This window comes from Lycium ferocissimum, chromosome 9 (assembly GCF_029784015.1).
Source record: "Lycium ferocissimum isolate CSIRO_LF1 chromosome 9, AGI_CSIRO_Lferr_CH_V1, whole genome shotgun sequence".
Classification (NCBI taxonomy): Eukaryota; Viridiplantae; Streptophyta; class Magnoliopsida; order Solanales; family Solanaceae; genus Lycium; species Lycium ferocissimum.
This window is the reverse complement of record NC_081350.1, coordinates 16,693,662-16,765,181: the sequence shown is the minus strand read 5'-3', so window position 1 is coordinate 16,765,181 and position 71,520 is coordinate 16,693,662. Positions and strand designations below refer to the sequence as shown.

The window sequence follows — 71,520 nt, the reverse complement described above, 5'->3', positions numbered from 1 at the left end:
GGGGGTTAATCGTGTAAATATTTTGGGCCGTCTAAGTAGAAGCGAAATTAGTTTATGGAAGGACATGGCCGGGTAAATATTTTGCCTTTCATGGGTATTTTGTGTTGTTTTTCCTTCAAACTACTCATGCTAAATTAGCACAAATGCTTTGATAACTAATTTGAGGAACACTATTTATAGTCATAACCTACGGGGTCGTTTGGTAGTTGGTTAGAATTATATAGGTATTAGTTATACACAGATTAATGATGAAGGAATGTATGTAATATTTTATGCAGAGATTAGCTATGCAGGGTTAAGTTATTCATTTATTAGTTATTCCATCTTCTATCCTACATAAAATAATACATATATTTACTCATAACTTATACATGTACGCCTATTAGTTATGTGGTTTTCTAAATTGCAAATAAAAACCGTATTAATTTTATACATGAATAACTTACCTCATAATCAGCTACCAAACGCGGTATTACTTATGTAGGATATTTAATACTTGCATAACTCACCTCCAAACCAGCTACCAAACGGCCCTTAAGTTCATATATGTTTGTAAGTTCAGTCATTTCAAAATCACCTCAAACGTCCTATGGGACTAAAGTTAAAAAGGTCCATGTCTAAAGTTCAGACATACATGTTTCAAATTAGGTTTGTGTAAGCAAACTTCAGAAATATTGTTCTAAAGTTTAGCTTAGTAGTCCCATACTTTGAACATTATTTTTGAAGTTTGGCTTGGCAATGCAAACTCCTATATCTAAACTTTGATAATTTATTCATTTTATTTCACTCATGTTACCTCCATTTTCATTTAACTTGTGGTGCCTCCATTTCGTTTCGCTCATGGTATTTCATTCATGGTACTTCAATGTAAATTATTCTTTTTCAATCCAAAATTAATTTAGTCATCCGTTGCATTTCGCTTATGGTACCTCATTCATTTTATCCATGGTGCCTCAATTTAATCTATTACTTTTCAATCAGAAATTAGCCCAAATAAAATGAAAATTTACAATACATTAACTTCAACACTTAGAGCTCAAAGAGCATTATATATGCTGGTACCCCACATTGCAATTAGTACCATAGAATCTTTGTTAATTAACATCGAGCAAAGCTTTTGAAGAAGAAGAAAAAGGAGGAGTAGGAGTAGAAGAAGCAGACTTTTGTCCCCAAATTGGATACAATTGTATAATTTGAAAAAAATTGAACATAACTGGAATAGTACTGTAAAAACTGAGTGCTAATGCAATTCCTACGGCTAAATTTACATCAAAATTTTGGCTGCTCATTTCATTTCTTATCGGAAAACTTACATAAATGTACCATCGGCCAAACTGAATTACCGGCAGTAGTCCAAATATACAAATCTATACACTGATATGTATATTATACGTAAAATAGTGTATATCTTAAGCATATTATATGCATAGTATATGTATATTTAAGTATAAATATACAAAACCTAAACAGGCTATTTCTTAAATTAGATCGCAAAGATATTGGGCTAGTCATTTCATTTCTTATGACAATAACTAGTTTCAGTAAGGCCAAGGCCATTAATCCCCATCCATAGGTAAGTAGTCAATTTCTCTAACAACAACAAAAAAACAATAGTTTTTTCTTTCTTCCCTCTCTCCATTTCCTTCTTCTTTTATAAGGGAGGATATAGATCCATTTGTGTTTGATTGATGTGAGAAAAATGGAAGCATTTTACTTTGTGGTGTTTGGGGGATTATCAGCAGTAGTAGCTGCATTGGAGCTTAGCAAGACAAACAAAGATCGCATAACAACATCACCTGCTTTCAATTCTTTCAAGAACAATTACATCCTTGTCTATTCTCTCATGATGGGTCAGTATCTCCTCATTTTCCCTTTCTCTGTTTTCATTTTATAATCAATACAATGCATTACCTGCTTGTGAAAATTCTGGGCTTTCTTTTGATTGAAGTTTGCATCTTTTGTTTTGATCCAACAATCCAATGTCATAATGTATTTTGAAATTCCAATCATGGTGATGAAGCTTGTTTTAGATATCTGTTTACCTTTATTCTTTTTTGAGATTTTTTTACAAATTTGCCATGTATAGCATGGGATATATGGTCATAGGTGGTGAACTAAGTCTAGTATTTAAGTGGAGAAGCAATGAGGGGTGGACCCACGTAACAGATTTTTCTGTTATCAAAAGCATATACACACATATCATGTATGAATGGTTAACACTAGTGGCGGAATTCTAACAAGATGATTCAAAAGAAATGCAGAAATGTTATACCAATAAGGTTTCCTTATGTTAAGGGGATTCAACAGTGTGTGTGTATATAGATAGAAAAAATAAAATTTTACTGAATATTTTTGCTTCTCACTTAGGTCAGTAAGCAATAATTTTCCTGTAGACTTCGTGATATCTGGTTCTTTAGCTTGGCAGCTAAAGATTAGTTCCCGAATGACCAATTGAAAATATTTTGAGCATCCTTGGGATTAGTTATTGTTCCTCGAATGATCGTAATGAATGGAAGTGAAACAAATCAATTTTCAGGCCTTTTTCCTTTTCTGACCGACCAATCATTCCCTTAAAATATCCTACTCCTACTTGTAATTTCCGGACGAATGGAAAGGAATATAAGCAAATTGGATGCATAACTCTGGGGTTATGATACTTCAGCCTTGGCCATTAGATCTTGCACTTATTATCATGCTTCCTAAACAGCTAGAGTTGTTATCAAAACAGAACTGAGACAAAAGAGTGTAGAACAAACATAACCCCAGGAGTTAATATCATACACTCTTTGTCTCATTTCTTTTTGATAACATATGATATGAAGCTTTTATCTATACTAGTTAGTTGTTTTTGGTCGTATATTTAATCTATGTCTAAGATTATACATGAAAGTGCGAAAATTCCACCAAATAAATGATGTACCCTATAACAGTGGCCATGCACATGCTATATAGGGCGTCAGATTGTATGTATGATTAAATATTTTTAATTGCTTCAAAATTAAGAAAAACCTCTTTTCTTTTGTCTTTTCTCCTTCTGAAAGTTAGAACAGGGGAATGGTACTGACAGTGTGCAAAAAAAAATCTTTTCCTGATTGAAGAGGGATGTGCAATCATGTAGAACTGTGTATAAATTTGCTTTTAAAAGGGCAGAAACTCAAGTTACCTAAAATAATGGCTTATCAAAATAAATTGAAGGATCTAGAACTTTTGCAGCCATGGAATTGAAACATTACTACATAGACATGAACTTGAAAATTCTGGAGAGGTTGTAGATCCAAAAATGGATAATAAAAATATTCAATTAACAAGTTGATTCAATTTTTGGATTTTCTATAAGGAATAAAGCTTCAAAATATTGGACTTCGACAAAATATGCTATTTCCCTAAGTCATGACATTAATCATAGATTTATATATTTGCTTGTGTATAAGGTTTCTACACACTTGCAGGATATGGTTTTATTTTTCATGATTGTTAGTTGTTTGGGTATGTATGTGGTCGCTTAACTGCTTATCTGTAATTGTGCCTCTATATGCACATAATAAAGCCTGTACATAAGTTACTGATATCCTTTTCTGGCAATAGCTGGTGATTGGTTGCAGGGTCCTTATGTCTACTACCTTTACACAACATATGGATATGGGAAGGGTGAGATTGGCCATCTCTTTATTGCTGGCTTTGGATCTTCCATGCTGTTCGGGACAATTGTAGGATCCTTAGCAGACAAACAGTATGCCCCCTATGTCTTGATGTTGAATTCCATGTCTTGATGTTGAATGCTCTTCTTTTTATTTTTGATATGTTACATTCACCACTAAAAAATTCTCTAGGGGTCGAAAGCGGGCTTGTGTCACATACTGCATCACTTACATTTTGAGCTGTATCACCAAACATTCTCCTCAGTACAAAATTTTGATGGTTGGCCGTATATTAGGAGGAATTGCCACTTCTCTCCTATTCTCAGCCTTTGAGTCTTGGCTTGTTGCAGAGCATAATAAGGTGCTTAAATTATTCTATTGTTAGTTCAAAGATGCAAACTGTATGTCCCTACCGATGATATGGACACATTCTTATATTAGTTATGACAATATTATTTTGTGGTTAAGGAGTTTTTTTATCAAACTATTCTTCCTTAACTCTACATGTACATCAAAAGGCAACTTATAGCTAAGATTGTGTAATCCTTAATTGACCCATATCTGATGGTAGCATTATGTTTTCTGACCCTTTTCTCTTTCAATGACTTTGATTTTTGTATCCTATCCTGCAGAGGGGCTTTGATCAACAGTGGCTATCATTAACATTCTCAAAAGCAATATTTCTTGGCAATGGTCTTGTGGCTATTTTGGCCGGGCTATTTGGAAATGTTCTTGTGGACACGCTAAATCTGGGTCCTGTTTCTCCTTTTGATGCTGCTTCATGTTTCCTTGCTATTGGCGTGGTCATTATACTGTCAACTTGGACTGAGAATTATGGTGATCCTTCAGAAAGCAAAGACTTAATTACCCAATTCAAAGGTGCTGCTGTGGCAATTGCTTCTGGTAATTTTCAAAAATTTAGCTTTGATCCCTTCTTCTAACCTATTCATCTATGTGGAGAAGTAGATCATATTGATGTTTTAGTAAAATAAAAAAACTGATTACAATACAACACAGAGACCATCAACTTTACCAATTTATCTGACCTATCTGAGACGGTAACATATATGAGCCGAGGGTCTATTGGAAACAGCCTTCCTACCTCCCAAGGTAGGGGTAAGGTCTGCGTACACTCTACCCTCCCCAGACCCCACCTTGTGGGAATATACTGGGTATGTTGTTGTTGTTGAGACGGTAACATAGTATATGTTAATAAATCAGTACATGTTTGTACTGGAAGTCTGGAACCATATTTAAAAGTGTGCCGAAGGAACCAGAGAAGAAACTGATCTGCTACCTTAACAAGATTCTACTATGTCTAGTTTTGAGACAGTATCTTTTGAATAAATCTGTTTACACCAAAAACAAAAGAGTAGGATACAGTTAAGTTTGATCTTCTGCTCTGTATCGCTACTATCCTCAAAACATCTGGAGTTTCTTTCTCTCCAGATTGTCCACCAAATACATGCTGGACAGTCCTCCATCTATCTCTATCTTTTGCTCCAGCTCCAGCTACATCCCAACGAAAGAAAACTTCAATAAAGGCATTGTCCAAGCTATGCCTCTGAGATTAATAAAGATCTTGTAGTTGGTCAGTTATCCTGCAATGTAAAATTAGATGGCTAATTGTCTCAACATCTTCACCACAGAAGTAACATCTTGAGCGAAGTGACATCACTCTCTTAATAAGATTGGCTTGGGTCAAAACAGCCTCCTTGGCTAGTAGCCATGAGAAGCATGCTACCTTGTAGGGAATCTTTATTTTCCAGATATGCTTCCAAGGACATTTGGTAATCTGTAGATAAGTTTGGTTTATAATCTTGTATGCTGCTGGCTGCATTCACCTTGTACTTGCCACTGCTATGACCCTGCCTTCTTAATGTGTCCTCTCCATTCTGAGGTCCTATGAAACCTTCCAGTTCTTTGTAGAAATTACTCAGTCTGGCCGCCTCCCAGGCAAGCAAACATCTCCTAAATACGAGTTCCCATTCTTGGGGAGACCACATCTCAGCTACAGTCTTCTGTTGATGCTGGGTCAGGACATATATATCAGGGAAAAGTTCCTTCAAACATCCAGTTCCAAGCTAGTTATCTTTCCAGTAAGAAGTTTTGATGCCATTGCACTTTGATTGATGATTGTTCTTCTAAAACAGGCCAAAGTGTCCTGATGGACTTCCATAGACTAATACCATCTGTTGTGTTAACTTCCGTTGTCATCCAATTGTCTTCCTCCCCATATTTAGCTTTGATCACATTACTCCATAAGGTTTGAGGTTCTTGAGAGTGCCTCTATAACCATTTCATCTTTGAGTGCCTTGCTGTTATTCTTTAAGTTTCTGATGCCTAATCCACCTTTGCTAATTATAAGAGACTTCGACCCTTTTTTCTTTATTTCCTTGCCACAAGAAAGATCTCCTTAGACTGTCCAATCTTTGAGTAACTCCTGCAGGAATGGGGATGAGTGACATCATATATGTTGGAAGTGAATCTAACACTGAGTTGATTAAAGTGAGTCTTTTCCCCATTGACAAATATTGGGATTTACACCTGGATAGCTCACATTTTTCCATAACAGGGTTCCATATCTCCTTGGATTTGGATTTGGCACCCAGTGGCATGCCAATGTAGATGGTAGGAAAGATTCCTACTACTCCCAAAATCAATGCCAAAGGTTCCATATCAGGTACTTCACTAATTGGGAAAAGGTGACTCTTTTTCCAGTTAATAAGGATTCCTGAGATTCCTTCAAAAAAATACCAAAATAATTCTTAGGAACCTCAACTGTTCCTCTTCTGCATCACAGAAGATCAGAGTGTCATCTGCGTACTGAAGGTGTGTGATCTCCTCACTATTGTTACCATTCCTGGATACCTCAAAGCCTTTAATCCACCCATTATCTTATGTTGTTTTAACCATGTTGTTCAGTCCTTCGATGGCTATTAGGAACAGAAATGGAGATAATGGGTCGCCCTGTCTTAGACCTCTGTGGACAAAGAAGAAGCCCTCAGGAGATCCATTTATGAGGATAGAAAATCTGATAGTAGAGATGCAATATTTTACCCAGTTGATCCATTTCACCCCAAAGCCCATTTGGTATAACATATTCAGCAAGATATTCCAATTTACATTGTCATATGCCTTCTCAATGTCTAGTTTGCAAATACTTCTGGGCTTTTTCTGTTTGGTGCTTGTATCCACAGCTTCATTAGCTATTAGGACAACATCCATTAACTTTTCTTCCTTTGATGAAAGTCATCTGTTGTGAGACCATCACCATTTTAAGCCTTTCTGTCAAAACTTTTGCAAATATCTTATATATACAGCCTATCAAGCTTATAGCCAAAAATCTCTTAATTCCTTTGCACCTGTCTTCTTAGGGACAGAGCAATGTATGTGTTATTCAAAGGTTTTCTAATAAAGATAGTACAGATGGAGTTACTTCTTTTGCTTTGCAACATATATGTGAGGCTTCTCTAATAGTTCTTCTCATATGTAATCCAGATGAGAAGATCGCATTGTTGGGTGCTATACAGTCCTTATTTGAAGGTTCAATGTATACTTTTGTGTTCCTATGGACTCCAGCTCTGAGCCCTAATTCGGAGGAGATTCCTCATGGCTTCATCTTTGCAACTTTCATGTTGTCTTCAATGTTGGGCAGCTCCCTTGCATCTCGATTACTAGCTCGCTCATCTCTCAAAGTTGAAAGCTATATGCAGATTGTTTTTGCAGTATCTGCTGTCTGTCTCTTTATCCCTGTCTTCACAAGTGTAAGGAAGAATCCCAGGGTTGATTATATTAAATGCATAACTACAGGTGCTGTAATTCTATTGTTTCTCACTAACTCCACTTATTTTTCACCTTTAAACAGTTCTTGGTGACACCTTCTAATGAAAAAGGTGGAGGCATTTCTTTTTCTGGCTGCATTCAGGTTCTTGGTTTTTGTGCATTTGAGGCTTGTGTCGGAATATTTTGGCCTTCTATTATGAAAATGAGGTCCCAGTACATTCCTGAGGAGGCTAGGAGTACAATCATGAACTTTTTCCGCATTCCTCTCAATATCTTCGTATGCGTTGTGTTGTACAATGTGAGATTTCTTTCCTAACTGTTACACCAACCTAAGTAATATTGGAGTATCATTTACTTATTGTTATACTTCTGCATATATGATTTAAATTTCAAGCAGGATAGCTTTAAGAATTAAGATACTAAATTATACCGTAGCATTGTGGCAGGCAGTGCTAAGTAACAATGGTACACACTACATGTGATGTATATCCTCATATAACCACCCTCAGAATATTTATTTTGATTGCTAGAAGAAATGTAGAGTGTCGATTTTCCTAAAATTTCACAATGAACTGTGGGATCCAAGAAATTGCTGTTTCAATGTTTGTTGATCAAATTTTCTCTTATTCAGGTTGACGCATTTCCAATTACTGTTATGTTTGGCATGTGCTCGATTTTCCTCTTTGTGGCATCAATCTTGCAAAAACGCCTCTCTGCTATTGCTGAAAAGCCAAGTAAGGATTGCTTCCCGCTAATATTTTGAGTCCTTACTCCGAGTTTGAGAGAAATGTTAGCCCAATGAATGATTCATCAGTGGAGATATGAGATCATGTGACAAATAGTTACCTCTATTATCCTAATATCGATTTTGGGGGCCAATATTTTCTTCTGCCTTCTTCAAAAACAATGGTAACTTGTTCTAGTTGGTTATATCCGTGCCCCGAGATTTGTTATGAGGCTTAAAACTGTCTCTTAGGTGCATTAAGCTTGAAAAAGTGATAGCTGACACAGATATAAGATTTTTCGTTCGTTGATGCATTTGCAGAGCCTCAAGATTGGACACACAAGGAGAGAGAAATGGAAAGTGCGCCTCTAAATGCCTGAGTTTGATGAAGTCACTGGACATGTTAATTCAGCGAGACCATGCAGAACAAATATCAGTTTTCCATTTAAAAATCAATGGGTAAATAGAGTGCTTTTTATGAACTCTAACGCTTGTGGTTATTTCTCGTCAGAAGGATATGAAGAAGTTACCTTCTTGAGCTCATCAATGGTGTTCACTTCATTGTTGAATCTTCCATGCAGCAAGTAGATTTTGCAATATGAAAATAGGGGTATCCTTCTATCAATATATGAAAGCTGATGCAGAGTTGCTACACTGCATGGCATGTTTTCTTTATAATGTAAAAGCATATTGCATTTTGGGTTTTACTTTAATTCATTTGTTAGTATGTCTCTAATATGTTTAAGACAATGTTTTCCCAGTCATATTATAATTACTCTGAATAATACTCATTTTGTATATGTTGGTATAGTAATATGCCTGGCCAAAACTTTAAGCAAGACACTTGAAGGAATTAAAACGAGTAATGAAGCAACGAAGAAACAAAAACTTAACAAAGAACAATGTTGCAGCAAAAAGTTTCTCAAATTTACGCTGCGTATTTGCAGGTAATGTGTTATTCAGATCAAACCTATGTTGACTTTCATCAATGTTTAATTAGTTATAACTAATCTTTTCGTTAAACAATTAGAATTGACCTTTTCGGATCCCCAAAAATAAAGGTTTTATAAGTTCAATGCAAAAATGGAATGCAGCAGCCTGTTCTTTTTCTTTTGGTTCTTGTGTTGATTGAGATAAGTGTATTTACATAGTTGACTCTAACTTGCGATCGCACTTATTGTTATTAATTATTATTATTGTTGTTAACAGAAAAATTACAAAAGGAAGAAATGACCTGAAATAAATAATGGCAAGGGCACAAAGCACATGGTGACATGTTGTATAAACTAAAATAATATACACACTGAGTAACCATTTGCTGCTCTAGTCCTCTCCATTCCCATGTTGAGCTGCATCCAGTGTTTCATTGTCCAACTGTCCATGTGCCATTGTTGTTTATATAATAATTGACCCTACACAACCTCACACTTTGTTCTTTTGCTTGAGATCCTCTTTTGCCCTTTGACGGTGAGCACCTTCATTTGCTGCTAATTCCTTCGTAACAATTTATGTGACACCATTTAATCAATATAGATTGTAAGAAATATTTTTTAGAACTTCTGATTTAAAACGAATTTTAGACATTTTTATGATTATAACTTACCACATTAAAAATAAATGAGAATTTTAAAATTATTTTATTTCTAAATATAAAAGTTTGATATTCTTTTTTGTCACAAACTAAAAAGAAATTTGTGTCACATAAATCGAGACGGAAGGAATACAAGTATTTTGCAAAGAATAAAGGGTATTTTAGTAAGCATACTCTCTCTCTGGTCTACTGTGCCAAACCAATCAGTGTTATAAGGTAATTTCCCCCTTTTAATTTGTGACTCTTCCACTCAATTTTGGCAAAAGGGAAACAAGAGAGCACAAAATCATGGCTACTCTTAGACTTCCAAGAAAGTACCAATCTTTGTACATTCTATTTCAGTTGTTTCTGTTAATACAAACCAAATTAGTCTTGTGTTATCAGTACAAAGTTGGAGATTTAAATGCTTGGAATGTACCCTCTTCTGCAAATAAAGATGTTTATGTCAAATGGTCCAAGAATCATGTCCTCAAGCTTGGAGATTCAATTTGTAAGCTCAGATCTTGAAGATTTTAGCATTTTCTTATACCCTTTGAACAAATATTCAACCCCATCAATCTTTCTTGAATTTTTTTTTTTTTTTTTGCAGTGTTTTTGTACCCTCCAAGTGAAGATTCAGTAATACAGGTGACAAAACAAAACTACAACAGTTGCAACCTTAAAAATCCAATCTTGTACATGAACAATGGAAATTCTTTGTTCAATATTACAAGACCTGGTGAATTTTACTTCACAAGTGGAACAGAAGGTCACTGTGAAAAGTTACAAAAACTTCACATTTCAATACCAGGTGGAAATGGAACAATTTATGATGATGCAGATTCACCTGCTTTTTCTCCATCAGCAGATTCACCTTCTTACACTAATGTTTTTGGTTCAATTCCTGTTCAATCTTCAAACCAATCATCTTCTTGGAAATTGCAAATGTCTGTTTTTGTTGCTGTTGGATTGATGTTTCTGTCTTTGTTTCTAGGAAGCAACATTCTTTAGGGAAATATTACAAAGAACAGACAGGACCTTTTGGATTTTGGAGATTCCACTTATATTTTATTTTTATTTTTCCTTTGTATTAAGGCATTATTTTTTTACTTTGCATGTTGTTAAATTTGTGAAGATTTTAGTCATGATGATTGAGTTTCATGGTGGAGCTTGCCATTTTTCATTTGAGCAAAATTATTGAATTTCTTGGATAATACTTTAGTCAATATCTCGTGTCATCCATCTCATTCTTTGAGGCATTTAAGTACAATTCTCTCACTCACTTCCTTTTTTGTCTTTTTCATTTGTACCATTTGTCATAGTTTTTCAAATTTTTTGCCCTGGTAAATGGAAAAGGAAAACAAAGAATTTTATTTTGTGACTCACATACATTAGCTGTCTAAGGCTACTTTTTCTCTCATAAGAAAGTGAATTCGAAGTTGTTTATGAGACAAATTAATAAAAAAAAACAAAAAAAAAACTCACAACTAGTTTGTATTATATGAGGCACATGATACAATATTTCCAGGAAAGCGGAAGGGAGAAAAAGATATAAAAGCTTTAAATAAGGGTTAGATGTTATGGCCATCCAAAAAATTACTTTTCGTCTCAAATTATCTGTCGTGATTTCTAAAAATAATTGTTTCAAATTTATTTGTCATTTTAGAAGTTTAAGATAAAATTAACTATTTTTTTTTTCATTTTACCCTTAGCAGTAATTGTTCTCGAAGACTTCAGGCACCTTGATTATGGGGTGATGTTATGGAATAAAATAGTTAAACATTTCTCCTAATTAATATTTTTAAAGGACGTGTAAAAAGGAATCACTATGAGACGGAGGGAGTAAAAGTTAATTCCGGACAAGAAGGTCCAAGGGGGAAAATAGAACAATGGGAAGTGATGAAGTATATGAGATCAAACATTGAGTGAAGGCCAAACAGAGAGAAAAAAAGAAAGGAGTTATTGTTCGACTAACATTCCACCAAAACGAAGTACAAATTTAAAGATTGAGCAAAAACTCATCATTAAGGTAAGATTTAATTCTCACTTTATCTTCTCTTTCGTTTTTTATTCTGAGTCACCCCAAAGAAAAACTAAAATAGAATAAAGTAAGGCTATAGTACCAAAAAGGACAAAGCCTCACGAGACAAGTGCCATAATTAAGGTAAGATTGATGTTTCTGTCTTTGTTTCTAGGAAGCAACATTCTTTAGGGAAATATTACAAACAACAGACAGGACATTTGGATTTTGGAGATTCCACTCATATTTGCATGTTGCTGAATTTGCATGTTGTTGAATTTGTGAAGAGTTCATTCATGATGATTGAGTTTCTTGGTGGAGCTTACTATTTTTCCTTTTGAGCAAAATTGTTGAGTTTCTTGTATAATATTCGTCAATATCTCGTCATCCATCTCATTCTTTGAGGCATTTAAGTTAAGTACAATTCTTACTCTCTATCTATCTCTCTCACTTCCATTTTTGTCTAATTCTTTTGTACAATACTATTTGTCATAGCTTTCAAATTTTTCCCTGGTAAATGCAAAATGAAAATAGAGAAATTTTTTTTGCGACTCACACACAACATTAACTGCGTGAGACTTGTTTCTCATTAAAAAATGGAATCCAAAGTTGTTTATGAGACAAAAAGCATCACACAACTACTTTATGTTGTGTTAGGCACATAATACAATTTTTTCAGGAAAAAGAAGGGAGAAAAAATATATAAAAGCTTTGAACAACGGTTAGATGTTAAGGCCATCAGAAAAGTACTCCCTCCGTCTCAAATTATGTCGTGATTTCTGAAAAATATTATCTCAAATTATTTGTCACTTTAGAAATTTAAGACAAAATTAATTATCTTTTCCCATTTTATCCCCAACAATAATTATTCTTAAAGACTAAAAACACCTCAATTATGGGGTAAAATAGTTAGAAATTTATCATAATTAGTATAATATTTCTTAAGAAATGTGTAAAAGAGAATCACGACAGATAATTTGAGACAGAGAGAGTAAAAGGTAGTTCCGGACAGGAAGGCCCAAGGGGGAAAGTAGAACAATAGGAAGTAATGAAGTATATGAGATTAAACATTGAGTGAAGGCCAAAAAGGAGTTATTGTTGGACTAACATTCCAGTCCAACATTCCACCAAAACGTAGTACAAATTTGAATTGTGAGCAAAAACTCATAATTAAGGTAAGATTTAATTCTGACTTTATCTTCTCTTTCATTTTTCTTTATTCTGAATCACCCCAAAGAAAAACTAAAATAATAAAGTAAGGATATAGCATCAAAAAGGGAAAAGCCCCAAAAGACAATCCAATAACAATTGTACCACTGGAATTTGAGGATTTCAAGACTTGCCTCTTTTGAATATTTTGGGAGAAAAGAAAAGCATAGCACTAGTTTATTTAATAGGAACTCAAAAAGAATGCTTGTGATCTGCCATGAAAAAGAAAAAAAATAGTAGTAACTCAAAAAGACAAGTAAACATTTGTGACAAGTTTTATAATTATTTAAAAAGTATATGTAACATATGCATGCTAGCTGGAGCCAGCAATTCGCCGACAACTATGCTATTCCTCGTGAAAAGGCGCGACCTAAATTAAAAATCTTCATTAAATTGGGCAAAACTTACTACTCCCTCCGTTTCAATTTATATGAATCTATTTGACTGGACACGACATTTAAAAAAAAAAAAGGAAGACTTTTAAAACTTGCGGTTCAAAATAAGTCTTGAAAATTTGTGTGGCTGTAAATCATTCATAAAGTGAATTTATTTCCAAATTAGGAAAGAGATCATTTATTTTAGCATCGCGAAAAAAAAATGAATTAAAAAAAGGCAAAAATAGTGCTCAAACAAATTAAAAAAAAAAAAAGGCTTTTAAAACATGGTTCAAAATAAGCCTTAAAAATTTGTGTGGAGTATAATATATGAGCGAATTGGCATCTACAGTTTGTGTTATGATAAGAACAAAAATACTACGATAAATACATGCTCTTTCTAAAATCTTACGACTTAAAAATGTTACATAGGAGTAAAAAATTTAAGAAAACACCAAATAAGGCAAAGCGTTTCAATAGCTAGATTCAAGAAAGGCTTATCTTGGGCCGAGGATCTATCGGAAATAACATCTCTATCCCTACAAAAGAATCTGCGTACACCCCACCCTCCCAAAAACCCACTTGTGGGATTACATTGAGTATGTTGTTGCACTTCGATAGCAAGATTCAAGAGCCAGGAAAAACACACGGGAAAAATCAGATTTTTTTTTTTTTTTGTAGTTATTGCACATTACTCATAAAGTTAACTCTTTACATTATTTAATACTAACTCGATTAATTAAGTGATCTTTGGGCAAGGACAGAAAACCATAGCAAAAAGTGGTAAGTACAGTAGCCAGAAAAAGAGTATCTGTTTGATCATTCTTGAGCTTTGATGTAGATTACACTTGCAACCAAAAACTCAGGGCATCCATTCACCAAGTGGACTAAGTTTGCTAAAAGGATATACCTGCTTACAAGTTACATGTAAAACACTACCTATTCTCGATGAAACAACAAACAGGGTAGTAGTACATTTTATCAACTATCATACTTCAGACAGCTGCAAGGCTTCTTTCTTATGGTTAACAGCAGGCACATTGTGACTCATTGTGCCACCATCCACCAGCAAAATCTTGAATAGGGCAAAACTACCTGGACTACATGCGTTAATAGCACTACAGGGAGAACTAGTTTTGCAACAAAGTTATTAGCTAGTCATCTCCACATCACGGTTTACTGCTTTTCCTTCAGTTGCATAGGCTGCATCTGATGCAGTGGCCTCAGCGACCTGGGTCCCTGCAGCCTTTGATTCCCCTCCAGCAAACGCATTCCTCGTTTGATTAGAACTTGAATCTATTTCCATCACAGATGGCCTTGGAGGTGATGAAGGTTGCACCTCCACATCTGGATATGCAGCCTTGAACCGTGCCCTAAGCCCTTCATCAACTAATCGTACGCCTTGTAGTTGGTTCCCAAGCGACATCCACCTGATACATGTATGGATCGTTACATTTACAGCTTATCTTAACTAAGTGCAATGGAAGAATATGAAGACTAAATTATTTCTCCAGGAATACAACAACATACCCAGTGCAATGGTGTCTAATAAAGTTTACTACAACTAACTCTTCACTAATAAGAAAATTTTGAGGAATCCTTTTTTTTTTTTTTTTTTTTTTTTTTGCGCTTAGTGCACCGGGCTGCCCCTTTTTTTTTCCTTTTTGGGAGAACATACTAGAGAAGAGAACTAATTAGTTCCACTAGATATGGAGATATTTTCAAGCTTTAATTGTTAAAATTGAAGAAAAAAAGAGTTTATTCTATTGTACTAGCACTGACCATAAACCAATATTTCAAGCAGAAAGGACTAAGTTTTTACATCACATATAGTAGATCACATTCTTATGTTCTAAGACATGATAACGAACAAGCTCTTAAAATCAAGAACATAAATTATTAGAAGTTAGAACCCAATAACAGTTCCCTCCATATGTGATCGCGGGGGTGCAACATTCTTAAAAAAGCATGTCTAATAGACTCAGACTTTCAGTTGAAGATCTAAAAGTAGATCAAGAATGCATACCCGCCATGAACATTGTGCATCCGAGCAAATAACTCCAGCTTTCTTGTCCTTGGACTAATTCTTTCGAGCAAGGGGTACATCTAACATGTCAAAACAAAAGCAAAGTTTATGTATAACCCAACAACATAGGTCAAAGTATCAACGGAAACTAAGAAAAGATGATAAAATACTAACATAGAATCACAGCCATTAAACTTAAAGTAACACTAAAAGTACCGACATTTAAAAATAATTAGGTTATTGCATGAACACCAATAAATGTTTATGCTTTGAAGCTTTCAGTTTCTACCTCTTATTTTCTTTTCCCAAAAGAACAAAAGAATCTAAATTTATCTCACCTCATCTGGCTTACGACTCGTTTCCCGAACCTCTGCTACAATGACATCAGTGTCAATATTCCTGTTCACCTCTGGATTTCCCTTTATTCCAACAAGGCAATGTTCCTTGCTGTGATTGAGCCAATGGCCTGTCCTGCCCGTTCTGATGATTCGCTGAAGTTGATTGGTCTTAACCCAAATGATCTCCTCAACACGCTTGTAACCCCAAAGCTCTAGACTGCACGAACCATATCAATGTGATGGAAATTAGCAGTCATAACTCTTTTATTCACAGAACAGGAATTATATAATTCTGAAAACATAACACCAAAGGATGACCTGAGTCTTTAGAGTTCTGCTAACTTCACCACCAACTAGAACAAGTCAAATGTGCCCCAAGGTTAACAACACAAGCTTCCAATGCTTTTTTTCTTCCTATAAGCTTCTAATGCTTGGTTCAAAAATAAAGGGAATTTTCAGACTGGCCTATTCTGTATATATATTGATGAGGTAAAGATATTGTTATAGATATATAGCAAGCTCTAAGGTCTAAGCCCATGCCTGACTGAAACAACTCTAGAACAGATGGTAAACAACACAAGATTTCCATATGCAAATAAGAAGTAGCCAAACCAAGCAGTTGTTCGACAGAACCAAAGAGCAAGACGTATTCAAATTCTAGAAGCTTAATGTTCCAAAAGTAAAATGTTATACTATCAACTTTACATATCAATATGCTAAGTGCTAACTGATAGGTATACCTGGATCATCCATGACAAGTGAAGGAACAAGATTGAGCAACACCAAAGTGAACTATACATTTAGGGGTTGCTTCGTTTAGAGCCATGTTATGCAGAGATTAGTAATGTAGGGATTTTTTTTTTGAAAAGGTAAAAAGATAGAGAATTTATATAATGTAGGGATTATTTTTTGTTGAGTGTTTAACTTGACATATTACCAATTACTACTCTCTCTGATTCATTTTGTGTGTCTTAGTTTGACTCAACACCGAGTATAAGAAAGTAGGGGAGACTTTTGAATCTTGTGGTCCTACATAAAATATGTGTGTAATGAATCAAAATGCCCTTCAAGCTTGTGACCTCAAAAATTTCATATGGGATGATGATATTAAAGAGTTACTAAATATAGAAAGTGGCATTCTTTTTTTAATATAATAAAACGGAAAGACACATAAATTCAAATAGAGAAAGTAATATACCCTGTATAATTTAAAATGTGTTTAATTTTGTAATAAAAAAAAAGTTTGTTTACTATTATGAGATACCTTTTTCATTTTAGTGTTTTTAATCTGTTTATCACTAATCTCCCTCCGCATTCTTATTCCACGTTGTATCCCGCATACAATAATACTATTTCTAAATAACTTGTGCCAGTTTTATTTATGAGTAAAACAAAAAGTAACAGCCAACAATGTATAAATTAATGATGGATTTTATGCGGAGATTAAATCTCCTAAAACCCCAACAACCAAGAGACCTTTTTTTAATGAAAAAAACCCCCTTGTTCTCTTAAAATACTTTCCTCCCGCCATAGGAAGATATCAAAAGGCTTCCACTCCAAAAGTAGCATTTAGTATTTCAATATGAGGAGGTTGAAGACATATTTTGGAACGTGTTTAAGACACCTCCCAACTAAAAACTCTTAAGTCGGGGATCGAGAAAGATATTCATAAAAGTGCTACCACATACAATTGCACGCATCAGGGAAAGGACCTTAGTATCCAACAGATTGAAGGGAGCGAAATTTTTGCCAGCGTTTCAAATTATCATTGACATGCATACACATCAATGCTACTACGTCAGACACTAAAGCATCCTCTACATTTGGACACTTCTAAGAAATACCAACCATAGATATAATCCTGAAAATATTACAACTTGATTCCTTTCTCTAAATTTATAATCATATTATTTCTGCAGTTCAACGGTTTCGGTTTCACTTGAAAAACAATTAAACAGTGTTGTATTGGTACATACAGTCTACATAATATATGTTTTATATTACTCCCTCCATCCTATTCTATCTTGCAAGCATTTCCTCAATTCCAAACGACTTGGGGGTCGCCTAATGTTTTGTTGCATTAATTAAATAGAGAATATCTATCAACAATACAATTGCGTGCCTTATTAGGTCTGACTTTCTTTTTGGGTAAGTAATCTAGGTCTGACTTTCTATATATGTATAAGATTATTTTTCTAAATATATGTATATGCATATAGTTTCAAGAATTCAAATCATCGAAGATCTTAAATTTGAACGAGGATTAATATCACCCTATAATAGAACAACGATTTAAAATATCATGCTATAATTGAACAACAATTTAAATCCTAATATTTTCCTCATGAAAGAAAATCGCACAATATGAGAAAGCATCTTACTATGCAGTAACGTATCCTGTTCCAGGAATTGTACATCAAGGTAGCATAACTCAACATACGGGAGACTTTCCCATTATTAATAAAATTATTTACCTGATTAAGAAAAAAAATAATGTGGGAGCGCGTAAGCAGTAAGATCAGTAAGCATTATCTTTATCTCCATCCATGTTTTCAGTTGTTAAATTCTCAACCCATCCACAAAGAAATGCTTTTTAGCATGTGCCCCATTTTTATAGGATCCCCATTAGAACATCAATTCAACAACCAAAAAGTCACATATGATGCTATCAATAGTAATGCTATTCCACAAGAATGATAGTCAAGCCACTCACCGTTAATAAAAGCATTTTACAAGAATTATAATCAATCTCCAATCAACTTGAAAAGCACAAACAATTAGAGAGCCTTTTATCTTATGCAGGGGCATACTTCAGATTTTACAGATCTAGGTCAGGCTATACATGTCAATTTTTTGTTAACATCTAGCAAAAGATGTTTTATAAATTGAAAGTGAGAGGAGGACTCTAACCATTCCCGTCCAAGCTCCATTGCACGTCCGGTGACCCAAAGGAATATAAGACCATCAGTTTGCAGTGCAGGGACATTTAGAGTACGCATTTCATCATCAGCCATTGTCCCATAAGGCAATTCCATATGAATATCCCATGGTGGATCAGCCATTATAACTCCAAATTGCCCTAAAATATCCATTCTAAATGACCGTATGTCACAATTAATCCATTGTGGTTCACCAAGCTCTACTTCTGAGCAGTAATGAGCACGCTGAGGCTTCAAAGCCTTGGGAGGGCCCAAGGTACCTGCTCCCATCATCATGGGTGATACATCTGGTGTCGAGTCAAGCTCATAATGGACATATTTGCATGTCTGCCAATTAAATGAGTGTAAGGAATCTATTTCCAGCCGATATAAGCAAATCCTTGTGTAAACAAGTTAGTCAGGGAAATCACCTTCATGTGACGGCAAGTATCAAGAAAAGAGCAATCACCTAAGTTGACATCAGTATGTGCAGCAATTATTCGCCGAAAATGAACCTAAAATACATCATAATATAGTTAGCATATCTATCCGAAACAAAGGTAATGATTAACAGTGTTTCTTAAAAGCGAAAAACACAAAAAACGTCAAGATCCATGGGGCTTCAAGCGAAAAGCAAGAAGTAAAGTGCACAGTTGACAGATAATTACAATCATACATTATATGAACTTAGCACAATGATAATCAAAATTTCAATAAATAACTAATTTTGACATCCGCTATGCAATAATGTCGAAATTAATCCAACTCATCAAAGTTGAGAATCAAAGAATCGACTGTTTCTCGTTGGATCACTTTGTGTGTCACTGTTTGAAGCGCACACTTAACTGAAATGAATAACTTGGCCCGCGAAGCGACAACCCCTTGCTGTGCATCACTTAATCGACAAAGCAATGACCTTTAATAACATTGTAATTGACACCATCTACAATCTTCATTAATGGTTAGGAGTACTATTCTATGTTCAAAACAAATAGTAACAATTTTAAAACTTCAAAATATCATAAGATAGTTAGAGCAGTGACACCTAAAATGACTTGGTCTAACCTTATCACAAGCAATGTAGGAACCAGCTTGGCGTCGACAATCTTCCTTTGTTAAAGCTGAACAATATTCCTTCACCTGGGAACCACCTTTGCTTTTGAACTGGAATACAATTTAAATAAAAAGGCATCAATTAATATGAGCTAATGCACTACAAAAGCTCTAGCAACAAAACAAGAGATAAGAAAACATGTGCAGCAGGAGCAACAGAGGAAATTCAAACAATATGGATAAGTGAACCCATTTCAATTAAAAGGCAAAAAAGACAAAGTTAGGGAAACGAAAAAATGAATTTAGGCACACTGCAATTGAAGTAGAAATATGAAATAGGCACGACGTAGCAAATTTCACTTATTTCCATAATGCATTGTACCAAAGAATGCAACTTAATCAATTCATTATATCTGTGAGAAATTTATATCTTTATAAGTCAGCATCCATTTTCTCAATAACATTATCAAACAAAGTCTTTGAAATAAAAATAAAAAAGTAGAATTTTCCAATACCCTTGCAGCGACAGCAGATTCCTTGGCAGTTGGCCGATGAATAAGGTCCAACAACTCCTCTCCGGTTTTCGATTTCTGCAATTCCTTAAAACTTTTCTTATTCAACATATTCTCTAAATCCTTCATTTCATCTTCTTCCGACTTAGGTTTCAACAAAGCAATAGAATTTCCTCCTCCTCCTCCTAAAACCGGCCCCATTGGTGGTCTAGGCATCGGTGGTGGAACACCAACACCTCTCGGCATCCCCATCATACCCACCATTCCTCTATGCCCGCCTCTCGGTCCCACCATATTCCCCGGAAACATCATACCCTGCATATGTGGATGATGGTCCCACATTCCAAAAACCCCTCCACCATTATTATCACTCACTCTTTTCACCATTTCTTGATTACTATTACTATTACTATTCCGATTTCCCCCCTCATTTTGCTTACTTTCGGGCAATTCTTTCAACAACCTAGTCCTATCAATATTCAACACCATAATCCTAGATTTCCCACTAACAACAAAATTCTCCAACTCCACACAACCGTTATCCTCCGCCATCGATTTCAACGCCATTTCAACGGCCATTATCGCTCCCGACTCCCCACCTAACTCCCTAATCGCCGCCTTCTCAGCCTCCATATTCGACGAATCATTCTCCAACTTCCTCAACAACGTCGACGAATCAATAGCACTAAACGGCACTCTCTCCAACAAACACACAGCAACCATAGCCCTAACAACCAACAATGGCCCACCACATTCATCAATTACCATTCTCTCCTTGTCACTGCTACTTCTAGAAAGTTCCGTAACACGTGGGGCACTGATTTTCGGGACGTGTAGATTAGGGTTGGGGGTGTTAGGGAGGGTGGTGGGTAATGGGGTGAAGGGCTTGCCATTGATGGATGAGATGGTTTGGAGTGAGAGGTCTAAGGAAGAGACGATGTTGGGGAGTATGGTTTGCTGTAATGAGGAGATGAGTTCGAGTTGGGTGTTGTGTAGGGTTTGAATACGGCTTTCGTGTTGTTGACGGAGCTCTTTTATCGTGCTCACTTCGTCTGTGCCGTCGGATTGAGTTTCCATTGTTTGCTGTTTTGATTCAATCTTTGCGAGGTTTATTATCAGTGGAGAAGGGTTTTTGTGTTGAAGGGAAGAGGGAAAATCAGGAAATGATGGATGATACTGCTATTGTTGACTCATCTCATCTAACTTTGCTCATTCTTTTACGCATATTTTAATTTTCTTAAATTATTATACTTTCCGCGCTATTTAAGTGTCTTACTTGGATTTACTATAGAATTTAAGAACAGATCAAAAAAGAAAGTAAAATACTTTGGTGCTGTTTGACCATAAAAATTATTCATTTTTTTCCAGAATTTTTTTTCACTTTTGGGTGTTTGGCCATAAATATTCCGAATACAACTTAAAGTTGTATTCCGGAATACCAGAAACTCAAAAAACTTGTTTTTAAAAAAAAAAATTACTTTTTTCACTTTTTTACAACTACAATTTCAAAAACTATGGCCAAACACAACTCCAACTCCAACTTCAAAAATTTCAAAAAAGTGAATTTGTTTTTGGTATATATGACCAAACGCCTATTTAAATTAGGACGGAGGGAGTAGGAATTTTTTTTAAAAGAATTATGATCCATTTTATTGTAATATATAATGCGTATTACTTTTATTTAAATAACTGTTAAATATGTAAATTATATTTGAAAAACATAATGATTGAAGTTCAAGTTGAGACCAAGTAATGTGAAGCAAAGGTCCAAATTTATTCCCGAACAATGTGAAATGGTCTAAATTTATCATCCGATATCCACTAATATTTGGGATCAGATCGACCCTTACCTCAGACCCCCCCGCCCCTTCCTAAAATCACCCTGCCTCCTTGCCTAATTCATAATATTAGTTCATTAGTTAAAGAACAATTCTTATATCATTTGATATACAAAAATACCATAAATTGCAATTCTCTTTGTAGCAACACGGTGAAAAAGTATACTATTGACATCCAAAGTTCACCTGATTTGAATATTACAAAGTGAAAATGGGCGAATACTCTTTCTATTGCAATTTATATGACTTTTTCTTTCATTTTAGAAGTTTCAAATTGTTTGATACTATTAGCTAACAGGAGTAATATCATTCCACATCACTTCGACGTTATGTTTAGTCTATAGGATTAAAAAAATCAAAAACATTCTAAAGTAACTTGTTAAATTCCTGTCAATCAAACATGAAACAAATGGAGTACTTTGGTTAATAAGACAGATGATATGATAGATGAAGCTCTAATGTGTTTGGAGAGAATAGACCAATATCTAATTAAATTAGTTCAATCCTGGCGTTGATAGAATTTATTTCCAGTCATACTGAACGATGGCTTACAAGATTGTTTAAATTGTGCAGTCAAAATTTCTAAGTCCCAGGGTCAAACTTTACTAATTTATACAAGTCATGTCACCTCAAAAAAGTACAGTGATATAGACCAAAGCTATTCTTGCCTTAGAAAATGGAATTACTATAGTACAAAGGATCAATAGGGTAAAACTTATACAAGTGTTTACACCAAATCAATGGAGATGTGACATGTGTTTGAATATTTATAATTATCACTTAACCATGATTAATTAATTAATTAATATATATGTGTATATATATATATATGCCTTCATAAATCACTTAACCATGATAAATTGCATTAGTTTGGTGTAAACCCAATGTAGGTAAGTATTTTACCATAAAACTTTACTATCACCCATTTTATACTACCCATTTTATACTAACCTATTATCACTATATCAAAAATATATCAATACATATTACTATTTTCTCCGTTTCAATTTACGTGTCACTTTTTCTTTTTTTAGTCAGTTAAAAATATTTTTTTAATTTTAAACTTTTCATTTTATTCTCGATGAGGTAATTTATAGTCATAAGTTTCTAAGACTTATTTTAAATTAAAGTTTCAAAAGTTTTTTTTCCTTCCTAAAATTCGTGTCAACATATTTACATAAATTGGGAGGGGATCAGTATTACTTTGACATTTTACATAATTATGATAAATTAATAAAATTTATGTATCTATCACGTGCCGATAAATTTTTATCCGAGCGGTAAATTATTTTTGAAAACTTCAAACACCTCAATTATGAGAAATGGCATAAATAAAATAAATATTCGATAAAAAGAGATTATTTACTGTCACCCACTTTATACAGTGTATACATTTAAATTTCCTGCTTCTTTTGTCAGACTTATTTCTCTATTTCCCTCCCTCTCTCCTTTAACTGTAAAAGTGCATCTGCAAGGCAAGCAAGTGATAATGTTTTTCTTGCAATCAAGTTTTTATTGGTTGAACATTAAACTTTTCTGGTCAAAGTACCAGGATGTTGAGTTAATGAAAGCAACCTTTTCCATAATACGGGTGGTTTGCTTCACCGTGGGGTGCGATAAAAGGTTGCTTCACTGTGGGGTGTGCTTATAAATAGGTGTTATGAATTTGGTGAGTTCACCTTCATCAATATTCTTGATAGAGATTTTGTATCTTTTTTTTTTTTTTTTTTTTTTTTTTTTTTACCACTCAGGCTTACATATTTTTCATTCATATAATTAAATGGCAAAAATACATCAAATGACACTTAAACTATACCTAAAAAGTTGAGTTCACACTCAAATTATGCAAGCGACCTATTACACACCTGAATATCTAAAAAATGAATTTAATACCACCCTAAAAGCTGATGTGGCACAGAAAAAATTATAATTAAAAAATAGGCGCGTTTAGTTGATTTTTTTAAATCTTTTTATGTTTTTTTTTTTTGCCTAAATATACCCCTCACCCCGCCCGCCCTCCCCCCCCCCCACTTCTTCATCTTCCCCTCTTCTCCCCTCCACGCCCCCTCCCCTCCCCCCCCCACCGCCGCCCTCCACCTCCACGTCACTCCACTCCTTCTCCTCCACCTTCACGCCACCCCCTTCATTTCAAATTCACAAACAAAAAATCTGAAACATAACCCACTTCTTCTTCTTCTTCAAAAACCACCCAATGATTTCTCCAACCAACCAAAGCAACACCCACCACCACCCCACCGGAAAAATTGAATTGAGGAACAAATCATCCAATTTCTCCTCAAATTCATCCCATTTACACTCAAATTCGTCCAAGTTTAAGAAACAATACATAACTACAATGAAAAAATTGCATGAATTTCCCTTCAAATGGACTTTTAACAACAATGAAGAAATTGCACGAACTGCCCTTCAAATGGACTTTTAACAACAATGAAGAAATTGCACGAACTGCCCTTCAAATGGACTTTTAACAACAATGAAGAAATTGCACGAACTGCCCTTCAAATGGACTTCCTCCATTTTCCTCTTCTTCTTCTTCTTCCATAGCCACCGTAGCACCACCATTTCTCTGCTCAACCTACTATTGAACCACCACTAAACCACCATCATTCCCTATTTTTTCACTGGTGAGCTTAAGATTTGGTTTGTCCAAATTTTCCAACCCATTTTCCCTATTCTTCTTTTATTCTTTACAGATAGTTTTGTTTGTGGATTTGATAGTAGTTTTGTCTTCTTCCAAACTTTTTCCTTTGTAATCAATTTTTTTTATTGAATTTGAAAGATTATCATTAATTTGGGTTTGGTAGCTAGTAAAACTGATGGTGGATGGTGATGATGAAATTAATAATTGGGTTTGGGGTTGATATATGGATATGGTGGTGGCTTAATGGTGGGATGGTTTAGCGATGAAGAAGGGATAATTATTATAGCATTTTAATATAATTATAATATATATTAACAAAAGAAAAATCAAATGGATAAAGAAAAGGAAAAGAATATAATTTTTTTAGAAGATTTCCGGAGCCGGCGTGGCGCTAATGGCGAGTGAAACACACCCCCCCCCCTCTTCCCTTGTGCAACCGGTTATGTGCACATCAGGTGGTATTAAATTCACTTTTTAGATGTTCAGGTGTGTAATAAGTCGCCTGCATAGTTTGAGTGTGAACTCGACTTTTTGGATATAGTTTAAATGTCATTTGATGTATTTTGCCTAATTAAATCTCAACATAAGCAAACTTTCTTCAAAATCATGCTCATGAGTCATCGCCATATGAAACCTCCAAAAACACGCCTTAAAACATAGAACTTCAAAAAACCTTCGACCATCCTACTTCCTTCTTCTACTCCCATACTTTCCTCGTTTCTTCTTCAATAACTTCAGCGCTCTTCTAGACTAACGAGCTACATTATCTCTCTTATTGTGGGATGTGCTTATAAATAGGTGTTCTTACCCATTTCTTACCTTTTTTGCATTTATCAGCTATGGCAAAATTTATGGTCCTGAGAGTAAATCTCCCCTGCACAACTTGCAAAATGTTGCGATTATCAAAATGGAAGGTAATCTCTATGGACTTGCAAAAAGTCTAATAATTTAATGGAATTTCATGATAGACTGACCTCATCCAACTTTGCTCCTCGGTGACTGATCTCATCCATCTTTGCTCATTCTTTTACACATACTTTATTTTCTTATATTATAGTTGTCACACCCCAACCTTGGTGAGGTGTGATTGGCACTCGACACCTACTTAGGGCCGAGCTAACCAAACTATGACCCGTATCATCTATGTGCCGAAAGACAAACAAGGCCAACCTGTGAACATGATGATATCATATATAACAAACACTGGGCCATCTAGGCCAACATACGTTTCTATAACCAATAGCCTAAAGGCATACATATGTATAAGTACAAGGGCTATGAGGCCAACATTACGACTGACATGATATGACTCACTGTGTGCATTACTCTATCTGTAAAGCCTCTATATATATATATATATATATATATATATATAAGTTCGAAATACATATACGACATATACGATCGGCTATGCTCCGGAAAGAAGTGGAGCTCACCCCTCCAGCCGATACTCGACAACCCTTTTCGGTGCAATCCTCCCCGTCAATGTCGAAGGCTGCGGGCATGAAGGTTGCGTCCCCAGGCAAAGGATGTCAGTATGAAATAATGTACCAAGTATGTAAGGCGGAATGAAACATAATAATAACAATATCATACTGTAGAATAAGAGGGATAAGAATCAACCTGTGAACCTTTGACTTACCACCGAGAATTTGAAACTCCGTGTGATACTATAACCTCTTCACACGATCGTATGCATCTTTATGTATCTATAACATTACTGTACTGATGAGAATCTAGCGTATATGCCCCCCTATGACTCTCGTATGCATAACCACATCTGAATGACTTTGCACCTATACGTATCATAGTCCGTCCATAGGGCATACAACCTTTCTTAATACAATGAACGTGATACAAATGCAATGCAATATATGAATATCATATATGTGTGTATATATATATATATGCCTTTACCCATTCGCTCCGTCGAGCATCATATCATATCGGCCCCTTCGGGCATCATAATCATCATATACAAGCTAATCAGGTGGTTTGCGTATATAACTCCATAGCCCTTCCCATACCCAATAATATCATGATGCATAAGTATATAAATATGTATGTATAGATGATGCATGACAAGACTTATGAAACTCGGAAATCCCTTCGGAGTGACTTTCTAGTCGTTACCTTCCTACCTTGTTAAGAACATCTTCTTATTATCATAAGCCCCCTTCGGGACTTAGAATCCTTATGAAAATATATACAAAATATGAAACCTTATATACATGCCCGTTCGGAACTTAGGAACTCAAGACATGATCAATATCATCATATGGGAAACAAAAACATAAGCTCTTAACACTTCTAGGAATAGAGTCATTATGAGAAATGTTTGGTTACATTTTGTTTCCATATAGATTATGCCAAAAGAATGAAGGAGAGGTTAGCCTTAACATATACCTCTTGTAGTCAACACGCACTCAATAACGAACTCGCCTCAATTAGCACTTCCACCTCATATGTCAAGAACTATTCTTCTTCCACCTTACTTCTCTTTGAAGAAATTTCCGATTTGCTAGGATCCGGAGGAAACCGACGTGAGTATAACCTCTATGTCGTTCTTCGCATTTTTGCTTCACCGAAAGAGAATTTTTCCTTCCAAACGTTGCAGCCCTCTTAGATGTTCAATTACTCAAGTCTGAATTTAGAAATTTGATGTCAAAATCTCCACCATAAGTAGAAAAACCAGTACACGTTGATGATAAATCACTCAAGCTAATGAAGTTATATTAGGAGTCAGTATCTATATGGCTCTAAAGCATAGGTGGTTGACGGTCTTGAGCTTGGTTATGGGCTGTTGGTTGGAGTATTACCAACATGAAAACAATATTTTTCCATTAACCATTAAAAGTAAAATAAAGAGATAAGCCCCTTCTCTTACTTAAGTATTAGGAATTCCTAGTCCCCATGTATATCTTGTAATTTGTTTGGCCACCAAGCCTCGTAGGAGGTGGGACACGTGGAAGAACAATAATCTTATAATTGTAACAATAGATTCAAGAATATTCTTATTAGTTTATTAATTTCTATAATTAGCAAGACTTCCTAATATCACAATTATGAATGACCTTTATTTATAAAACAAATACATGTATACGAAATATATAAAGGAGTAAAATATGATAAAACAAATCAATGTAAAAATCTCCTCTCTGGCCTAATATTAAAAGTACAAATTTTTGTACTACAAGTTCTCAAAACTTGTAAAAAGATAACTTTCTTTTCTTACAAGAAAATAATTTCTATCTTTATAATAAAGAAAATTTCATTTATAAACTTCCTCATATCATGTGTATAATTTAAAGCATATCCGGATGTAGTAATAATAGTAACTACCCGAAATCATACTTATCCATTTAATATCTAACGGAATCAAGGTTGTCAAACTTACAGGGTCTTACATGTATAACCACATGTACGGCCTTAATCCCTTCCAACTCATATGATTTTACTACGACGCATCCTAACTTGGCGAGATGTTACATCCTTCCCCCCTTACGAACATTCATCCTCGAATGTTCAACTATAAAGGGTCAAGGGGAATCATAACAAAATCTCCCCAATAATCATCTCTGTAATCATAGTAGTATCTCGCGAACTATCATAACAATAATAATTCTTAACAAATGCAATATACCTGGGCCCTCATCGGGTTGCTGCTCTTGATCCTGCTGCCTAGTCAATGTGTCGAGTCAGACTCTGGTCTGCTAACCTGTATCTGTACTATCTATGTCTGCATAATCATATCGTCTCATATCTTATTCCTAGCACAAGAACACTCTACATTGACCTCGAAGATCTACATAGAGGTCCTACTACTACTATTACAACCTTGGTTCTTATCCTCGAAACTCCTCCCGAATTTATAACTATGGCTTCTTACTTTAACCAGACTCTTCTCTCATTTTACTTTCCCCATATTTACATGTCTATGCTTTCTTGTACTGTTTGTCGCAACTTATCTCTAGCGAATTTTTCTAATTTGATATGCCCTTGCAACTTATTGATTCATACTGCATCCTCTATTTTCATCTATCCTTGTTTTATTGTACTATTGTCCTATTAACGTAACATATCTCGATCGCTTCTCTACTCACTCTTTTTCTTTGCACATTTCAGCCCTTTTTATGCTTCATCCTCGATTCATAACCTACACATATCTACCCCTGTCATTACATACCTCCTAGGTTTCTTTTCTTATTTCGTTCTGGAACCACAAACAAGCCATTCTTAACCTTTCTTAGCTCTCGTAACTAACCCTTTCGGTTCTCGTAACTCATAGCTGAGGGATTTAGTTATAAAGATTTCATTAGCATAACTTAAATACTGAAAGCTTTTCATTCTTCTGAACATCACTAGCTTATCTTTATCTAATCCTCCTTAACATATATACAACATTACTCTAAACTCTTTTATACTTACGCTCATACCTGCGGGCATACTAGCCCTCTGGTTAACCGTAGCCTCTCTCGATACGATCATTCCTGCATCAATAGCAAACATGAGTCCTGACTCAACTTCGTACAACTTAACTTTACCGCACGATTTGGATTTGAAAGAAGGGAAACCAACTACTAAATGCCCTGTAGCTTCCTGCTTATATAACGTGGTGCACAACACGTTTATAAACAAAGTTCTACTAGACACGGCTTTGCAGACAACCCTAGGACAGACTTGCTCTGATACCACTTTGTCACACCTCACCAAGGTTGGGGTGTGACAATAGTCCCTCAGTTTTCCAATTTAAGTGTCTTATGACTGGACAAGAATTTTAAGAAATAAAGAGAGACTTTTGAATCTTTTAGTCTTTTAAATCTTGTGGCTTTATCACGTAGAATGTTGAATTTGAAAAGCTTTCACTAAATATAAATAAAATTACTCTTTCTAGAAAGATAAAAAAGAAAAGTAAAACACTTAAATTAGGACAGAGAAAGTAGGAATTTATTTTTTAAAGAATTATGATCCATTTTATTGTAACATATAATGCGTATTACTTTCTTATATAAATTATTGAATATGTAAATTGTATTTAAAAGGTAAATTGAGGTTCAAGTTGAGATAAAAAAAATGTGGGGAAAAGGTTCAAAATTTATTCTCGAACAATGTGAAATGGTCTAAATTTATCCTCTTACTAATATTTGGGGTTATACCAACCCTTGGTGTTATAAAAATGTGCTTGATTTGTCCTTGTTGACTAACGGTCAACTATTAAGACTAATTCACACTATCAATGCATTGTTCATCCGTAAATTTAAACAATTTCACATAGTTTAGAGAAAATTTGGACAATTTCACATAGTTTAGGCCTTTAGGAGCAAATTTGAATCAATTTGGACAAATCTAAGGTTTTAAGAATTTCGATTAGAACTGGAGACCCAACAGATGCTATAATTTCTCTAAACTGTCAAAACATCCAGAAAAATCTAATCCCTTATTTCCTAAATTTTTACAAACTTTATCAACCAAACATTTGAAACTACAAATTAATCAAAATGCTTCAATCGTCAATTCCATCGGAGTTACTATTCATCTTCAATTTCAGATTCCAACTAATCTTACTACCAATTTGACAAAAATGACCCATGAACTGCCCCCACCTATTGCTAAATCAACTTTTGCAGCTTTATTCAAGTTAATTACCTTTAATTTCTATGAACAATTCTACGCCAAAATGACTGACAGTTTTAGGATTGTTTAAAATCCTTACCTGGTCAAGATAAAAGTAGGGGTAACTGCATGAATAATTGTGAGACTCATTGAGGAGATCATGATAGCTCTAACAAACTAAATAATCATTCAATTTTTATATTTTATACATAAAAAAATATTTATTGGATCTTGAAATAATGTAATTTTTTAAAGATAGGATGAGAATGTCAATAAATTTTTACTATGGGCAAAATGAATGATACTATAAACCACAAACATTACTCATAATTAATTTGTGCAGTTTTTTTCTTTTTGCTTTTATGCACACACATTTTAACCGATTATATTAGCTTTTATTGAATATTTTATCATCACTCACATTTTGTGTTATTTTCTTAAGAAACACTTAATTATATAATTATATCTCGACTAAAGAAATATTTGAAGTAAAAGTTATATATTTTGTATTATCAACTCAATCAAGTTTAAAAATACTTAGCAAGTGATCATGATAGCTCTAACAAACTAAATAATCAGTATATTCCTCATTGGATCTTGAAATAATGGAGTTACACTACAAAATGAATGTGATACAAATTACTCTTGTGCATGGACAAATATCATCATCAAGTCGATGATTTTTCTAAAGATTATCAAGAAAATTCATAAATTGATCCTTCCAATTAATGGGTAATGAACAAACTGGACAAATAAACATAAACGAACTAAAAAATAATTCACAAAGAAATTACAAACTCAAAATAACTAGATTAACAAAACAGGTAGATTAACACAAGTAGTACTAGGTACTAATGTTAACTAGCTAAGAATAATCAAAGGAATGTACTAGGTAAATGTTTCATCTAACCCCATTAAAAAAAAGTGAACCTTCTCCCCTTCTCTTTCTCCAAAATTGCACCAAGATCATATGTGCACTTTCCACATGTACAACTCGAAATTTGATCATAATTAACAAGTTCTTCCAAAGTTTTGTTAATTTTTCATAGTAATCAACTATGGTCATGCCCTTTTGTTTGCACTCTACAAGTTCGGCCTTCAACAGTGGCATTCTCGCCCCATTAGAGACCGAGAAACGTTCTCCAATACTAGTCCATAAATCTTTAGCAGCCTCCATGTGTGGTATAGACGAACACAAAGTGGGCTTAATAGCATTCCAAATCCAAGAAACTAACAACGAGTTGATGGTCCACCAATCTTCAAGATCTGGAGACTTCGCATCCGATCTCCTGATCGTTCCGTCAATAAATTCGAACTTCGTCCTCGCAAGGTGGTCCTCATGGACCTTACCTATTCATCATTGTTTTCTCCTTTCAATTGCACCTGCGTTGTCAAAATCCTAGGATTGTCCTTAGATGTTATATCATACGGAGAAATAGTCTTTTGTTTGTTTGTTTAGTCAGCACTGCCGCTCCGGACGACTAAGTTGCACGGACTCTTATTTTTGCTGCCGCACCCGTCTAAACACCACACGGGTAGGGGTGCGGTGGAGGGTTTGTGTGGGATTCGGTCAATCCACATCGGATAATTTGACCAGAGTCCATGGACAAATTTGGAGGGAAAATTGAGATTTTGATTTATCAAAATAAAGAATAAAACATAATTAAGACATGAGAAATGACATACTTTCAATCTTTTTTAGCTTCTCCTCTTGGTCATGTATGCTATTTATAAATGTTTTCTTTCCGAAAGAAAGAAGGGATAATTTCTAAATTAATTATTAGCCTGTCGATTTCTTGACAATTAATTTATGTTTTCTAACGCCTATCTTGGAGAAAGAAAGATTGAATTCTACAGCATACATGTAAGTTTTCCACATGATATCTCTCAAACTTTGGAATATCTTTATAGCTCTTTTTTTATTTATTTATAATTTTGAATTTTTTTAGTCCAATCCCAGCAACCGTATCCACACCTGGATCCGTACACCCGAATTTTAAAATTTAAATTTTGCCGAATCCAACCCTCGGATCCGCATCCGTCTCGGATAACCGCACCCTAGTCTTAGCAACTTAACTCGCTGACATCGGTGACGTCTTTACGGTTGTCTCCTGCCATTGGCACGTCACTCCCAGTTCCTTATGGTTTGTCTTGACCTTGACTTTGATACCATGCTAAAATGCAAGCAAACGACAATCAAGTAGTATGGAAGAACAGGCTCGCCTTCTTCTATTGATTAACAAGAATATATATACAAGTAGTAAACCCATGTCCTAACAAATTGGAAAAGTAGACAAGCTATAAAATACATATAATATATACACGCTAGTTTACGCTAAGTTGGCCTCTGGACTTTAACTTGGCCTTAACCTGTTTTCAGACCCTTACACAGCTAATAAATATAATCACTCAAAATTCCTCCAATTGTAGCTAGTGATTGCTAAGGTTGAGTGTGATCATCAAAGGTGAAGTAACCCCTTAGATGCTCTCTCCACCCATGCGAATACCTCGGTATGTTCCGCCAGATAAGACCAGGAGCTGGTTTGGGGAATCACACGACCCTATTTATCCAGTGGGGACTTGATTATGAAATGGAATGATAGATATAATCGATATTTCATAGAAGAATGACCGAGATCATAAAATTCTTTTACACCCACACATGTTGCTGAATACATAAGGAAGTTCACACCTCCTCAAAAAATCCTATCCCGCATCTCTAACTTAGCGAGCTTGATCGCTAGGCATGAAAGCTCCATGAAATCCATAGGGCACTCTACTTGGTAATGTGATTGTGGCAACAGGTTGTTTTGCAAAACTCTTTGCATCAACTACATATACCTGCAAGAAACATTACTGTGCATATTGGAATTGGCTTTCACTTGTAAAGTACCAATCTTAACAGAGCCTACACAAGTTTGTTGGAAAGATTATATTCAGCTATAACTATGATCACTCACTTGAGATACATTTGTACTTTCATTGTGTGTGAATGTCACAACCCAACCATCATCCTCATCCGCACTTTGAATTTTTTGAACAAAGGTTGCTCCACTGCAAAAAGTACCCTTTGGGAACATGTGATACTCAGCTTTAATCAATTCCTCATCTTCTCTAAAATGAAGTTTGGCAAGCCCTCCATATTTGGCTAATCCTTCTGATCATAAGTTCAAAATATCAAGTTACAGATTCAGTAGCAATCAAAAAACCAATAAAAAATCAGGATGGTGTCAAAGGTTATATGATAGTAACCTGAAATAGAGCTAGCTTCTATATCTACCACTTGTAGATAACCAAATTTGTTTCTTAGACCAATGAACTTTTCATTGATCATAGGGAATTCCAAAGAGAACTTAGTTGTCACATTTTTCTCCTTTACTTCCCCTGTTCTCATGTTTAGTGTCCATTCACAAACATGATAAAAGAACGGTTCTTCTAAAGACGCATTATTGTTTTCTATGGAACTTGTCGCTTTAGACCCTTCAAAAAAACTCTCAAATTTGTTGACCTTGGAACTAGGTCTTGGTAATACTGATTCAAGAGCTCTGCATCCTCTTACTACCACCTTTACCAAGCAAATCAAATTAGAAATATCACATACATGAGATATTAATTGGTCAATCACTCAAATTTAAGATATTGAACATATATTTAGTACTAATAAACAGAATTAAAACTACCTCATCATTGTCTTCAAAACAATTTATTAGGTGAAATACACAACACGGTTGAACATCAAACCATTTAATGGAATTAGCATCACCATAGCGAGGCATTACTCCAATCCGCGCATATCCATCTTTATCATACTTTATTAATCTATTAACCAGAAGATACATCATAGATATAATCAAAACGATTTCATTAGATTGTAACATATCATTAATGGAACCAGAGAAATTTAAGTACTCACGATTCTCCTCTAAACAGTCGAATCATATCAATAGTTAGTGGAAAATCCATGATCACATTGTACCTATAGATAATCAGATATATAGAATTAGCAAAACATTAACTTAATAATATCAGAAGTTGAAAAAGGGGAGATTACCTTTCTGTAACTCCTATGTCATGGCAGAGGCTGCACCTATTGAACTTAAGATCCGCCTTGTGAACCATTTTCTTGCCATCAGCTAAAAGTAGGAATGAACAAATTAGCGAGCTAAACAAATTTGGCGGAAGTTTAAATTCCATTTTTAATGCTCATCCTGAATTAACATCTTCACCAGTAAAAGGAGACACTAAAAATAACATACCTGAAATGACTCCTAGCTCAAAATAAGGTTTTCTTGGATATATCCCCATTATAACAAGTTCACTAGTTCCAGGGGCTTTCTGAATAAAATAAGTTGTCAATTAAAATGCCGTTAAGATGTTTAATAATACTCTTATGCAGAGGAAGAGTCAGGATTTGAAGCTTATGGGTTCATGATTCTAGTTCGTTTAAGCTATTGAGTTCTAAACTGCATATTCAGTAAATTTCTTAAGACAAACACGATATTTGGACCAAAGCTAGTGGGTTCGGCCGAACCCGTATCCTGTATTCTAGCTCCGCCACTGCTTTTATACACACCGCACACGCATGCACACTTAGAAGTTTTAAGAACTTAATTACCTTTGGATGACTTGTGAATGGTCGATTCCAAGCTCCATTTACATTCCAATTACCCAGAGTTTCAAGGGAATGTATGTCTATCTCTTGAGGCAAATGATTTTCAGCAATAGAGTAGTATTTCTTTGAGTGCTCAAAAATATTTGTATTGCTTAGATATTTGTTTACCATGCCAAATCTCAACTGCAACACAACACCAACAAATTAAGGCTTATCCAAAGCAATATTTACAAGAAAGATTAATAATTGGAACAGTAATGGTAAGTTTGGTTAAGTACATACCCCATTCAAAATGTAAGCCAGTAAAATGGCAGGAGAATCTCCTTCAATAGCAGGAAGAAAACCAGGTCTCTTTCTATGTATTTCCATCTTGAAAGTGTCTGTTTGGACGTGTTTGTTATTGTAGAAGATATTCCAGGTCCCTCTTCTTGTTTCTCTAGTGAAGTATATAGCATGAAGCATTCCTTCTCCTTCAATCCATACGTGGCTTGATTTCCCAAATATGGACTTGGTCGATTTGAGCCCTCCAAACAGAGGATTTGAGCCTGCAAATGGAGATTATTACGTTTAGAGGTGACCAAAAAACTTACTTTGAGCATATTACTAACTTGGGTGATTTGATGTTTTTGTTGTTTGTTTTGTACCTATTATTGTTGTTGTTCGTTCAAGTTGACTTCAGATGAACTAAATCATTGCTCAAATTGATCAGTATCAGGGCAGAACCAGAGCGTCGGCTATGGGTTCGGCCGAACGCACTTGTCTTAAAAAATTTATTGTGTATGTACAAAGTAATTTAGAACCCAGTAAAAGATTAGATTTCAGAACCTACAAGCTTCAAATCTTGACTCGGCCTCTGATCAGGGTACATCAAGTAAAACAACAACACATGTTCAACAAATTAATAAAACCACTAAACTAAGTATGATTTGTTTTCTTGCAGAGCTGTCATTTTAATATGACACCAAATGAGACAGAAAGTGACTAGCAGGTTGCAACTTGTAGAATTCTATAACATGGAACATGCATATAGAAAATTAGAAATCAAACATTTTAATAAGTAAACATGTAGCGTTATTTTTTTGTATCGATAATATTCTTAACATGGAAAAAGGAAAAAGAAAATTGAATAGAAGGACAATTGCTGACCATTTCTTATGTAAACACCCTCTGGAAAATCATCTGGAATATTCCCTTGCACTGTACTTACTTGGACAGCTTCTCCAATCTCTTCCACTGGTGCAAAATTACTCTATCAAAATTAATCACATAAGTGAACATTAATTGTAGCTAATAATCAAGAATTGAGTCTGGTAGTAGTAATTAAATAATGGAAATACCTGAGATGGGAGTAATGGCTGGTCAACAAACTCAAATACAAAGTCCACAAAGGCATCTAATAATTTGAAAGAAGTCTCCTTCACAGCCTTTGGAATGTCAACAACAATTGGAAAATGCACCAACTCCCTTGATAGTGGCTATTCATCAATTCAAACGAAGCAAATTACTACTCCCTCCCGTTCAAGAAGAATGTCTACTTAGCTTTTATTTTTTAATTAAAAAATATTGTCCACTTATCAAATCATAAGCGACAAATCGCAATACCTAATTAATCAAATTAGCTATTTTTGCATAGAAGTTAATATTTTCTTTAAGGGTACGCAAATTGGCAAGGGAACACTATTTTTGAACCGGAGGGAGTATAAGCTAATTGCCTTTAGAAGTAAAGTTAATGAATATGAATGACACTAAAAACAAAATTGCACAAGGGAGAGGGAAATTTTACCTTCAATACAGAGGAAATTGAGCCTTTCAAGTCCTCAACGTTGGTTGGAATTGAAGGCCTTTGAAAAGAGCAATTTACTTTAAATGTGTAACTACAAAAGGCCATTATCAACAGTCTCTTAGTGATGATATATTAAAAAATATAAATGGCCGTTTAATTTTTTTGGCCTAAATGATGAGAGGTATTTATAGTTTGAAGGAGACTGGCGTAAACTTCGAGCATCCAATTTCTAGAATATAAGCATCTTTCGATTGGAGTTATGCAAGTCTTTTAGATTTTTCATTTTGTTTCAAAATAAATTGTGCTTTCGAATTTAAAGAAGAAATTGATCTCATTCTTTTAAAATTACCTTTATTTATATAATCAAGAATCTTTAAGTAGCTTTTCTATTTCTAAATATTTCACACTCCTAATTTTTTAGAAGTGAGCACTTTTTTAAGAGGCGTGCATAAGTTAAAAAAATCACTTATTATGAAACAGAGGGAGTATGACTTAGCTTTGGAAAATGACATTTCTCAGAATAAAAATTGATCAAATTAAAGTGGCTGTCAAGTATCAAGTACTTCATTCTTTTCTATTCATGTGATTATTTCCTTTTAAAATTTAAAAACAATTTAACTTAAATTTTTTAGTGTACCTCTAATAACAAGTTTTATAGTCACAAAAATATTATGACATGTTTAATCACAATTTTCAGAAGTATTATATCTACACAAACATTATAATATATTTAAGATCAAAAATTAAAATTTTATTTTATCTTTTTTATATTAAACAAAGTACTCGATCTAATAGATTTTACATAAATTAAAATGGAGGGAGTATTTTACTATTTACTCGTATTAGTTTAGCATGCAAGACCAGCCAACTACATGTAGCCCCTGACAACTGCATACTTTTTGGAGGCTTCTGGTTTCCAAAATGGATATATTAATCAGTACATTCCCATTATTACGAACTTATGGCTTTGTGATTAGGACAATGATCTTATCGTAACAATAATTTTGAACTTTGATGACACTAGCTAGAATCACTGGAGTATAAGACGATTCATTTGTAAGACTAAAAGAAAAAAAGTTAGCGTATGGAGAGTCGGAGTTAGGATTTGATGTTTCGAAATTTTAAGAGAATTAAAAGAGAATTTTGCTTATATAGCAAAAAAAAAAAAAAAAAAAAAAAAAAAAAAAACACTGGCGTTGGTGGATTTCAAACTCACATCTCGGGAAAAGAGAGAACTAGACTATCCTCTACTTTACCACTGTACCAATAGTTTATTTGTGTATGTGGGTTGACAAGTAAATAATATCTATCTTTATAGAATTTTTCTATTATAAATATAGGGTCTACACAAAAACTACTGGGTTCGACCGAACCCCCCTTTATCACTGTAGCTCCGCCCCTGAGCGTATGCATATACACGATGGTATAGGATAAAAAGATAAAGTAATGCGCTTTATAACAAGAAAACGTGTGATTATTTATTAATCAAGGAATAATTTCACAGACCTCCTCCGAAGTTTAAACTTATAACACATGCTTCCTTTGTGGTATTAAATATTACATAAACCTCCCTTTTTATATAAATGTTGCAAAAAAACTGTTTGTGAGCTAAACCTGGACAACTTTGCCCTTAAGCTTTACATTTTGCTTCACTTTTATTTTTCAAAAACAATTACTATGAGTGGAAATTTCACCGGGAAGAGATTTTAGTATGATTTGCTTGACTTGATAACATTTTTTTATGCCTTGCACTCGTTCTTCTGAGTTGTGACGTTTCTTCAATTTAAAAATTATTTACTTGCTCAAGACTTGGTTAGGTGATTTTGATTTTAAAGAATGAAGGAAATAACGAAAATGAAACAAAATAAAAGAACTTCCTACTCTCTTTTAAACTTATCATCTTTTTACTTATACTCATATATTTTAGCATTAGTTGTAAGTTTAATTTCATTTGTTTTGTTAATAAACCAAAACTAATTAGAATAAATTAAAGGAGTGTGATAGAATTAGAGTCGTATCTAGTTGAATACATGAATATAGTTTGTTTATATAAAAGAATATAATTAAAGTATATATTACGAATTTTTTTAATGAAGAATAGAGGTTTACATAAAAATTTACTTTCAAGAAATAAGCTGAATTAAATCTATTCATCCCTCGATAAAATTTAAATAAATAAATATTTTTCTTACACAAATTAGTAGAAACATAAAATTACACACTAAGGGGCAAACTTGTCCATTTCAAGTCAAAATATAATTATGTTACGTTATATAGGGAGTCCGGAACCTAAATGACTCCCAAAAAAAAAAAAAGGAAAGTGACCAAAGTACATCATAAAAAAAGTGAGTGACCAAAGGACCTTTAACGCACTTTTTTTTATGCGTTATAGTTGACTAGGCTAACGGCCCCGTTAAACCCATTACCCAAGCTTTAAAAAAATTTTAAAAATAAAAATATTTGAATAATGGAGAAAAAATTGTGTTGTGCAAAGTAGTTTTTTTTGTGCTTTGTTGTACATTGCACAATCTGACAAATATTAATGTCATTCCTAGTTCAAACCAAAAACCCCTCAATGAAACTTTCACATGACAGTTATAGCCGATTGATTAAGCCCAAAAAATAAATTGATAGTTTAAATTGAGAATCGAACTTGAATATTATCGGATTTTGTAGATTATCGGTTTAAATTAAAAACTAAATTTGTTTTGGGCTGCTAAGCCTGGTCTCATGTCACACTTAGCCATCTTCATACTCGTTCCGCTAAATCGTTGGCTGTGATACCAGTTGTTGGGCTAAAATGGTCCAAGATACTCTTAATTACATAATGTGATATTGTCCGCTTTAAACAAGCCCACAAGGTTTTTCCCCAAAAGGCCTCACATTAGTAAGAGTATCTAACACCTTATAAGTATGCCCTGATACCAAGAATTATTGGTTTTTTGGGCTTTTTCTCTTCTTATATGGATAAATAAAATACCTTTTGGACCTAACCCACTTTTCTCTATACCCCACTAATATTAAGGACATATAACTATGACCTATATTAGGTCTTAAAGACAACAAGAGAGAAAAAGAGAGGTGCAGCCAGTTTTGAAGCCTCGAGAAAGAAAAAGTTGTGTTCTTTTGTTCCATAAAATATCTGCTTAGGCAGCTCGCTTCAAATTACGTTTTTCGATTCGTTAACCGTTGGATTGTTCTCAAATTTGAACTGGGGGTTCTCAATATCTGGTTCTTGGATTTCAATGGTGGAGATCGAATTTTGTGGTCTGTAGCTTCAGTTTTGGAGGCACGAACAATAGCTCGTTTTGGGGGTGATTTCTCTCCTTTCTTCACTAATTTTGGTGCAATCTTTTATGTATTGTTATTTCGTGTTTGGCGTTGATCTTGTAGCCATAACATTATTGTAACTCTCATTGATTTTAATGTGGGTCGGAGGTCCCGCGGTTGTTTCCTCTTTACATTGAAGGGGTTTTTCCACGTAAATTTGATGTCTCTTGCATTTGGTTTATTTTGCTTGCTTTAGTATTTTATTGTTGGTATAGCTGCTGACTATATATCCGTTTGTGCTTGAAATTGATTTGTTCCTCTTGTTCAAATAGTGTGGGAAGTTTTGATTTGGGTATTTCTTCAGCTATTACCTTGTCGTGCAATTTGATTATTGTTTGTTTCCTCCCAACAATTTGGACGCAAATTATTTAAACATAAAACATGAGAATGAATTTTAAAGCCAAATGAATAATAATGAAATTAAACCATAAGTACTAAATTATATTCCATTATATATTTGAATTACATATATTAAAATTCTTAATCATATATGCTTTACATCACTAAAGGCTTTTCAGTTACAATGTGGTTAGAAGTATAATTATATTACATCATATAAAGAAGTAGTAAAAATTTTTACTATAACTTACAATCTTAGCATCTACCTACAGAAAGATTCGTCATGGCTATGAGCCTATGAACAAATTAAAAATCTATGTGGACTTTCACATAATTTATTATTGTGAGCATTTTTTTCCGTACATTTAATAATGGTTCTTATATTCATTGCTTTTGTGTGTTTGCACATACTAAGACGCTAATGGCATGAAAGCTCCATGAAATCCATATGGCACCCTACTAGGTAAAGTGATAATAGCAATTGGCTCTTCTGTAAATTTTTTTGCATCAATTATACAAACCTGCAAGAAATAAATAGGTGTGCATTAGCTTTTCGCTCTCAATCAAAAGCGGATCAAAGATTTAAATTTAACTAGTTAATTCTTATTTTATAGTTGTGACATTGAAGTAATTTTACTTTTAAAATTATGCATTTAAATTTAATATTTATTAAAATTTAGTAATTGGTAAGCTACAACAACGTAACCTACCAACTACAAAAATGCAAAAAAAAAAAAAAAGATTTTACTTACTTGAGAAATATTTTCATTTTCGTTATGCGTAAATGTGATGATCCAACCATCGTCTTCATCGATGCCTCCAGGTTTTTGAACAAAGGAAGCTCCAGAACAAAATGTATTCTTTGGGAACATGTGATATTCAGCTTTAATCAATTCATCTTCTTCATCCTATATATTTCCCAAATTCCAAGGTGAAAAAAATTGGCCACGTAAAAAAGATTAGTATATGAAAGAACAACTTAGCTCTTTTTTTTTTTTTAATTTTTCTATATTGTATACTATACATAATTAATTACCGTAAAGATTTTCTTTTCTTCAAAATGAAGCTTGGCTAGCCCTCCAAATCTCGTATATCCTGTTAAAATATTTTAGTATAATGAGTCAATCACAAGCTCTAATTATTTGCAAGAAAAGTGACAAAGAATGTTAAAATTTTGTACATATATAGTTTATTTACCTGAGCCAGACACCTCTGCCAACTCAACAACTTGTAGATAGGCAAATTTATTTCTAGATCCAATGAACTTTTCATTGATGATAGGGAATTCCATTGCAAACTCATCTCCAGAGAGATTTTTCTTCTCTCTAACCTCTCCTGTTTTCATGTTCAATCTCCATTCACAAACACGAGGAAAAGTTGATTCTTTTGTGAATTCATTATCGTCATTTGTGAAACTTGTTTCCTTTTTAAACCATTTGAAGAACTTCCCAAAGTGGTTGACGCTAGATCTAGGTCCTGGTATAACCGATTGACGAGCTCTACATGCTCTCACCACCACCTTTGCAGATTAAAGAACATTTCGATTAAATATTGTAATTGGTCCATGTAAAACAAAATGAAACATGATTTAAATTAAATACATTTATAGCTCTAATTTAATTTTTACATTATCAGTATATATAACTTAACCCTTAACCCTGATGTAAAGACTATTTGCCTTATTTTTTGCATTGATAAAAATATGCATGCAGCTATTGTTTATAGAAAATGATATTAATTTATCATGATTAGGTTATAAAATAAGTATTAAAAAGGTGTATTAATTAATTATGATTTAGTAATAATAGTATATCTTTATATATGTGTGTGTGTCACACACACACATTCATTGGGTTGATTTGATAAATACCGAGTGCGATAAGTTTTTATCTTTTGCATTATTAATCCCACTTGTTGTGAGTAATCTCATGCATGGAGTTTAAGTTCTACACTGACCATATATAGATTCTTTAAACCATCATATCAATTTGATCTATAACAAGAAGTAATTATTTATAATAAGTCTGATATGTTAATCTGAAAATAAAGTAATAATATGCTATAACTAATCAATTTACATTGGTGTGGTATAAAAAAAAATTTACACCACCAATATATATCATTTAAATTCCATTACATATATACTTGTCAGGTGGCCTGAAATCGTGTAATTTCGTTAACAATGAATATATAGACATTAAAACACAATAAAACATCTTGATCTATCAAAATAAAAAGAGTATGTGCGTACCTCATCATTATCTTCAAAGGAGTTAATGACGTGAAATACACAACAAGGGTCGACCTCAAACCATTTGATGGAATTGGCATCACCATACCGTGGCATTATGCCAATTCTTGCATATCCATCTTTTTCAAACTTCATTAACCTACATAACCATAATATCTATCGGATTAATTCAAAATACACTAGGTTAGATTGTCATTAAATCCATGAAAATCTCAAGTGAAAATATTATACTCACTGGTCCCCGAGAACAACCCGACTTATGTCAATAGTTAGCGGGAAATTCATGATCACATTGTATCTACACGTTTGACATGGTACCAAGTTAGCTACAGATAACAAAAAATTACGTACCATAAAAGTAGGTTAAAATAGCAAATGAGTAATTATCTTACCTTTGTGTAACTCCTATTTCATGGCAAACAGTACACCTGTCAAACTTGAGATCCGCTTTGTGAATCATTCTCTTTCCATCGGCTGAAAGGGGTAAAGAAACTTAGTACTTATATATATAGGTGCCTTGTCCGAAATCTTAATTATTAACAAATTATCTCCAATCAAAGAATTAGAAGAAGGTAAAACATATATAGATAAATAAGGTACGTACCTGAAATAACACCAAGTTCAAAATAAGGCTTTTTTGCATCAATACCAATTATAACTAGTTCTCCGGTGCCAGGTGCTTTCTGTGTAATGTAATTTAAGAAAGCCACAAAAAGAAAATGATTAAATAAAGATTAAAAGATATAGTACTATATATAACTTGTAAGAAGTATGTTCATTTTCTTTAAGATTTTGTAAATTAATTACTTATGTAACGTACCTTTGGGTGGCTTGTAAAGGGTCTATTCCAAGATCCACTAGCAGCATTCCAATTCCCCAGAGTTTGTAGGGAATTTATGTCGATCTCTTGAGGCATATGGTCCTCAGCAATTGAGTAGTATTTGTTTGCATGTTCAAACACATTAGTATTGCTCAGGTATTTGTTTATCACGCCAAATCTCAACTGCAACACAACAAAAACACTACTTAAAATCTAACCTAATTTTCATGATTAAATTAAATTCCTAAATTTAGAAGGCGTTTGGCCATAGAAACCAAAAACTTTTTTATTTTTTTTGGACTTTTGGAGTTGGAGTTGTGTTTGGCCATAGTTTTTGAAATAGTTTTTTTTTTGTTTTTTTGTTGAAATGTGCTTGTTTTAGTTGTGAAAAAGGTGAAAAACTTCAAAAACAAGTTTTTCAAATTCCAAGTTGTATTTGGAATTTTCATGGCCAAACACTAATTTTTGAAAAAAGTGAAGAAAAAAAAATCCGGAAAAAAGTGAATAATTCTTATGGCCAAACGGGTACTTAGTATCATATGTTTAAATAATATTTGATGTCCAAATTATAGTCAGATCAAGAATTTGAAATTTATGAGTTCCCTAACGGGGCTTCTAGGTCTGCTCGTGGTCCAAATTGACTATATATAGTATACGTAGGTTTTGTTGGAGTAGTACATACCACATTTAGAAGGTAAGCGAACAGTACAGCAGGAGAATCGCCTTGAATAGCAGGGAGAAAACCGGGTTTATTTCTATCTTTTTCCATATTGTAAGTATCTGTCTGGACATGTTTGTTCTTGTACAACATATTCCAGCTGCCACTATTTCTTCTATCTTTCTTCAAATGTAGGGCATGGAGCATTCCCTCTCCCTCAACCCACATGTGGCTAGATTCCCCAAATACACATCTTGTCGATTTCAATCCTCCAAACAGTGGGTTTGGCCCTGCAATAATATATAGTGCTCCACATTATTTGTAAGTTGGCCCCTTTGGGCATGCATGAATCGATATTTCCAAATATTGAGTTTCAATATTTGATTTTCACTAACAAATTTTCATTTATTTTTTATTTTTTATTTTTTATTTTTTATTTCCAAGTGAAGTTTATGTCCAACAAAATTTCAATTTTTCCACAAAAAGAATTTGAACTTCAACTGTAAATACTTTTTATTTTCAATTTTAACTCAAATATATTATTGTCCAGACGCTTTTATTTTTTGTAGAATTTAAGTTCTACATACCTAAGGATTGACCACTTCATGTAGGTTTAAGTAAACTCTTTATTTTTTTCATAAATGGCATTGTCAATCCATACAAACACATGCTAAGTTACTTGGATTCTCTAAAAATGATATCGCACCCGTATTGGATCCTCCAAAAATACACTATTTTTTTAGGATCCGACACGCACCTGTCAATATATTTGAAGAGTCCGAGCAATATAGAAGACAGGAGTACGTATGTCGTTTCGACATAGAATAAATCTAAAGATTACATACCGTTTCTTATGTAAACGCCCTCTGGAAAATCATCCGGAATTTTTCCTTCAACTATTCTTACTGTTGTAGCTTCTCCAATCTCTTCCACTGGGGCAAAATTACTCTGTCAAAATTAATACATTAGTGCTCAAAAGCATGTAAAAGAAAGAAACTACAATTTGGTCTTTTTTCCTTTTTAAAGCGATGTTGGAAAATTACCTGAGATGGGAGCAATGGTTGGTCAACGAATTCATACATGAAGTCAACCAAACCGTCCAATAATTTGAACGAAGTCTCCTTTATAGCTTTTGGAATGTCCACTGAAATATTTGGAAACTGGTCCAAGTCCCTCAACAATGGCTGTTCAAATCCAAATGATGCAAGTTATGGATTGTCCTCTAACAACTTAGATGATTAATTTTGATAATAATAATAATAATGATCCGTAATTAGCAAATTACACAAATTAATACGCTTTTGTATCTGTAGAAAGCATGTAAGTGGGGTGGGGGTTCGGGCGAGGTATTAACTTTAAACTTCATAGTTCACTCTATTATATACGTAGATATGAACACACAATGCGCGTGCACACACATCTACATTATAGTCGCATCTAAGGGTAGTGTCACGACGCAAAACCATAATACCTATTGTTTGGTTTCGCCCAACAGGCCACATGGATATGTCTCTTGGGTTACGCCATCATCAAGCGTGCGTCAATGTGAACTTGTGTTATCCCTTATAAAACTCTTCAATCACTTTCCTTTCCTATTCTAATATGGGATTCGCCTAGAATATCAAGTACACTCTTTCAAAGCTTGTCAGCCAAAGGCCTCTAGTCCTTCTCTATTTGTTTATTATTTTAAAAGAAGTTTTTAGTTTTTTTTTTTTTCCAAAAGATTTCTTTTTGAAGAAAGGCTTTGAGCGAGGGTGTTTTAAACAAAATATTGCACTAAAGGAGGATAGTTTACCTTTAAACTAGAGGATAATGGGTTCCTCGAGTGCTTAAGATTGGCTGGAAGGGAAGGCCTCTGCAAAGAGCATTTGGTCACTTGAAGTAATGCACAACTATTAGCAGCCATCTCTCTCTTTTAAGCTAGAAATTGGAAAAATGCAACACTATTCGTCTATAGTGTTGTGCTGAATGCTGATGTATGTGCAAAGTGGCAACCTTAAACAAAAAAAGTAGATAATATGTTGAAGTTTGAAGTTAGAGATATTTATAGAGATAAGAGCATGTAATAGAGTTAGAAGTTTCAAATAGGGAACTAACATTATATACGACCAGTTTATACATATTTTGATATACTATGTCTAGACAAATTAAAGGTCTACTAATTAACGTAGATATATGGCAAGTAGGCAACTACCTTATATCCTTCCGAGTCAAGAAGACAAGCTTGTTTATGGACCACCGCACCTTGAACATCTCAGCTTTGTTACCAACTTTTTTTTTTTTTTTTTTTTTTTTTGAAGGTGATGATTTTCAGCTTGTGCAAAACTGTATAGAGTTTATCTCATGTTATAAATGGAGGTCAGGTCTTGCCCCTTGTTAAAATTGTAGGTTTCATATTGGCGGTAATAAAATCGCGACTTAAAATTAGAAAACAAAATTAATATGCCCAGTTGAGTGTCTCTGTGTGTATATTATTTTCATTCGATGTCTGGTATCTGATTTAGTGTTTCTTTAATGGTAATCAACTATTAAAACTTTTAACCTAGAACATATAAGCCAATATATAACTCCAATATTGTATGTGCGCTTTTTGGAGGCACAGTAGTACTAATACGGTAACTTTGGAATTTTTGTGTATATACGCAATTATCGAGTGGCTGGTGGAAATTAGTAGGGTACAAGTTTAGCAATCTTTATCAATGATTAGCGTGGACAAACTGTCAGTTGTCTTTTCAACGGCAACAGTATGGAGAAGAAATTTCCTTAGTTCTTTTTCTATGAATTAAAAACACCTTTTTTCTTAGAAATTAGGACGGGTGGTTGAAAAGAAAAAAAAAAAAAACAATGATTGAGTTGCAATTTGGGTACTGAAGGAGTATTTCGTAAATGATATGCTACTAATTAATCATTAACGGTGCAATAGCATCACATAAACAAAAAGTCAAGATTCATTATAACAGATTCGTTATAGTTATAATTAAAATTTTCCATAGTATTGCATAACCTAAACTTTGTAGGGGTCAAGTAAGACATGGTAGAAAGAACATCTATACACCAATGGAAAATCTATTGAGGGAAGTGTTACTATATGCCTTCAGCTCAATTATATGACTTGGGAACAAATAAAAGTCTTCATAATAATCGTCTAAAGGTCCAAAACAGCTAAGTTGGAAAAAAAATAATTGGAAAATAAGATTCAAAGGATGTAGATAATGATTCCCTTCTGTATTGCAATTTGCCATGCCATGCAAGACCTTGACCTGCTTCCTTTAGTAATTAGTCCCATTTGGCAACTGTTCCAATTGTTGCAAGTACACGGAAAATAAAAAAATAAAAAATCAAACAAAAAAAACTGACACTTTTGGTGTGGTTTGATTTGGTTTTAGTTTTTAATTTTAAAAATTGAAAAACTTGGTTTGATGTTTTGATTTTAAGCTAAAAATAGCCGGAAAATCGAACCAAACTTACTATATAAATATCTATTTAAAAATTATAATTGTTCATATATATGTTTGTGTATTTTGGTATGAATTTTTTAAAAATCTATGGTACAGATTAATCTTTTGCACTATTGGTTTGTAATCTAGGTGTTTGCTTTTATAGTAATTTAATTGTTTGTCTTTACTTTATAGTTTGATTTGTTGTCTTTATTTTGGAAATTCAAGAATCTATTTCGTGTTCAAGATTACTTGTCTTTGAGTACTTTAATTATTCAGCATTATTTAATTCAATTATAGTCAAGATATTTTGGTAAATACAATTTTTTTTCGCAGAGTTAATTCCTTGTATGGTCATCCAACTTATTGAAATAACCTAACAAAGCTATTTTTATTTTTTAAGATGACAAAGTTACTAAACTATGTTATTTGATTCAAAAAATAAAGGGAAAATTTCATAAATGACTAACTTGGAAGCCTTATTTTTGCTTTTTAGCTACATTTTTACCTATTTACATGACGTAGCAAACATATCGCAAAACTCAGCACTTGTTACTTATTGTATTCGCGTCACTGTATTCATGAATACCGTCATTAAAATTTGTTGAATTTTGTATTCAATTTAAATGTATTCAAACTCAACTGTATTCATTGTAGCTACTTTTACATTGTATTCACTTTATTATATTTAATCGGTTGTATACAAAACACAGAATTTTGCACTAAAAAAGTTAATGAATACACTCAAAAACTGAATACAAAGAAATAAAATTTACTCTATTCATTTGCATACACTTCAAAATTCAATGTATGCATTTGTATACAAGAAATAAAATTAACGAATATACTCAAATACAGAATACAAGAAATAAAATACACCCAAACACTGCATTGTATGCTAAAAAATTAATGAATACACTGAATTGTATGCTAAAAAAATTAATGAATACACTGAAAAAGAAACGCGATTTTCGGATCCGACGAAATCGACCAAAAACCCTTTGTCGGCCGGACTCGACAAAGCAACATTTGTCGACGGTGAAGATCTCATGTATATCCGATCAATCCGCCAAGATCGGCGACCGTCAAAGTTCGCCGGAGAAGGATGGACGCCTAATTATTGAAGATCGATGTATATTCATCGGATGGGCCGGATCTTGACCGAATCTAACAATCAAAGTTCGCCGGAGAAGGATGAAAGGCCAGTCGGTGAAGATCTGATGTATATCCGATCAGATCCGGCCAAGATCTGTCCGGATCTGACCGTCAAAGTTCGCCGGAGAAAGGGCGTGGTGGCCGGCGGCAGAGCAGTGGGAGGAGATAGGAGAGAGAGAGAGAGAGATGGAAGGGTTGGGTTGGAAGAGAATAATGTGATGATGGGGTATTCTACTTTGTATATATATATATATATAGCTATAAGTTGTATTTAACATATTATTATTAGCTATGGGATGTAATTATTTTAAATTGTAGCTACTATATATAAATATGTAGTAGAGTTAGTTATGCTATGTAGTTTTTCGAAAAATAAAAGAACAACCATTTGGCATGCTATGTCATATTAAATAAAAAAAAAAAAAAAAACAGTTAACCCATATCCCTTATAGCCATTTAACCCACCTAATAAGAAAATTTGACACGAAAGTCGATACTAACATGGTATCTGGATAAAAAAAAAAATTCAAACTATTAAAGTATTATCTAGATCTACCTCAGGAACTATGACGAGAGCTAAATTAACTAGAATCACAAGAACATAACATTAAAAAAAGGTTACGATTCATATAAGATTGCGATCATGTATCGTGTATGTCCAATTTCAACATATATGGTCTACACTATCCAAAATCATATTTCTATAGGCAGCCCGGTGCGCTAAGTTTTCGCTACGTGCAAAATTCGAAAAAAGATCGGATCACAAGAATCTATTGTATGCAGCCTCACAGCAACATACTGGACCAAACCAGAAAAGAAACATAGCTTCCATATTTCATCAGCTTAATAATCACATTTCCCCAAAATCCCAGCAACATATTAAAAGATGTAACATGCTCAAAGAGTTGTCCATCTTCAACGAAGTCTTCACCTGAAAAATGTATTCCCTGTGTCTCATGTGACACTTTTCATTTTTTGAGATTCAAACTATGCAATGACTAATATTATAAAATGTATTTTTTCATCATATTCGAATGAGAAAAATTACATCTTATAGTACTCTTCGCATAGTTTTTGAATATCTAAATTTTAATTTCAAAATATAGAGTTGATCTAATTGAATTTAACTTTAAAGATTAGTCAAATTTACTCTCATTAAGCGAAAAGTGTCATATAAATTGAGACAAAGAGATTACCAAATTTTCTTATTGGGTGGGTTAAAATGGGTATCAAGGATATGGATTAACTGAGTTTTATCTCAAAGAATAAGTTTTAATATGACACGACATGTCGAATGGTGGTTTTTTACTTTTTTGAGTCAAATAGCAATAGGTGAGTGCCTTTGTTGTCTGATCGGGTCCATCGCTCAAGCACGTGTACGTGGTTGACAAGTAATAAAGTGATAAGTAGAGTATCGTCGTTCCCAACAAAGACTTGTAATTAACTATCCCTTCTTTGTTTTATAATAAATATATTGTGTGATATATGAGCATCTTTGTTCATTTGGTGATACACATTTAAAAATATGAAAAATTGTTATTTTAGTTCTCAATAAGTGAACCTGAGTACGGTCTAAGGTTGTTGAATTCGTGTGATCATCTTCGTCGATTCTTCTCTGCCAAAAATTCTCATGATTTTTCTTAAAACATTTGGCCACTTTATTAAATAATTCTTTGCTCAAGGACGAGCAAATATTTAAGTGTAGGGGATTTGATGGGAGAAAAATACCATATAAATTAAGTTGTTATCTAATTTAAGACTAATATTTTTATTTTTATTTGCAGGAATATAATATTTTAATAAAAGAGTTAGCAATTTAACAAAAGAGAAGATGTGTGGCAAAGAGATTCAAGTACTGAATTTAAAAAAAAAAAGAATCAAGACAAACAAAATGGAAAAAGAAAGGGAAAAGGGTAAAAAATATTCTTCTACTTTCTCTTATTAGCTATGTTTGTCCTACGTTACAAGTTTCTTATGGGTTATTTTAATTAGGTGGGTCGGGTTGAGTTAAAAAAGAAAAATCGGGTAATCTTAAGTGAAATTGGGAAATTGAGGTTGATTTGGGGATTCCAACCAATTGAGGGCCAATTTTGTTAACTTCGATAACAACAGCAGCATAAATAGACCCAACTTGTAACGGGGGACAAACTTAGCTAATAAGAGAAAGTAGAAGGTAGTTTTGACCCTTTTTCCAAAAACAAAAACTGGGAAGAAAAGGAAAAGGGAAAATCAAGGCCCATGACCATTCACTCATCTAGTTTAGAGAAATTAGCCTTCTTACCCGATTTAGCCCAATTAGTAAATTACTAGCAAACTACGCCTGTGTGATGCACGGGGCCCAACATGATTAATTTAGTTACTCACTTTAGTTAGTCTTTATGGTTTATATATTTTGCAAATGATACCGCGATTCTCCTTAGTGAGTCTCCATTTTTTATTTCTTTTCCTCCTATTTTCCCCCTTAATTTCTCAATTGTTGTTAAAATTTATTTTATTTTGGTTATGTCTGCCTCTTTTTATATTTAGTAAGTTGATAATTGAAATATCCTACATGTCCAGTTTATAATTGCAAGATTCAAAGGATATTTTATTATATTATACACATTTTTAATTTAGAACCACAAGATTCAAAAGTCTATCTTTATTTCTTAAACTCCGTGTCTAGTCAAACTTAGACACTTAAATTGAGACAGAGGGACTACATGCCAAATGAAGGAAATGAAAGGATAATTGAAACTTTGCGTTAGATCTAATTAACAAAGAAATTTGTAGAATAAACCCACCAAAATTAATAGCAAAACTCTAATTTAAACAGGAAAAATTAAAAGAAATTATCAAATTCAGAGTACCAACTATATAAACCACCAAGCAGGCCAGAGAAAAATCAGATCGAGCGAGTGAAGCCCGGAGAAGTAGAATAAAGGCTGAGAGACCACCGGAATAGTGAAGAAGAAAGGCATTACTCACTTTAATTAGTCTTTATGATTTGTATATTTTGCAAAGGATACCGCGATTCTCCTTAGTGAGTCTCCATATTTTGTTTCGTTTCCTCTTAGTTTTCCCCTTAATTTCTCAATTATTGTTAAAATTTGTCTTATTTTAGTTATGTCCGCCTCTTTTATATTTAGTAAGTTGATAATTCAAATATACTACATGTCAAGTTTATAATCATAAGATTCAAAGGATATTTTATTATATTATACACATTTTTAATTTAGAACCACAAGATATAAAAGTCTATCTTTATTTCTTAAACTCCGTGTCTAGTCAAACTTAGACACTTCAATTGAGACAGATAGACGACATGCCAAATGAAGGAAATGAAAGGATAATTGAGACACTGTGGACACGAGGGGGTTTAAAAAATAAACACACAAGAGGTAGAATTAATGTTAAACTTCTGAAATATACACATGTTAGTCCCTGCTTAGAGTACAATTTCATGTGCTTTCTATGATAGAGTAATAAAATAAAGTGTAGAAGTAAAGAAATATGATAACGTAAAAGTGGAATACATGTGTACAGAGAATAGGTGGCAAACCAATACCCCTTCCGTTCCAAAAAGATTATTTTAGTTTGACTTGGCACAGAGTTAAGAAATAAAGGAAGACTTTTGAAATGTATGGTCCAAAACAAGCCTTAGATATTTGTATGGCTGTAAATCATCTCATAAAGTTAAATTGTTTCTAAATATAGAAAGGTGCCAATCTTTTTGGGACATACTAAAAAGGAAAGGAAGTGTCACGTCCCAAATCTGAATGGGACGGATCATGCTCTATATGCAACTACTATGAATTGTAACAGACTATATGTCATAACTTGAGATACAAAAAGGAGACATAATGATTTTCGTACATATGTGACTTAATACATTAAACCCACATACACCATCTATGAAGCCTCTACGAGTACTTATCACTTGACAACTGATACAAGTGCTGGGAAAGGGCCTCGAACTACTTATAATCTCTAACATCAATGAAGAACCCTAGACTCGACTCAGCCCCAGTTAGAATTAGCGAGTATAACTTTTTCGCTGAACATCTGTACTGCCTATCAAGATGGTCTGCCAACTTGTAAATCTGAACTTGCAATGTGGAAAAGAATAACAAATGTAGTGCCCCCGGCCAAGGGACGTCAGTACAGAAAGATTGTACCAAGTACGTAAGGCAAACATGAAACATATGTAAAGACATCAATCTAAAGAGGATAAGAAACAACCTGCACGTCTGAATATTTCTGTGAAGCATGAAATACATAATATCATGTATATGCATATGTGATCTGTATATCTCTGTACATCTGAAAGTTCCTTTGAGGGCGTATGATATGCATGCTTTTTTTCAAAAATTATATACATATATCATAACTGTTAGTGTAGAGGAAGGTACAGCCCGATCCATAAATGTCAGTGCTGTGGAACGTACAGCCCGATCCATGTATCATATCATCCCCCGTTCGGGGTATCATCATAATCTGCCCACTGCAGTGGTGTGCACATCTATGTGCTTGCCCGATCGACTACAGCGCAGTGCGGTGTGAGAAAATAGTTGTACATATATATAAATGCATGAAGGACTCATAAAGATGACATCTGAGCCTTTCGGAGGGACGTAGAGTCAGTAACCTCCGAATATCATTATGGATCTAACATCATCGATATCTCTTACCTCTACTGGATCTATGATCATAAGGTTAATTCAATAATCATAAGCATAAAACAATAACATTATCAATAATCCAAAGAAGCATAAGCTTTCTAGCTTTCTAAGATTCTAAGAATGGAATCATTATGGATAACGCTCGTTCGTTCTTTCTCATATGATTCATGCCAAAAAGAATAAAAGGGATAGCCTTAACATACTTTATGCGCTTATGATAGAGTTAAGGCCCTTGGGAACATATGACTCCATAAAAATGAGAGGCTAATCATTTACAAGGAGTTGATAAATAACATCTCATGGAGGAATAACTATGTAGAAGTAGAAGACTTGTGATGCTCTATTCTTTGGAACTCATCTACAGATAGAAACATATGATAGTACTTCACATCGTAGAAGATTAATACGATCTAGACTTACACAGTAACAGTTCTACAGACCTTATTATGATACTTTCATAAACCATCCTCTAATTTTGTGGTCCATCTTATTTTGGAAAGACTGTGGTCGACTACGTCAATGCGGTTTATCTTAGAACAAACTTTATACCCTCAGTGGTGGAATCTGAATGCTTACGCCACAATATTCTTCTTACATTATGCTCTACAACCCCTTATCGATCATATAGAAACTATCGACATTATGTCCATCTTAGATAGTGATCTGTAATCCCTTTAGGCTACGTGCGACTTATCAATATCAATCCATTTAAGGGAGAGACTCTAATACTTTAAGGAGAACTTAGTGACTTGAACTAGGGAGTAATATGCTCGAATGATAAACTAGATCATGAACATAACGTATTTCTCTATTTAACTTACGGAGTTTATGACATGGATTTAATGTAGTTCCAAAAACTCTAGAACTCTTCAACGATACCTCTTTAACCCCATACATATAACTTAACTTCCATAAACCTTATGACTTATCAACGATAGGCCAAAACTAATCATTTGATTCATCTTACTTTCAAATCAACATCCCATCAACTACCACCATAAACTGGCCATATAACTCGTCCTACAGATCAATATATTCCTCATTAGTGCTCCTTAGGAGCTATCAACAATGTTCACCTTAAATGATCCCTCTATACCCAACTCTGACCATAAAGAACTATCAACACCATTTATCTTAGCTAAAATCCTATAATTCCCTTAACCCAACTTTAGAAACCATCAACATTATTCTACCTAATCACATTGTCATAACTTATCTTAAGGGATGCTCAACGACCCAACAACGGTGACCTGAGTATCATCAATCACGATTCATCTTACGCTACCCTCTATAACCTCTTAACCATTACACGACCACTAGCCATAGGGTGGCGTTCTTTCTAGCCAACACCCTATTGCCCCATTAATAAAACTCCTAGCTAACATATGTTTTATATCATAATCTATAATCAATCAACAATCTCATGAAAGTTAACTATACAATTTACCTTAAGCAGCATTTCGTTATCCGTTTATGATCCTTAGGAGCTTCCACATGACTGGTCTTATTTAACTCTCTACATTTTAATAATGGCCACGTAACTACCAATATCCACCCATCTTACGCTACGTTCTACAGCTCCTTTTAATGACATTCTAGGAACTCTCAACACCCCTGGTCCTAAACGAGTTCTATGCCCCTTTTTGGATGATGTCTTGGAAACTCAACTTTGGGAGAGGGCCATTGGAGTGGAGTATCGATATCAAAACATATGACATATTCAGCTTATGAGACATATAACGTGGAAACGATACGCTTTCTTTTGAAACTCTGGACTTCATAATACATATGAGAGAACACCAACGAGATTTGCAAGCTATCAATATCATCCCATCTAAGGGGGAAACTCTACATCCATTATGATAACTCAGAATTCGATTTCTAAGAGCAATACGCTTGAGTGCCAACTGATTATGGACATATAACATTTCTTAAGAAACTCATAAGACTTATAACATGGAATCAATACACTATAAGCTCTAGACTTTATGGACGTCTAAGCAACAATAACACACGTTATGCCGTAGTGATGAGTCAAGGAATAGCCTCACGTACCTTTACTTTCGATCCATCAATGATAGCAATAGAACCAGCTCCTTTTGCACTTAAACTACAACAAGGAAAACAAGACTAGTATCAACAAGAGGAACACGCCAATTAGCTTATACGCGACAAGCTCATTCTACAAATGTTTTTATGGTGCTTGTCCAAGCTTATCTCCTTTCTAATCCTTGAAACACTCTTACTAACATGTGAACACAAGTCGAATAACACTTTCAGCACCTGCATACAATAAGGATAGTCCCAACATGCTATACAACACAACTAGCAACTCATTACATCAATCAACCTTCAACTTACCACCTAGTAGCAACTAAGCACATTTAAATCCTTAACTAACTCATCTTCAACATGCTAATATTTCCAGCACCTAAATATAACGGGAACTTCCCCTTCACATGCCACATAACACCTAATATATCAACACCAACTTCCTACACGTTCAGTTCCTCAACACACCAATCAGCCCCTAAACAACATAAGCAATCAAGAAACAACAAGCTTGTTCTACAATCCTGTTTCTTTTGCATTCCTCAAATTCGAAATAACAACAACAACTAACAATAGCCAACAACTATATATCCAACAAGTAAAAGAACAACAAAAGCAGCCCCAAAACTACATAACAAGCCCAACAACTCATTCATATCATTCAGCCATCAACCCATGAACTTGTAACAACTAAAACACCTCTAAAACTTAAACTAACTTATACATATGAAGAAGAATGAGGGACTTACCTTCACCGTCTCAAAACCAGCCTTAGCCTCATCTTATTTCAACTAGAAGAATCCTCCAATCCGATAACAAAGTGGAAAGAACAAGTTAAACACGTACTACAAACTCTCCGGAGGAAGAATCACTTCAAAGTGTTGAGCTATGGAGAGGAGGAGAGGGCTTTTTCTTGGCTGTTTCAATACATTAAGAAGAACACTTAAAACCCTAAATAGAATAAAATGATGGCTGCCTTGTTTTTGTGATATAGAGAGAGAATTACCTTGAGTTATGGAGGAGGAAGAGATGGCTTCCATGGCTGTCATCTTAGCTTGAAGCTCAACTTAAAATAGAGGAAGAGGACAGAACGTAGAGAGAGAGAAGAGAGGGAAAGCTGGTTGCTTTGTTCTGGAGAAATGAGATAAAATGATAATTTTACAACGGAACTTATCTATATATTCAGCCCATAAACGGGCCTGATCAGATTGGGCTTGGATCTACCCCATCTCAACTTTTTTTCCCTTTTAATATGGGCCTCTTATTTTAAGTAGGTGATGCACCTACTTGTCAATTACTTAATCTTAAAGGTTGCTGATTTTCTCTATACATGTGTATCGTCCTCATTTAGTAAGTAGGATGTGAACCAAGTAGGACGGAAAATAAGTAGTTCAAGCAGGTAGGAGATGTAAAGGAGTAGCTTAAGCAAGTAGAATGTGTAAGCACTTAGGACGTCTAAGCAAGTAGCTCGAGTAAGTAGGACGGGTAACTAGTAGCTCAAGCACGTAGGGCGTTTAACTAATAGGTGAAACATATAGGTGACACATATAAGTGAAGTTAGTAAGTCGTCTTACCTTGTCCGACGTCTCACTCCTTCATGAAAACTTATTCACTTTAACTAGACTTAACGTTCATACTTGGACCTTAAGAAACTACTATAACCTTACTCCTCTATATTCAAGTAAGTTCATCGACTTCATCTTAGTCGTACACACATTGAGAAGTGCGGGGTGTTACAGGAAGACAATCTTTTTGAGACGGAGAGAGTAATAGTACTTGTTAAATGAAGTGGACCCACAACTGGATAAAAAGGAAAGAAACCAAGTACAATTGAAATAAGTCCAAATTTAGTGTACAACTCAGACAGCTTGTCGTACAATTTGTTGTTGCTATGTTCGTCCCTCTTGGACACTTATATATATTAGAAAAGAAAAACATTCAGCAAGAACGTGAAAAGTCAAAGGTGAACAAGTAAAAGTGTACGGAGAAAATAAATATGTGTCGGAGAATTAAAATTGAAATGCATACATGTATAGAAGAGAATAAATATTTAGCTTTGAGTATTAATGAGACTCAAATGGTGTGGCTTGGTATATAAAATGGAGAAAAGACATCATTTAACCCCTGAACTTGACACGAAAACTCACTTTAGCAACTAAACTTAAGTTGTATTTATATACCCCCTTTAACAACTGTCATTTCAATTATTTTCCACCCTAAAAAATACTACCACTCTCACAAGGTGAGGTGTACTACACTCGCGCCACGTCATTGTCACATTATTGCCACGTCGTTGCCAAGTCATTGCCATGTTAAAAATTACCAACACTTCATTTTTTATTTTTCTTTTATTATTTTTTCTCTTTCTCTTTCTTCTTCTTCTCCCTTTTCGCTTTTTTCTTCTTTCTCCTCATCCTCACCCTACATTAGCAACCACTACGCCGCTGCCGCCGCCGCTGCCGCCGCCGCTGCCGCCGCCGCTGCCACCGCCAAAAAAAAATTATTATTATTATCAATCCAAATTGGACAAACTGCCCTTTAAAAAAAAAATTCATCACCATCATCTTTAACCCACACCCACCACCACCACCATCATCTCCCCACCAAATTTCATCCAATTCCTTCTCAAATTAGTCCCACTTACACTCAAATTCGTCCAAATTGATTGTTTTGGTTGTTATTGTTGGCCATTATTAGTTTGGACGAACTGCCCTTAAAAGAAAAAAAATCACCACCACCATCTTTAACCCACACCCACAACCACCGCCATCATCTCCCCCAACAAATTTCATCCAACTCCTTCTCAAATTAGTCCCACTTACACTCAAATTCGTCCAAATTGGTTGTTTTGGTTGTTATTGTTAGCCATTATGATTATTATTAGCAAACCCATTTCTTCCATAACCATTATTCCATAACTTTATTTTTGAAAGAAAACAAAAATCAAAATCAAGAAACCAAAAAATGGTGAAAATGAAAAAGAAAAGATTGATGAGAATATAGAGAGAAAGAGGGATTTGTGGGGCGGGGGGGGTGGTGGGGGCGGGACTATGGGGTTAAAAAGAAGAAGAAGGTGATGGGGCGTGGCAACGGGGGAGGGGGCGGCGGGACTATGGGGCGTGGCAACGGGGGTGGGGGGCAGGGGTTGTGAAGAATGGGGAAGAAGGAGACGATGAAGAAGGAGGTTGAAATTATGAGGCCCATCTTTTTTTATATTTTTTTATTATATTTTTTTAATTATATTATATATATATATATATATATATATATATATATATATATATATATATATATATATCAGCGGGTTCACTTTTTGTGTTGTTTACTCTCTTAATTTTTTTTTTTTTAATTTTTGCCACATCAGCATTTGGGGTGGAAAATAGTTGAAATGAAAGTTGTTAGGGGGGGTATATAAATACAACTTAAACTTAATTGCTAAAATGAGTTTTCGTATCAAGTTTAAGGGTTAAATGATGTCTTTTCTTTGTAAAATGACATACATCTGGTTTGCTGAAGAAGGAAGCACATACACGTGTGCGATAGCAATAAAATAGGCCCACCCATTTATTATACAATTTAGGTAACATTTGGTACAACTTATTTCAACAATGTTCATCCCACTTAGCCGCTTCTATATATTAGGAATAGGGAAAAGGGTAAAAAATATCCCTCTACTTTGGAAAAAGGGCTAAAAATATCCTCCGAACTTATTTTGGGTCAAAAATACCCCTCTCATCCTTAAAGTTTTCAAATGTACCCCTGTCTTGACGGAAATTATCTCCCAAAATAACCCAAAATTATTTTTTAAACCCGCTCCATCATTTAAACCCGACCCAACTAAATAATAACCCATAAGATCCCCTTATTCCCCCAATTCCCTCAAACTTCAAATCTACATATTGGGGGAATAAGAGGATCTTATGGGTTATTATTTAGTTGGGTCGGGTTTAAATGATGGAGCGGGTTTAAAAACTGATTTCGAGTTATTTTGGGGGATAATTTCCATCAAGACAGGGGTATATTTGAAAACTTTAAGGATGGGAGGGGTATTTTTGACCCAAAATAAGTTCGGAGGATATTTTTAGTCCTTTTTCCAAAGTAGGGGGGTATTTTTGACCCTTTTCCCTTAGAAATATGTAGCTTTTCTTTAAAAACCTGGTCACTATTCCTTTTTCTCTCTCCCACGTGACTTTGTCTTTTCAACCAACCCCCTATGTCTCTCTTTGTTCTTCTTTCCAGATGTCCCTATCTCTCCCTCTCTATCTTATATCACTACAAAAAATGGATAACTTACGGAGGTTAAAACTTACAATTCGCAGAGGTTTTATCCTCTTCTACCAACTAGCAGACGTTAAAACCTTCGTAAATTGCAACTTTCAACCTTCGCAAATTATCCTTTTTTTGTAGTGTATTTCTCTCTTTCTTCTTTGTTTCTTTCTTCTTTGTTTCTTTTTTTTTTTTTTTTTCTCCTTCTTGCTACAACTCAAATTAAGGTCTTTAGTTCGAATAATAAGAATGGTCGAACGAATGTTTTATAAACTCCCATCTCAAAGAGGAAGAGCTTTCATATCTGAAATGAAATAGGTTCAACAGCAAATTGTTGGATGACTTCTGTATCTTATTCTTGTTCTTTTTTTCTTGCTTGGTGATTAAGGTGTTAAAATGGAGGTGCAATGACGGTAGGATGGTGTTTTTGTAAGATAAATGTGCATGATATATGTATCTACACCGTTATACAACGTGTATACACGATTTATACAGTATAGATACATTACCTATAATGTGTATATGTATTGTATAGCAATGTACATTGATGTAGAAACATCTCTTATACATTATTATATAATGTTTATACATTTTATAATGGTGTTGGTAGTTTAATGACAATTTTTATGGTAATGAGTTGTGGAAGGCTGGTGAGGTGTTCCTTTTTATTTTTGATGAATTTCATACAGAAAAAAAGAAAATGAAATCCGATTAAGAGCGAGAAAGATGAAATTGAGAGAGACGACGATTGTCTTTTTTTGAATCTGAAATAGAATCATATTAATAGTGATAGTGATTTTGATTTTTTTAAGTGAGGATTTAGGTTGAAGCAAGGAGGAGCCATTGATGAGGTAAGTACAGAAACAAAGTGAAGGAGTGGCGCTATATTTTTTAGCATTAGGCTATAGTGACTGGAATATTTTTTTCTGGGCTATAGCGGGTTAAAACTATTTGGGCATTTCGCAGAAATGCCTTTATTTCGGGGTGGTCTTTAATTTTTGCCCCTCAAATTGTTGGTCTTTAAATTTTTTCCTTTCTTCTAAAACTCGTAGGTTCCGGGTACGAACTCCCGCTCAATTAAAATTTTAAAAAAAAATTGCAAGGTAGAGCTTGGATTCGCAAGGCAGAGTTTTGCCTGCGAAACTATGCGTTTAGGCAGAATTTTGCCTGCAAAGGCAGAGTTTTGAAGGCATACGGCAAACTCTACATTTAACTAACTAGCTACTTCCTTCTTTCATTTGGTTTCTTCCGAAGGTCTTACTATTCTTTCCATGGTCTTGAGCTTTTATTGGTAAGCTCCATGCAATGCTATCTTTAATTTTTGTACTTTCATGGATGTTGCAACATGGAAGCGTATGTGTGGGTATTTGCAACAGTTTGGATGAATCGTCTGGTTATACTTGCCTTATTTGCCTCTGAATCATCTTAGATACAAAAAGAATAGTTGAATTTTAGAAAATTTGGGACTGGGCCAAAAGCTTAAGGTAGAGTTTGCCTTGAGGTAATAAAAATAAAAATAAAAAAAATAATTAAAAAAACAACTACTTAGCTAGAAAAAGCTTAAATGTAAGAGTTTGCCTTAAGGTAACAAAAATAAAAATAAAAAAAATAATTAAAAAAACAACTACTTAGCTAGAATCTTGCAAACTTTTGCCTCGTTCTCTAAGATTTAATCTCGCCCTAATCCTTCCCTTTCCTTTTTTTCCCGAATAGACCTAATTTTGTCCCATTTCTTCTCTTTGTCATCCCTTTCCCTTTTCCAACAAATCTCCCTAATCATAAATTGAATCTCACAACTTGTGATTTTTTTTTCTTAAATAATGATGAATTTTATTTTCTACATGCTAAGTACATAAACAATATTAAATTTGTGTTAACATTGTATAAAAGTTGTATCCAATGTTATTGCGATTAAATTTTCAAAAAGCTAACATAAACTTTGTACTGTACAAAATTTATATAGTTATATACATATTGCATACCGTTATGTGAGAATTCTATTGTGCGAGATATACATATTTCATACACAAAATTTTGAGCAAAATTAAAGGCAGGATACATATATTTCATGCTTTCCATACACAAAATTTTGAACGAAATTTTTAAGGACAATCCATTTCGTAAAACAAAGAAACTATTTTGTCTGGCGGTACATCTTTTTTAAGAATCCCAAAAGAAAAGGCCCTATACATTGTACACAAGCCCACTTAAAAGCAAGCAGGTTTCTACTAAAAGGAAAACTTGTAGAAACATGATATTGCAATTTGCCGATTTAGAGAAAGAGGTGCAGTGAACTTACCATTTCAAGATCGAAGGCAAACTGCATCTATCATAAGTCAATTTTAAATCAACTTGGACAATTGAGTGTTGGAACATGCAACTTGCCAAATTAAGAGAGGGGATAAAAAGTCATTTACATCTTTTGAGAATGTCTATAAATAGGACAACTTCTTTGGGCTGCGGAGGGGGGAACCGAATAGGAGAGCTGCAAAATACATTGTTTCATTGTTAAGTTTTTCCTATTCTACTATTTCTTCAAATTTAGTATTGGAAATATTTAGTTTCTGCTTCTAATTAAATAGCGGAATTATCCTCCTTAACTACTTTTATATTTAATGGACAAAGATATTTCTGTTAGAAGTAATAATTCCAATATAGAGAAATTATTCTTGTGTTAAAAAAATGATGAATCTCGATATTTCTTTATAATACTCCCTCCATATTGGCACTTATCGTATTTCGAGAGTCAAATTTCTTAATTTTGATCGTATGTTTGAACATAGAATCTTTAATTCTTTCGAAATAAAATTTACATATTTGGAAACTACATAAAAAGTTCTATAAGTCACCATAATTAATTATTTAAAATATTTAAAAGACATGAAAAAATTACGATCAAAGAACAACTCGTTTGACTCTCGAAAAGCGAAAAGTGTCAATCTTTTTGAGACGGAGGGAGTAGTATATGTCATTTCTCAATTTCACGTGCTTAAGCTAAAGCTTTCTATTATATTATTATCCGCTTTACAGTTAGATGTAATTTAATTTGATAACGTATATCTATTGTGTACTACATGTTAACATATTGATAATTCCGTAATTGAGAGAGGCGGAAGAAATAATACCGTTAACTGTGATATTGATAGATTGTTAACATTATTCATTGACATCTATCTCTTTATGTTATAATTGATTCTAAACTTATTTGTAATCAGAGAGGTGAATAGTATTGTAATAGTCAATTACAACAAGTAAGGTAACCGAAAGGGTTTACTAAAAAAAGTGTGTTTTAATCCAAACATATATTTCTGATTCTTTAATTTAATACTTTGACTATTAATTTATAAAACCGAAAGTTAATTATAATATTTCTAAGAATATGGCTAAGCAAAAAAGCTCGATTCGCATCATTATGTTTGATAAAAGGTACGAAGGAAGCTCCAATAGAAAGATATTGAACCTTTTTCTTGAATCCTTGCTTTGAAAATGTTCTTCCATGAAATATTTCTAATCACGATGGGAAGGGAAAGACAAAATCAATATATATCATATATCTCATGAGTATAACCTGACTGTTTATTCTTATAAGTTGTAGAGATATTGATCCGGGTCTAATGTATCTGACTGACATTATATGACCGAGAAGAGTATCTGAGATTTGATTTTATATATAGTGCTCGCTTTACTAATGGTTGAATAACCTGAATACTTTATCTTATTCTTTGCACTCTCTTGATAATCATAATAATTGGTCTCCAACTATATAATCATATTTTACGACATGGCAAAGAAATCAAAGGCAAAAATGATTTTGTCACTTCATTATTATTCATTGAAAGAAAATGTTATTGCCCAAATCCAATGTACCATTGGCACATCGAATTTTGATGGAAAATTGAGTATATTCTTTGTCCACATGCTTTAGGATCAAACAACGTGTGACTCATGCACCATTTTCTGGATATTGTTACATTTTTTATTTTTATTTTTCAACTTCTTCAAGAAGTTCTTTAATTTCAACCAAACACAAGTTCAACAGTTTCTCTGTTCTTCTTTGAAAAGGCAATCAACTATTGTAAATATTAGTAACTATTTTGAAAGATTACATTCCTTCAGACACACTTGGGTGACTCATTTTTCCTAAAACTATTTACAACGATATTCAGCTCTTTTAACTTTTTAATTTTGAGGTTCTTACTTTTTGTAATAATAAAGATTAGAAAGGTTTGTCATCGGCCAATCATCAATTCGCAGGTTCCCTATTAGCTTTAATAATCCGAGCATGAGCACTTCTATGAACCTTCAAATCCGAAAGGCTCAAACAGGCCTTCACATTCATGGAAAATGCAAATCTCTTGTTCAGGACTGGAATATCTGAGAATAAATGTGTTATTGTTGTGACATAATTGTTACTATAATAAACCAGTAAAGCTTCTAACATAATTGTTGCAATAAATCGGTAAAGCTTCTCTAAACCAAGAAATTACACCCAATGACCTTGAAAACGGGTGATCTTAAACTTTATCCCCGCTTGCCTAGGGGCAAAGATTCAATGTCAAAAGTCAAAAGTATAGGTAATTGGACAAGACTTGCTAAACTTGAAGTTGTACAAACGGGGCCAAAATTCAAGACCATCATTTCCAGTCCGTTCTAGTATACAACAACAACATACCCAGTTGGATCCCACGGTGTGGAGTCTGGGGAGGGTTAAGCGTACGCAAACCTTACCCCCAGTCCGTTCTAGTATATCACCTCTAAATCACCCTTTTTCTTAAAGGTAATGGCTTGGAGAGCCAAGTAGACCCTATTAGGTAGAGAACATATGTAGGATTCTAGTAGGAATTAACAATCCTTTCAAATATACTCTAAAGGAATTCTCAGAAAAGTGTATATTACAAAGGGAAAATTTATCATATTAAAACTTTTAGAAATGCCAATAGGTAGAGTTAAAAAATTGTCATACGACAATAGAACACAGTGTTGTGAAGCCAAATCTGAGGGGAAGTCTCCGGAATTATTCCTTAAAACATTTTACTCCTAAAAAGAGCATCAAATATAACCAGTTTCTGGGACACAGTATTAAATGAAGCCGTAATGCAAACTAATACTCAGTCAATTTTTTACTGCTGTCATTAGCATCAAGCCGAACCAACAGTTTCCTACCTTCATTTCCCCATGATGTGTTTTCTGTGAAGTGAAAGGGGAATATGCTACACTGACATTCCATGGAAAACCACACCTAAGCTATTTCGATTAGTTTCCAAAGCCATCAAGATGATATCAAAATTTACAACAATGAGGACACCTTCCACGTTCAAATTTTGCCAGCAAAGATCCAACACAAACGAATCAATTGACTTGCCAGTCGGTGAGATTCTCGGTCTTGCTGACCCTGGAAAAGTTAACCCAACTTGGATAAGTCACTTTGGACTTGTGATTGCAAGCTTCTCCTGAGAAAATCCGACAACTTTGAAGTGGCAGCACGTCCTCGCTCCAAACACCGAATGTAGTCATCAACTGAATACAGAAAACAAATCACTATCAAGAAATAAAACAACACCACAACAACAACAACATACCCAGTAATGTCACACAAGTGGGGTCTGGAGAGGGTGGGGTGTACGTACACCTTACCCCTACCTTTGTGGGGTAGAGGGGCTGTTTCTGATAGACCCTTGGCTCAAGAAAATTGTTTTCTAGAACAGGTTTGAAAGAAATGCAAGAGTCAAAAGCCATAATGAAAATATTGAAGAAAGAAAGTACATACAGTAAAAATAGTAAAGATAACCAAAGCAAAAGACTCTTTAAGGAACAAAAGCCAACATGAATTCCCACTAAAGTATCTACTTTATCAAAAATGATGTCCAATTGCTGCAAGAGAAAACTGCTAGCAACTGTAGGCCGAAGGTTACAACGGTCCCACATTCTCATACTTATTACAACTATCATCTTACATTAAAAAAGCCGAAAAGGGATGAGGCTCCGAAATGCCTATATAACATTGAAAGTGATTGGTTTTAACTCTAATCCAGATACCATGCAATGTGAAAATGGAGAGTCAGATGGCAGGGAGGGCGACAAATTCAAGAGGAGGTTAAGGGGAAGCAACATACGTCTACCACATTCAAATTTAACAGATCTTATGTTGCTTTTCAGATGGAAAGAAATCACCCATCTGTCTTGCTTAATTCGAACACTGGTCTCCCATGATATTTATTCCTACCCCATAGACCACTAGACATCCTTCAATCTATGTAACTCAAATTCTTATATTTTCGACTTACATATTTTTATGTTTATGCTTTATGCTTTCAACACTTACGGAAACGACAACCCTCCAAAATAAAACTGGAGTGACAGTGGTGTTCTGTTTCAGGTGAGTCTTCTACTTGGACTAAACTCCTGCTGGACAGTATAGACATCTATGGCTCTTACAACTAAACCTTATCCTATTTTCTCCAAAATTGAATTGCTTTATTGCAAGTACAACTTAGTGAAAGCAAGTAGTAAAACTTATAATTTTTGTTAAAGAAAACGCAAAGTTCAAACAAAACTTTGTTTGCAATATTTTGCATGTAATTTGACAAGTACCTTCTTGGTGCTTCATTAATAAAAGTTACTTTCCTGTTCAACATAAAAGCTAACCTTTTTGGCGTTAAAAGTGTTTTAGCTTTACACAGAAGCTGAGGAGAAGGATAAGCAGTGCATGTTGATATCCCCATAGTGAAATTCTTTTTAGAAAAATTAAACATTATGTGGCAAACTAGGATCAAACACAAAATATCAAGTAACATGTTTGTTTCATTGTTTCAAACAAGGGTATAAAAGATAGAAAAGTTAGGAGGTTTGCCAAAACCTGAGGTATCTAAGCCAGTATTTCTATTTAAACCTGTAAAAAGAAAAGAACAAATTCCCTTGGCAAACAAGACAAGAAAAACACTAATGGTATCACTAGAGTGTCATGATGATAATGAGCTACAACATATCATCATTTCAAATGCATCCAGATTGCGACCTCCCAAACTTCTTTTGTATCTAGATTGAACCACAAAATTAAGAGCAATTGTGAAACATCAGCTGTTCCATACTGGTACAACTTTGATGTTATAACAATCTCAGCAGTTAAAGGAATTTCTACGAGATATTGTCATAATGACATTAGGAATGTAAGTACATAGATCACTTACCCGACATTACACCATGCGTAAAAGATGTTATAAGCCCATGTTCCATGAGTTCACCTCTCACTTTCAATGATTCTTCAGGAAGCACAGATAATGTTGAGTTCGGGAAAACCAGATACACAAACGCCTTCATTTTCTGTTATCATAACGTAAGCAAATTATACAACAGAATTATTGCATGAGTACAAGATAGTTAAGAATGCCAAAAAAGCTTACTGAATTACATAAAAGACTAAACGAAAACAACCTGCTCTTCTATCTTGCTAGGGTCCAGTAGAATATGTCCACTCTCTGCTAGACAACAACATATTGCAACTACAGAAAAAAATAACCCTCCATCATTTCATCTTTCCTCATATAAATGCATTAAGTAAATCATTAAATAATGATACTTCATCGCAATATAGCACGTGGAAGATTAGTACCAGCAAGGTGCTTCAAAGGAATTCCAGCATCCACAAGGGCAGCACATAATGCATTTATGGCACATGGAAGAAGCTTAGGAAAAATGCAGTCAAGGAAGTTTCTTGACTAACGAGCAAATCAAGGTTGAAGAATTATCTTAACATCAGTAATTTGCAGAATTCAATCTCATGATAGATGAGATAGCGGCGGTTCCCTTAAAAAAAAGATTGGTTAGTTTGATTAGTTTCTTCAAAATGGTTTTCTCATGGTCACATAATATTCTCCTAACTGGAAGTAGTTCCTAAAAATTTCAACATAGTAGATATTACAAAAGCAAAAAATGAAACCTTAAAGAGAGTTACGACTTCTGGAGGGTAGGCATACTCTGTCCTCTCGCTACCCCTACTCTCGAGTGCCTTACAATATCAATAAACTATGTTAAGTTGTCCCACATTGGCTTTGGGATGTGCACTTCATATGGTCTTGAGCAATTATGACCTCATGAGCTAGCTTTTGAGATTGAATTAGTCTCAATGTCCATTTCTTCAACATGGTTTCAAAATCAAACTTGTCCTAGTTCATGGTTAACCCGATGTTGGGTCCCCATATTATGTTGTCCACACTTAAGTTGGCAGGACCAGATGTGTGGGAGGAAAGGGGGTTAAATTGTTCCACATCAGTTGTGGGACGTGGATTTGATATCTTTTATATGGTCTTGAACAATCCTCGCCTTATGAGCTAACTTTTGGGGTTGAACTAGGCCCAAGATCCATTTCCTTAAAACTATACACACCAATTGTCTTAAAAATGATGACTCTTGAAAATATAGTCAGCATTCTAATGTGAAGCTAGATTCTTGGAGCAGTATTAAGAAACTGAAAAGTAAATTCTGAAAATCAAGAGGAACCAAACAAGGGATGATCAAAATCAAAGATTAATTACAATTCGAAACGCAACCGAAGTAAATTCACAGGTGTAGATCATCAAGAAGCACCTAATCCAAGGCATTTAGGACAGCAAAATGTTTGTAAGTAATCATCTACGATAAATCAACAATATGCTCATTCCTTTAGTAATTTGATGGTTTAATCGTTTATTCAAATTGATGAGAGCTCTCTTCCCGTTATCCCTGAGCACTCTCAGATACCAAGGTGTAGATCGTCTAAATTGTAGCAAGAGAAGGAGTTCAATAACTAAGGATACAGCTCCATCATCGTTGACAACCTGCATCAAAACTTAACTACTTAAGTTCGGTTGGACTTAAGTTCGGTTGGAGCTATCATTATGATCAAAACAAATATATATAAAAGAATACTAACAAAATGACAATGCATAGAAATTCCCCAAAGGCCAAAACTACTTTTATGTCAGAAACCTAGTTTAACCAACCCAACTGTCTTAGATAGGCATAAATGTAATGTTCATCAATGCATACACTGCACTCTAATATCATAGTATACTGATGTGAATACTTTTTAGCCCCCAAAATGAAGTAGCTATGACGTGTGCTTCAGCTTTCATGCTTAATTGAGTAAATAACGAAACAAAGTGAAAAGACAGAGAAATGAACATGAAATAAAATCCATACCATCTATGTAAACATAGATTTTTAAAATTCCTACTCCATGCTTGGGCTCTAGCAGTGTTGTTAAAGGCGAGCGCCTTGTCGCCTTTGGCGAGAGGCGTGGCGTGGCGAGGCTTCTGCGCCTTTCATGGCCATGGCGAGAAGACCTTCAAAAGGCGCGCCAATGGCGAGAAAGGCGCTAATGGCGCCAAGGCGAGGCGAGCAGAAATGGCAGGCGAGCAGGGTTTTTAAAAAAAATGTGGAATTTGTCCGCCTGAAATTAGGGAAGAAGTAAAAAAGTATGTTGAAAGTAAACAGTTGTTAAAAACTCAAATGTTGCACCAACCATCCTTGGCTAATCTCTCTGATGAAGATGATGAAATGATCTCCTCCCTCAAAAACTCAAAAAATGTCATCCAATGCATCATCCACGGCACGGACTGCCAATGTGAAAGGTCCCATGAATCTTTATTACCCGCAAACATCAAAGGGAAAAGCAGTAGCACGGCAGCGTCTGATGCATCCAAGAAGTTGCTAAGAGATCGCGCTGTAAATGCTTTTGCAGTATGGGTATATGAAAGGGCTCCCTTTTAATTGTGTAAATCACAAAAGTTTTGATAAATACATTGAGGCCATAGGACAATATGGCCCAGGAATGAAACCTCCTACCTATCACGAAATTAGAGTTACTCATCTAAAAAAAGAGGTGGAGAAGATAGATGAGATTATTGAGGAACATAAATTGAAATGGACAGAGTTTGGGTGTTCAATTATGATGGACAAGTTTCCACGAAATGGAAAAATGATCATCAATATTTTGGTCAATTCTCCATTAGGTAGTGTGTTTCTTGGGTAGTCGATGCTAGTGATGAATCTACAAATTCCACCAAGATGTTCAACTTGTTTGAGAAGACTATTAAGCAAATGGACCTACAAAAAGTTATACAAGTTGTTACCGATAACGAGAATGTTAAAGCCGGTGACATGATAATGGGTGTGTACTCACATTTATTGGACTCCTGTGCTGCACATTGTATCAATTTGATGTTTGGTGACATCTTCAAAATAAACCCGTATGCTTCAGGTGAAAAAAAATAGCTCTAACTTTCTTTATCTTATACTATATGCTTATTGCTTATTACTTATTACTTAGCTTACATACTAAAATATTCCTTTAAATTTTCTAAGGCATTAAGATACATTCTTACATAGCAATGAGGCCATTGTTGTTGAACATGATGAGAAGATATACAAAACAAAGAAATTTGGTGAAACCGGCTAAGACAAGATTTCCTACCTTCTTAACTTTGCAATCTTTTTACATGCAAAAGAAAACTTGAGAACTATGATCTTCTGGATGGACAGAAACTAGATTTCAAAGGAACTTTTGGGAAAAGAAGTTGTCAGACATCTTACTTCTACATCTTTTTGGAATGATGTTGTTAGGGCACTTAAAGTTGGTTCTCCTTTGATAGTAGCGCCGCTTGGTGGATGGAAAAAACAAAGTGGGCTATATTGAGAATGGATAGAGCCAAAGAAGCTATTGAAAAGGGTTTTCATGGTGATCGGAAGCAATACGAGAAAGTTTTCGAAATCAATCGGCGGTGGACGGACCAACTTATACCTTTGCATGCAGGCCATATATGAACCCGGAATGTTTTACACTAATTATCAAAATAAGACTTGTGAATGTAAGGTTACCTTGAATGTGTTGGTAAGATGGTCCCTAATGGAACACAAGATGCTCTCAAAAGCTTTATGTATAAACATGCAATGGGGACTTTTGGTATGCCTCGTCTATAAGAAACAGAGACAAAACATCCTTGGGTTGATTTAGTTATTTTTATAGCTTTATTTAAGTTATTTGACTTATTTATAATTATTAAACCTTTAATTTTTTTGCCCTGTTGAATTGGCTTCCAATCATACCCCAAAACATGCCATAAGAGTATTAAGTTTAACTTGTAGCGCATCCGGATGCGAGAGAAATTGGAGCGTGTTTAAACAGAGAAGAAGATTTATTATATTCTAATTTCTAAATACATTATTATTAGTATCTACTAATTAGTTTCTACAACTTATGCGCGATTCATACCAAAAAAAGAAATCTTGAACTATCGCGTCTCGACAATCTAACATTAAGTGAATACCGAGGCGTGTGTTAATCAACAAAAAAGTACAATAGAACATTGAGGCGTCGTTATGATGTTATATACCATTGATCGATTTTTGGATAATATTGACGAAGCAAATGAATTGTGGATCCCCCAAAATGAAGAAGGAACTAGTATATGAGGGATGTGATCCTTGTTTTCCTGAGTTGAGGAAAAACGGTTTTTGAGTTCATAACAAGGGCAAACACACCCTCTGCATATAGCTTCTTTCTCGGTGCTTAATTGATGTCCAATGGCGGATCGAGATTTTCACCGAGGGGAAGTGAGGAAATATAATGTAGTCTTGGATATCAAGAACTTGGAAATCTTGAAGATCTTGAATTTGAATAGACAACTATTGCTTTAATTTTTGAACCAACAATGAATTATTGAGTCATTGACTTATTCAAGTTCTAGACTTTTAGTATATATACACCTTTAATTTTTGAATTGAAATATTTGCTAATATGTTATTCTTAGTGAGATTTTGATTATATACGCAATTAAATATTTTAATTTTTTGGTATTTAGGCGTGCACTTCAAAAGCGAGTGCCGCTTAAACACACTT

The 71,520-nt window shown here is 34.3% G+C and overlaps 6 protein-coding genes across 9 annotated transcripts in view; 2 read left to right on the top strand and 4 right to left on the bottom strand.

The window, feature by feature from the left end:
• The first annotated feature begins 1,575 nt into the window (after positions 1 to 1,575).
• LOC132029725 (uncharacterized) lies at positions 1,576 to 8,948 on the top strand. Of its 2 annotated transcripts, none has more exons than XM_059419062.1 (8): positions 1,576 to 1,850; positions 3,586 to 3,730; positions 3,831 to 3,999; positions 4,271 to 4,541; positions 7,140 to 7,405; positions 7,507 to 7,722; positions 8,056 to 8,158; positions 8,470 to 8,948. In XM_059419062.1, the coding sequence occupies exons 1-8, from the start codon at positions 1,700 to 1,702 to the stop codon at positions 8,526 to 8,528; spliced, it is 1,380 nt and encodes a 459-aa protein (XP_059275045.1). In that variant the 5' UTR covers positions 1,576 to 1,699; the 3' UTR covers positions 8,529 to 8,948. The 2 variants fall into 2 exon arrangements, with proteins under 2 accessions (XP_059275045.1, XP_059275046.1); XM_059419063.1 differs by lacking the exon at positions 1,576 to 1,850 and adding an exon at positions 2,248 to 2,306.
• A 1,014-nt stretch (positions 8,949 to 9,962) lies between these two features.
• On the top strand, positions 9,963 to 10,944 carry LOC132029726 (early nodulin-like protein 8). The gene is made up of 2 exons (XM_059419064.1): positions 9,963 to 10,229; positions 10,329 to 10,944. The coding sequence occupies exons 1-2, from the start codon at positions 10,028 to 10,030 to the stop codon at positions 10,727 to 10,729; spliced, it is 603 nt and encodes a 200-aa protein (XP_059275047.1). The 5' UTR covers positions 9,963 to 10,027; the 3' UTR covers positions 10,730 to 10,944.
• Positions 10,945 to 14,114: 3,170 nt separating this feature from the next.
• LOC132029724 (N6-adenosine-methyltransferase MT-A70-like) lies at positions 14,115 to 21,253 on the bottom strand. Its single transcript, XM_059419061.1, has 7 exons — positions 20,172 to 21,253; positions 19,669 to 19,767; positions 19,035 to 19,118; positions 18,596 to 18,951; positions 15,686 to 15,902; positions 15,348 to 15,427; positions 14,115 to 14,751 (listed from the first exon to the last, which is right to left on the bottom strand). The coding sequence occupies exons 1-7, from the start codon at positions 21,243 to 21,245 to the stop codon at positions 14,472 to 14,474; spliced, it is 2,190 nt and encodes a 729-aa protein (XP_059275044.1). The 5' UTR covers positions 21,246 to 21,253; the 3' UTR covers positions 14,115 to 14,471.
• Positions 21,254 to 32,883: 11,630 nt separating this feature from the next.
• LOC132029723 (carotenoid 9,10(9',10')-cleavage dioxygenase 1-like) lies at positions 32,884 to 36,880 on the bottom strand. 3 transcript variants are annotated; one of them, XM_059419059.1, is made up of 12 exons: positions 36,677 to 36,880; positions 36,231 to 36,368; positions 36,040 to 36,142; positions 35,176 to 35,438; positions 34,897 to 35,076; positions 34,538 to 34,616; positions 34,333 to 34,414; positions 34,195 to 34,257; positions 33,962 to 34,100; positions 33,534 to 33,846; positions 33,242 to 33,435; positions 32,884 to 33,122 (listed from the first exon to the last, which is right to left on the bottom strand). In XM_059419059.1, exons 1-12 carry the CDS (start codon positions 36,779 to 36,781, stop codon positions 33,006 to 33,008), a joined length of 1,776 nt encoding a protein of 591 aa, XP_059275042.1. In that variant the 5' UTR covers positions 36,782 to 36,880; the 3' UTR covers positions 32,884 to 33,005. The 3 variants fall into 3 exon arrangements, with proteins under 3 accessions (XP_059275042.1, XP_059275041.1, XP_059275043.1); XM_059419058.1 differs by having other exon boundaries at positions 33,242 to 33,438; positions 36,677 to 36,879; XM_059419060.1 differs by lacking the exon at positions 36,231 to 36,368 and having other exon boundaries at positions 33,242 to 33,438; positions 36,677 to 36,879.
• Positions 36,881 to 40,505: 3,625 nt separating this feature from the next.
• On the bottom strand, positions 40,506 to 45,980 carry LOC132031622 (carotenoid 9,10(9',10')-cleavage dioxygenase 1-like). The gene is made up of 13 exons (XM_059421587.1): positions 45,870 to 45,980; positions 45,118 to 45,258; positions 44,920 to 45,022; positions 44,099 to 44,364; positions 43,417 to 43,599; positions 43,201 to 43,279; positions 42,989 to 43,070; positions 42,832 to 42,894; positions 42,597 to 42,735; positions 41,543 to 41,864; positions 41,382 to 41,440; positions 41,098 to 41,253; positions 40,506 to 40,866 (listed from the first exon to the last, which is right to left on the bottom strand). The coding sequence occupies exons 1-13, from the start codon at positions 45,978 to 45,980 to the stop codon at positions 40,756 to 40,758; spliced, it is 1,815 nt and encodes a 604-aa protein (XP_059277570.1). The 3' UTR covers positions 40,506 to 40,755.
• Positions 45,981 to 64,625: 18,645 nt separating this feature from the next.
• Positions 64,626 to 71,520, bottom strand: part of LOC132029722 (exosome complex exonuclease RRP46 homolog) — a 9,162-nt gene continuing 2,267 nt past the window's right edge. Inside the window, exons 4-8 of the mRNA XM_059419057.1 lie at positions 68,438 to 68,458; positions 67,255 to 67,327; positions 67,077 to 67,144; positions 66,833 to 66,965; positions 64,626 to 65,162 (exon numbers count right to left, since the gene is read on the bottom strand). Of these exons, the coding sequence (XP_059275040.1) occupies positions 65,047 to 65,162; positions 66,833 to 66,965; positions 67,077 to 67,144; positions 67,255 to 67,327; positions 68,438 to 68,458 (411 nt within the window). The 3' untranslated portion in view covers positions 64,626 to 65,046. The remainder of the gene's footprint in view (positions 65,163 to 66,832; positions 66,966 to 67,076; positions 67,145 to 67,254; positions 67,328 to 68,437; positions 68,459 to 71,520) is intronic.

Bases quoted from the DNA above. Each gene is read 5' to 3' on its own strand.
- LOC132029726 (XM_059419064.1), top strand. From the start codon at position 10,028: ATGGCTACTCTTAGACTTCCAAGAAAGTACCAATCTTTGTACATTCTA. The intron at 10,230-10,328 runs GTAAGCTCAGAT...TTTTTTTTGCAG, and splicing joins CAAGCTTGGAGATTCAATTT to TGTTTTTGTACCCTCCAAGT.
- LOC132029724 (XM_059419061.1), bottom strand. From the start codon at position 21,245: ATGGAAACTCAATCCGACGGCACAGACGAAGTGAGCACGATAAAAGAG. The intron at 18,952-19,034 runs GTGATTTCCCTG...TTTAATTGGCAG, and splicing joins ATACTTGCCGTCACATGAAG to ACATGCAAATATGTCCATTA. The intron at 15,903-18,595 runs GTTAGAGTCCTC...TGGTTCGTGCAG, and splicing joins ATGGAGCTTGGACGGGAATG to TCTAGAGCTTTGGGGTTACA.
- LOC132029725 (XM_059419062.1), top strand. From the start codon at position 1,700: ATGGAAGCATTTTACTTTGTGGTGTTTGGGGGATTATCAGCAGTAGTA. The intron at 4,000-4,270 runs GTGCTTAAATTA...CCTATCCTGCAG, and splicing joins TTGTTGCAGAGCATAATAAG to AGGGGCTTTGATCAACAGTG. The intron at 7,723-8,055 runs GTGAGATTTCTT...TCTCTTATTCAG, and splicing joins TATGCGTTGTGTTGTACAAT to GTTGACGCATTTCCAATTAC.
- LOC132029723 (XM_059419058.1), bottom strand. From the start codon at position 36,781: ATGGCCTTTTGTAGTTACACATTTAAAGTAAATTGCTCTTTTCAAAGG. The intron at 35,439-36,039 runs GTCAGCAATTGT...CTCCATTTGCAG, and splicing joins GGGTGTTTACATAAGAAATG to GCTCAAATCCTCTGTTTGGA. The intron at 34,415-34,537 runs GTATGTTATTTT...TCCTACTTTTAG, and splicing joins TGAGCTAGGAGTCATTTCAG to CTGATGGCAAGAAAATGGTT.
- LOC132031622 (XM_059421587.1), bottom strand. From the start codon at position 45,980: ATGGCTGCTAATAGTTGTGCATTACTTCAAGTGACCAAATGCTCTTTG. The intron at 45,259-45,869 runs GTAAACTATCCT...GGATTTGAACAG, and splicing joins CATTATCCTCTAGTTTAAAG to CCATTGTTGAGGGACTTGGA. The intron at 45,023-45,117 runs GTAATTTTCCAA...TAATTTTGACAG, and splicing joins AACCATTGCTCCCATCTCAG to AGTAATTTTGCCCCAGTGGA.